This window comes from Pelecanus crispus, chromosome 4 (genome assembly GCF_030463565.1).
Source record: "Pelecanus crispus isolate bPelCri1 chromosome 4, bPelCri1.pri, whole genome shotgun sequence".
Taxonomy (NCBI): domain Eukaryota; kingdom Metazoa; phylum Chordata; class Aves; order Pelecaniformes; family Pelecanidae; genus Pelecanus; species Pelecanus crispus.
In genome coordinates, this window is record NC_134646.1 from 9,707,202 (window position 1) to 9,770,406 (window position 63,205).

A 63,205-nucleotide genomic window follows, 5' to 3' on the forward strand; every position below is an offset into this window, starting at 1 on the left:
TCACAAACCATAATCCATTCCCAGAAGTGCTATTCTATTAAAAGCACCTTCAATTACAGCACTTTAGCAGTGTTTCAATCAAAAAAAAAACCTTTCTCTTTGTCTTAATTAACGTTCATATTTAAGTCTGCATTCAAAAACTTCTATATTTCACATGAAACAGTACAGAAAGAATCCAAGAATTAGGTATTAGACGCAAAGAATCACCACTCTCGGCTCAGTGCTCCACAGCGCACTTGGTGATAAAATTAGTGACCATCTTGCACTGTGCTTATGTTGAAGCTATGCTACTAACCCAGTACATTACTTAGCTTGGCACCACAGCCCCAAAATCAGAGGACCCTCCAATGGGTTCCTCAAGCAGAAAAGTGAATTCAGTTGAGGCCTTGCAGTTGCTCAGCATGCGCTCCAGTAGCCTACTACGCACAATACCATCAGCTGGCAAAACCTCACTGGCCTAAGCTTTTTCAGATATTTGGAGAAAAAATACAGCAATGCACCTTGAAGAAAAGACTGGGAACTGAGGATTTAAATCTTCAGTTTGCACCTCTTCCTTCAGTGGACTGAAGAACCTGGGAGAGGGGGATTTGGGACAAACGCCAACGGACAGCTCTTCCTCTCAGCTAGCTCTGGGCCTGTTTCCTGTGCAGCCGCAGGTTCCTCAGGGTGCCAGGTGGCAGGAGGTGCTGCTCCACATGCGTACCCTACGGTGGAAGGCTGGGCACCCAGCACAGGCCATACTGGCAGTCTTGCACCTAAGCCCATAGCCATTTCTAGCCTACACATCTCAAACACCCTGCATCTCCATTACTAGACGCTGTATCAGAGAAGGCAAGATGGAAGAACCGCACTTTGTGCTTAAGGCAGTAAGCTGAACGGAAGCCCTTAAACTTTGTGTAAACTGTTGACCCCGGAATTTAGCCCAGCTGCTTAAAAATAATAACCAAGGCATAACAAAACCTCTCTGTAGAGTGCGAGGGAGGTACCCACGTGAGGCCGGCGCTATTCCTTTTACTAAGGAGAGTTCACGTTCATTCACGACCAACCAGGAGCCGACCCTGCCAGCCCGCTTCGGCCGATCTTCCAGGCCTGAGGGCTTCCACCGAGGCGCCCGAGTGAGCATGGCTAGAGTGGCTCCCTCGGCCACAGGCAGCATGGGAGCTCTCCCTCCTCTGAGGAGAGATACCTGGAACCGAGCAGGCCTGTCAGAAATGGGTATTTTTCAGCTACCGGGCCGAGGCCAGGCACTCGCCCGCCAAGGCCGCCGCCGCCGCCGCCGCCCCCCAATAGCGCCTGCGCCCTAACGGCTGCCGGGGAAACGGGCACGCGACGTCCTGCGCATGCGCGGCACCGCCCAGCCCGACCAAGAGCGCTGCGGGCGCCTCTGCGTGACGCGATTGCGTCAGACGCAGCCTCGACCTGGGGCGGGGCGGGGCTGGGGGGTAACGGCGCGATTTTTCAAAATGGAGGCGCCGGGGGAGGGGAGCGGCCGCCGGGCCCGGGAGCGAGCAGGCCTGGGCCGAGGCGGGCGGCGGAGGGCGCCGTGATGGGCACCCGCGGCCGAGGTCCTGAGGAGAGCCCGTAGCAGGACCTGGGGAGCGCGGCCGGCGCCATGGCGACCTGCATCGGCGAGAAAATAGAGGTGCGGAGCCCAGCCCTGCCACCCGCGGGCCTGGGGCGGGGCCGCCCCGCCGTTTGCCGGGGCCGGTGGCGGGGGGAGGCCAGGCGGGGGGCTCGTCCCCCTCCCGGGCGGCCTGTTTGTGGGAGGCGGCCGGCGGGGCGCCGAGCGCGGCTCCTTCCAGGCCCGCCCGCACCTTCGCCCCCTCCCCCTCGCCCCCGAAGGGCTGTGGCGGGGCGGGCCGCTGGCGGAGCGGGCGCAGGGGCTCGGCCAGCCGGGCCCGCCCCCGGGCCGAGCCGCGAAGCCGCGTTTCCCCACCCGGGCGGAGCGCCCCGGGCGATGACACCCGGCGGGAGGGCCGCAGCTCCGCCGGTGCGGGCCTGGGGCGGGGAGCTCGGCCCCCGCCGTGGTTTATGTTCCCTGCGCTCCTGTGGGAGCTGCCACGGAGCGGGGCCGTGGAAAGCCCCGGGCGCTCTGCGTTCGCGGGGCGGGCGGCGGTCGCTCCCCAGCCGCTGCCATGGCAGTGGGGGCGGGTGTCTCTCGTCCCCCGGGAGCGGCGGGAGAGGCGGCGGGAAGGCGGCCGCGCCGCGCCGCCCCGGGCAGCGCCGGCGGCAGTGCGGGCCGGTCGCTGCGCGGGGAGGGCGATGCTGCGCGGGGTGCTGCGCGGCCCCGCCGCCGCCCGCCGCTGCGTCCCGGAGAGCTCCGTCCAGGTACCCCCTCGGGGGCGCCTGGGGGTTTGCCCCGGCATCGGGGGGTGGGGTCCCCCCGTCTCTTGGGGGGGGGCTCTGCATTGGGAGGGAGGCTTTGAAGCCTGGGCTGGGGCTGACGGCGATGATCTGTGCATGTTGCAGGATTTCAAGGTGGGGAACCTCCTGGGGAAGGGCTCCTTCGCAGGGGTCTACAGAGCAGTATCCCTGAAGACCGGGCTGGAAGTGGCTATCAAAATGGTAAGGCAGCCAGCCAAGGGAGGCTCTGGCTTCTGAGAGACAACAAGGGCAAGTTGCAACAGGCTGGGTTTATGTGTCGGGCATTCATGGCTGGATCGCTTGTTTGTATGTAACTGATATTTAGATTAGGGTTCCATCCTGAAAGACGCAATACAAGTAAATAGTCTGTATTGATAATTAATAGAAATGCTTACAGTGCTATGAAAAGAACTTAAGCATCAATATTCAACACTGGGTGGACAATCGGCCCTATAATTCTAATTCAGAAATTTGTGATCGCAAAAATTTCATTTAGAATCCATGTGGCTGGAGAGGTCCTGGAAAAAATGCCTTGAAAAATTTCCCTTGCTGCCCGGACAAACTTTGTTTGTGAAGAAGACTCGCACCTCACAGGTGTTTTGCCAGATTCAGTTATCTGTAATGCTTTTATTTAGCCACCTTTTTTTGTATTAACTATATTTAGCATAACTGCCTGGCAAAATCAGAGTTAGGTTTCTCTGCTTAAATACTTGTCTGCTTTCAGACAGTTGTGTGTTCCTTCCACTTACTGATGATACTTGTTCATTAAAAGCATACAGTAGGTTAAATTCCGTGTAAAACTCACTTATATATAGAAGTTTTCAGGCAAATGTGAATTGAACATCTAAAACTTCAAGTTCACTTGAAACTAACATGTATGTAATCGATGTTGCAGTGCTTGAAAAATATTCTGTGATCCATTTACAGATAGATAAAAAAGCCATGCACAAAGTTGGAATGGTACAGAGGGTTCAAAATGAGGTGAAAATACATTGTCAGCTAAAGCATCCATCTATACTTGAGGTAAGAATCATGTTTTTGTAGAGGGGACTGTATATGTGACTTGCTGTATTGTCTATAAAATGTATTTTAATTTTTTCATTGTTTTATGTTCTAGCTTTACAACTATTTTGAAGACAGCAACTATGTATACTTGATACTTGAGATGTGTCACAACGGTGAAATGAGCAGATACATAAAGAACAGAAAGAAACCCTTTTCAGAAGAAGAAGGTGAGATTTTCTTTTTTCCTGTGTAGCTCTCTTTGCATTAGTGTTTTGGCTTATTCAATAAATATTTAATCCTAGTGAAAGGATATTTAAAACTGCCATCACTCTGAACCAGTTTGTATCACTTACCACAAGATTTTAAGCTATAATCTAGAGATTAATTACTATTACACATATTCACTTGAATTTCTGCATACTTTTGTTTCTGTTTATGCCATTTTACAGTAGCTTGTGCTATTTGGGGTTTAAAAAAAGAAAGACAGTGAACTTAGAAGGTAGAGGTATATAGAAGGCAGAGCTTACCTTTGTACATAAAATTATGTTGAAGTATAGGTCAAGACTGGGAAGTTCCACAGAGGAAAACCGGCAGCTTTACATCCACAGATTTACTTTCTGTGTGTTGCACGTCTTCACCTCAGTATTACTGTATTACATGTCACCGGTTAGAAAGCCTTCCAGGTTACAGTTTGCCTTATGTAGTATTGTTGGAAATACATCCTGTGTTCCAAGGAGTGTGGAAATGGAGGTAATGCAGGTAACTGTGTTGCTTAAGGGCTGAGTTAGCAAGGAAGTAACCAATTTGGCAATCCATCTAGAATTTTTGAAAGACTGGCAACTGAGGAGAAATTCTACGATGGTTTCACTTCTGTTTCTTATAAAAAACACTGAAAACCCTATCTTTTCTTGAGAGTTCATTGTAAGAGTAACTCTAAAACTTTTTAAATTGGCTATGTTACTCTTTTGAATAGTGTTTTGAGAAAGAAGTCTTGCAAAAAAAAAAAAATTAATTGCACTTACGAATTTACTAATGTTTTATTTTCTTACAATTGAGAGTGAGAGGATTTAAGCTAGAACATGGACCACTGAAAGCCTAACCAGAACAGTGTAGTTCAAAAAAAAAAGACAGCAAAGTAAGCTGCTGTGTATAACTTTTGAGGGCACAGCCAAACAAGCCATTCTGGTTTCAGCTGATCTGGATTCAGTGGTTATTGTCTCTGCTGCTTCCAGACCTACCATGCTGGTCATCTCTTGCACAGTTCTTCCAGTTTACCTGCTTCTTTATCAGTTTCTAATCTAACTCTGTGAAACTATTGTATATCTGGATTTTTTGGAACCCAGATCGCAGGACTGGATTAAAGGGGTACTGCTATACAGGCATCATCTGTTTAATTCAGATCTGCTCCAGCAAAAAATAGCTCATCTGGTGGTGCCTTAGTTCTAAAAGCTGATGAACCACTGCCCTGCATAAAGAAGCCTCTTCCACTGAGGAGTAGTTTCTGCTAAAATTTGTACTCGCCAGTCTTAGCCTTCTGCTAAGAGGAGGAGGATGGTAAATTGTTTGTTCTAGAAAGAATCATTCTTAAAATTGCTGTAATTGCGACATCGTAATAAATGATGCTGTTTCAGCTTAGATGAGGTTTTGTGATTCCTGCTGTAAGCTAAAACTCTTGAATATTCCCTGAATTTCTAATGTAGTAGAACAGAAAGACTATCCCAGTAATTTTAAAAAGTTTAGGTTGATTGAAAATACTTCCAGTCCTGTTTGCATTATTCTGTTAGCAAAGAAACAAATCTGATTATTGTGTTACAGAATGTTTTTTTATGAACTGTCTTGGAACATAGTCCTACCATATTGCTTAAAGCAAAAAGTGTCATTAGCATGACACTTAAACATACTTGTAACCTCCTCATTATTTTAAAAAAAAAAAAGCAAGACCAATAGCAGACTTCAAAAAGTTGTTATTTTCACAGCTATGACTTCAATTATATGACTGAAACATCTGGTTTTGTGTTTTGACAGCCCGACACTTCTTGCATCAAATTATCACGGGTATGCTGTATCTTCATTCTCATGGAATACTGCACCGGGACCTCACCCTTTCTAATATCTTGCTCACCAATAATATGAATGTCAAGATTGCTGACTTTGGACTAGCAACTCAGCTGAAAATGCCCCATGAAAAGCATTACACCATGTGCGGAACTCCAAATTACATTTCTCCAGAGATAGCCACAAGGAGTCCACATGGACTTGAATCTGATGTGTGGTCTTTGGGCTGTATGTTTTACACACTTCTTATTGGAAAGCCACCTTTTGACACTGACACAGTCAAGAACACACTGAATAAAGTGGTATTAGCAGATTATGAAATGCCAACCTTCTTATCAAGAGAGGCACAAGATCTTATACATAGGTTACTTCGCAAAAATCCAGCAGATCGTTTGAGTCTTTCCTCAGTTTTGGATCATCCTTTTATGTCCAGGTGTAGCTCTGCACGGAGTAAAGATTCAGGAACTTCAGAAGATTCTATGGACAGTGGAAATGCTACCATCTCTACAACCTTCACCGGCTCTTCCAGCATCAGCACCAGTGGTTGCTTGAAGGAAAAGAAGAAGCTGTTAGTGGGACAGCCACTCCCAAATAAAATTACTTTTTTTCCTAAGAACAAGAGTTCCAGTAATACTCCGTCCATAGATGGGAGTGGTTCTTTTCATCAGTGGGGCATTCAGGGAAAAGAAATTGGCATACCTGGCAGGGGGAGAACCATGCAACTTGCTGAAGAGAGACCACACTCACGCTACCTTCGAAGAGCCCACTCTTCAGATAGGTCTGGCACATCCCATAGTCAGACTCAAGGCATATCGAATATTGTGGAGAGATGTCACTCTATGGAACTGCTTTCTAAGCCTAAAGTAGGAACAAGGGAAAATACAGAATGCTTTTCACCTGTGAACAGCTATACTGATATAGGAGAAATATTTAAGGAGAAGACTTCTAGCAGTTCTGGTTCTTTTGAAGGGCAAATATCTCCACCTGTAAAAGATCAACCACAGTAAGAGCTGGTTTTTATTAAGATGAAATTTAGACCTGCCTTATATGTTAAATGCATGCTTTTTCCTGAAACTGAGCTGTAGTAAGTGCCCAAAGTCTCTACACTTGTAGCTTGAATACCAAAATGGAGAGGGTGATAGCTGATGCTGTTGCTATATAGAGGTTTACCTCCCCACTGTCCCTATCTTAAAGTTCATAGATGCAGTGCATCAGCTAGCTAGATTGTAACTTTTATTTATCCTGGTAATACTCTTATTATTGACGTACTTTCATGTGCAGCAAGTTGAGTATTTCTTTCCCCACAGTAATTGCAGTAGGGAAAAAAAAAAAAGAAATTAAGTACAAGATTAGGTGATGGGTTATAAAATTGGCATACCAGAAAAGAAAATAACATTCAAAAATAAGTATCCGAAACTGAGGTCTGTCCTTAGTTGTAGTTTCTGGGTGAAAATCCTGCTTCTTTGCATATGTTTGATGGACTTCCCCAGCTGATACAAACCAATTCTGGTGTCAAATCTACAAGTGATGCTAGGATGTTGTTGGAGGCCTCATCTTTGCCTTCTGTGCACTGCTATGCAGCAAGAGCCCTTCTTTGTGATAAACGTAAGCTGTCTGTGCTCAGAAGTTTGCTTTGGTTTTTTTCATCAGCAGAATATCAAAGAACGCTTTCCTATTTTAATACAAGGACTACTGCATATCTTGGTTCTTGCATTGCTTTCCACATGAAGAGTGGAAACTTTGTGTGATGGTTTTATATGTTTTTCTTTTCGCAAATCAGTTCAGGGAAAACCCAAATGAGCCCATAGAAAAAGTAAATGGCATTAAGAGGTTTTTCTTGACTATTCACAAGTGTTTGACATAAGCCTCTGTTCAGCAAGTTCAATGGGCATGTGCATTCTTTCTAGTTTGAGAAATGTTTGATGAACCAAAAAAGAAATGATTTATACAAATGTTAACATAATGCTTACTAGTATTCACCATGACTTCATAAAGAGATGCTGTATCTAAATGTGACAGAATATTAATAGGAGTGAGGGCATTAACTGAATGATTACTTGGGTTTTTTTTTTTAAATGGTTGATTATAGGAGAGAGAGCCTCTTACATCTATAGTTGGCCTTCACAACAGTCTTAAATGCAAGGTTCTAAAACCTAAATTAGATGCTTTTATTCTGTGGGGTTTTTTTGTGATAACTGAGTCCTTGCCAATGCTGAAGTAGTGATCATCGCAAAAAGGGTACAGAGAGGTACAGGCTATGGAGATGGAAAACTTCACAGGAGCTTAGTGTGAATTTACAACAGATCATTGATTCTGCAGGAACCGGTCTTGTGTGTATTCTTTATTCTTCAACATGTGGATTATAGTTTGAGTTCACCTGTGACTACATATATGTCACTATCTACAAAGCTGGTAAAAAAATCTTATAATCTTTGAGATTTACTACATTTTATATAAACTCAAATTATTTTTGGTGATAAGATTGCCTACATATTTCAGCTGCATGTTTGTTGTGCTGAATGAGATCCACTGGGGTCATGGGCATCATCCCTGTGTCTTCTCTGAGGTTGTTTCCTATCCTGTGAATTAAGAACTAAATGTAAGAACAGCCACTGCTGGCAGCATTATCAATGGCTGGTTTTGTTCATATATGTCAGTTCCAAGAGTCTACTAATGAGTGCTAACAAGCTTAAATTTGTGCTAAAATTAGTAATAACTTTTAATTCCATTTGGGAACAGTAATTTATTTTTTTATGCTTTACCCAATGAACATTCCCCATGAAAAAAGAAGTATGTTCTATGCTGTCTAGAGCTGCAAAATGCCTCCTGTATTTCTTAAATGTTCTAAAAAAAAAGTTGTGGTGTCTGCAGCTGTAACGTTATAACTTCTGCTGTACAAATGTCTTTGATGTAATCTTGATTACATGTGTAACTTTTATTTTGCAGTTCAAATTATCTCTGCCCAATGAAGCCCCAGGTTGGTTTGTTAGAGCAGAAGTCCCAGGCTGAAACAATGCAGCAGTGGCTTGGAAGCATGCAAACAAATGGTGTGTTACTAATCAGTCATATATTTTTGCACCCAAGTTGGAGTAGTGACTTGTAACTGTTTCTGTGGTTTTTCTGTATTTTATTTCTTTAAACTTGTGACAGAAGGGATATCTGTATGGCCAAGTAACTGTGATACTAAAGTATAACGATGGCATCCTAAATAACAGTGATTGGATATTAACAGAAGCTACTGCAGACCCTTTTTTTTCTGAATGAAAAGCATGGGAGACCCTAAACTGACTTGTCACTGCAAAAAATTGACACCGATACTGAAAGAGGCAAAATGATTTCCAGCATCACTAATATGTAGAATCATTCCTAAGCCAGGAATACCCCACTGAAAACATTGTTTTGTTTTCTCTTTTGGACTAAGCTGTAACATTGTAGTTTCCTGAGGTTAGGAATTAATTTCAGAAGGTTTTGTAGTTAGTGTCCCTCTGGAGCTGTTGCATTGATATAATGAACTGTATGTAACTGCCTTCATAAGAGTGAAGAAATTGTACATTGAATTTGAATACTTCGCATCCTAAAATGAGGTCATTCTCTTCTTTTAGTATTTTAGCAAAAAAAAAAAGGGCAAAAAGGAAAACACAATTCTAGAACCTGCCATAATTATTCAGTTGTGACCTGAAACACGTAAGTATAAATACGTGACAAAAGATTGGCAGGTGACTCAAAAGGCCTGTTAATTTAGTTGTGCAAATATGCCTTAAGAGAAAATGGGACCGCAGTGAATGAGAAAGATAATGAGGCTGCAGAAGGAGGGGTGGAGGAAAGGACAAAAGACACAGAAGGGAAGGAGGTGTTCTTTGTCATGCATCATATTACATCATTTACAAATAATGTAATTTAATAGTAAAACTAAATCACAAATCCATTGTGGCCTTTTTTGATTTGATATTACTGGACTCCTTCCCTTCCTGTCTACAAGGAATTGGAATCGTATGACATATGGTCTGAATAATCCTATGTAATTTTGGTCCCTTCTCAACTGTTCTGCAACATGGCAGGAGGAATGCAATACTTGTTTGGGTGGGCAAAAGTTGATCAAAGGCTTAAATATCAAAACTAGGGAAGCAGTTATAGGAGGTTTAAATATGAAAATAGGGGTTTTGTCTTTTAACAAGTGACTGGAAATAAAACAAGGGTTTTGGAGCATGTGTTTCACATCTTGAGTACTAAAAACTCTGATGCTAAAACACTAGTTAGTTAAGCTGAAACTTAAATGAAACTTGGTACTAATAGTTATCCGAATGGCAAGTAAACTGTGTTTCAACGGAATAAACTAATTCTTGTAAACTAATTCCTGTTTAAGTATCTATTTGAAATCTTAGTATTTTGTTTATAAATGGTTTTGCAAAATGATTTTCTACATGTTAAGACCGAAGGCCATCATAATGGAAATATAGTAACAGTATGTTTTAAGTACTACTGGCATTTTCTCAGCTTTGGTATTGATTGGTACTGAAGCCATAGGCTAATGATTTGGACTGAGATTAAAGAAATCCCATTCTCCACTTAAATAAGCCTTCTAAGATGATACTTTGAAAAACTTTTAAAAACATAATAGCATTTCTTAATTCATAGCGTGACTTCTTGAATCCACAATGTACCTTTATGATGCTTTCAGTTCCGCCGAGACCACCTGCAGACCTAACTGGCAACAGTAATGCACATGGAGGTTTTCAGTATCACCTGGAGGTGCAGCAAGATGCATCAAGAAACGCATGGAACACCTTAAAAGATATAAGGTATCACGATGCATCTATCGACTGTCTGCATTCTTTAAACCAGAGAAACCCAAAGAAGTACACCCCTGGAGCTCTCTGCAAATCTGAGAAAATTCGACCATCATCTTCTACATGTGGTCTTTGGTCAGCTTCAGAACAAAACCAAACGTGGGGCAAAGAACCACCAGCACATCAGAAACCTACGCTGCGAAGTATAGTATCACCTCTCAATGCTCACAGGCTAAAACCCATCAGGCAAAAAACAAAAAACGCAGTGGTATGTATCAGTTATTAAAACAGAAACAACTTAAGTATTAAATAATGTGACTTTCTCTTAAAAATCACTTGGTAAACTTAGAAGCATTTGTTTTATAAAACTTACTCTATAATAACTTAAAGTTACATTAGTAAGATGCATCTTAGGTTTTGCGTATGGAATACTGTAACTTTCGGGTTATTTCCTGCAAATAGTGACATGGCATTGCTTTTAGCTTACAAACAAAGAAACTGTAGGTAGACATAACAAATATTAAATGCATATATGCTTCCTGTGGTTCTAAAACTCTGTACTGCTTAGCTGTACAAGTTGTGCTTAAGCTTTCAACATTAAGATTTTAACTATGTCAAATGCATCAAACGCTTTTACAGATTAGATAAATAACTGGATTAGAAATGAAAATAGTCTTGCTCTGAAGTAAAAAATTGCATCTTTTTCCTATAGTGCTGCTTTTTCCCTGTCTTGTGGATGGGAAAGAGAAAAAAATTCTGTTAATCCTTACTAATGACAAATTTTCGGTTGGCTTGTTGCTGGTATCACCTTATTGCCTTTTGTTCCATTTCTTAGTCTTGCTCATCCTGTTATGTTTCCCCCTGCCCCCCAGTTTGGTTTTTAAAAAAAGAACCTAATAGAGCTGACCTGTCTTCATTTGATTTGTCACTTTAGAAGCCACACCCTCACTGACCAGGCTTATAACCTTCAGTCATGTTGAAATGTTCTGTTTCAATGGCACTAACAGCAGAAGTTACTGTAAGAAGCATTTAGAAGTTTGCAGTGCATTTGAGGAAGAAAACCCTTTTTTAAAAGCATTTGTGGACAGAAGTGCTGTCTTATTTTACCAGAAAGTAGAGGTCTTTGTTTAACTTGTATATTTAATATATTTTAGGTGAGCATTCTAGATACTGGGGAAGTGTGTATGGAGTTTCTAAAAGAACACCATTCACAAGAACTTGTGAAAGAAGTTCTCAGAATATCTTGTGATGGAAGTGTGGTATGTTTTCAATTTCTTCACTGTTGTATAAAGGGCTTAGAGCATTCTGTTCTTTCAGAGTTTTTAAATTATCATTTAAGTGATTTGTTTGGAAATGCAATGTTTACATATGCACAGCTGTAAACTCCATTTTTTTCCCCCCATAGTAGAGCCATACAAATATAGGTAGCAAGCAATTATTTCAAAGCAAAATGGACTTGACTTTTAGAACAGGTGAAGTATCCTTGAAAAGCTGCTGCTGTTAAATCTTAGAGGACTAGAGCATTAATGGTAAATCATAGTAATTAATTAAACTGTGACTTTTTTCCATACCTCTTAAAAGTAGGGAGTGCTGTAGTAAGTTGCCACTGCAAATATGCTTTTTTATCCTTTTTGTAGGTTGCAGTTTATCATCCAAATGAAGGAAGAGGCTTCCTTCTTGATGACAGACCTCCTGCTCCTCCTGAAGACATTTGTATGTATAATTTTGACAACTTGCCAGGTAAACTGAAATTTATTTTAAAATTATGATTACTGTGATTTTTACTGAATATTGTTTGAGACTTTTTAGCTTTTAGCCATTACTTTTCAGATAATTGTGAAGATAAAACTGCTTTCAGAATAAGATTCAAACTACATTTTAACTAGAAATTGTATTTTGAAACTTTACAAGAAAGCATAAACCTACAGGTTTTAAGTTATTTTGTATGGAAGGTATGAGGGGTCCCTTACCCTTTTACAATGTAGTGTACTAAAATCAAAGCTTTCATATTCTTTTCCTTGCTCATATTGGAAACTCTTTAAATCTGAATGGAAGAAATATTATCAAGTCAGTTTTAAAACAGAGCAACTTTACTTTGTGCTTCCTAATATATGTAACTTGGGGGGGCGGGGGGGATGTATACTAGCAAGCATTGATAGAATAATGTAGACAGCTGAAGAACAAATATAAGCTAACTGTAAGTTCTCAAGAGACAGACTTCTCTACTAATTAGAGATCAAAGATAGGTTTTACCTAAAGCCAGGAAGACAGCTGGACGGCGATATTTAGTTAAATGGTATATGCAGCACTTTACTATGTTGTTTAGGTTTGGAACTATATTTAATTGAAGCTATTCAAGTGAAGCCATCGAAGATGCACACTTTTCTAAAAGTTGGTGGAAATAAGTCAGTTTCTTTGAAGATAATTCTGTAAAGTACTTAAATATTACTTGCAATCTTCAGCTATCAAATCCATATTTTAAATAACTTCTGTCCAGGCTGGTGCAGTGTTTAATGACTTTTATCAAAAAGCTTTTAAATTTTCTTTTTTTTAGAAAAGTACTGGAAAAAATACCAGTATGCAGCCAAGTTTGTGCAGTTGGTAAGAACAAAAACCCCAAAAGTTACGTTCTACACAAGATATGCCAAGTGCATGTTGATGGAAAATTCACCCACTGCAGACATTGAAATTTGTTTTTATGATGGTATGTATTCATTTTTGCAATTACGCAAATAGTTATATCATGGTGTTAAAGCTGTACTAAAATATTGCCAAACATTGAATGCTTCAGGTTGAAGAAAATAGTAGAAACTTTTTTTTTGCCACTCTGCCTTTATTCTAGCACTTGCAGATCAGTTTATTATTCATTAGTTCCTTACTGGTATCTTCTTCAGGGAGTATATGTTGCAAAAGTGTTGTTTAATTTACGCCTTGTTTTTACTCATGAGCTCTTCTTTGCATCTACATTTGATAGTTAACCTACGTAGTGAAAGGTGCATCCCTACTTCAAGCTTTCCATTAACTGAGACAATAGTATTACCAAGAACACTCACTGGAGAAAGCAATTGGCTGCTTTCTCCAACTCTGCCCTCTGTAAACTAGACTGCAGTGATGATTGTTTTCTCACTATAGACTACTGTTAACTAGTTTGATTTGCCACATACATATATACTCCAACAGAATTTATGACAAAAGAAGACTTAACAGCTCTGTGATTCAGTGTTGAACTGCTATTGAAAGAATGGACACTTTTTTAAAACTGTATTCAAACACTAATAGACCCTACTTCAACAGTATTGCCAAAAATTGGTTGAGATGTTAATTTTGTCTCAGATTTATGTTTAGAAGGGTAGTTCTTTAAAATATGTAATAAATGCATTATTCAACCCATTTAAGTAGTGATCTTTGGCCATAGAGGGCATTCTGTTAACATCACAGTCCCAATTTAAGTGGCTTTTTATTTCTGCTAGACATAGAGCTCAAGCAGGAGTGGTTTTATTTTTGCAGCGATTAGCTCAGTGAGATACACTTGAGTAGAATGTAATGGCAGAAACCTCTGGTTTTTAGATGCTGGTATTTATACAATTCATATGAGAAATTTTTACTGGGTTTTTTTTTTTTTTTTTACAGGAGCAAAGATACACAAGACAGCTGGTATAACTCGTGTGATTGAAAAATCAGGGAAATCCTTCACTTTGAAAGAAGAAAGTGAAGCGGGTTTGAAGAAGGAAATACAAGTTTATATGGATCATGCAAATGAGGTAAACTGTTATACAGACCTTCTCTAGGGCAAAGCAACTTTCTGAAAATTCAGTTTCTCTTTCATAAATGTGCTTCCGATATTGCTTTTCATGTTCTTCACTACACTAATAAGGAGGGATGATAAAGTGTTTTTTGGAAGAGGGAATATCAACGAAGAGGTAACAGTAACAATGCCTCGCAGTGCAGACTGTTGGAGGAAATTCTTACTAGTGTGTAAAGCAGGTTTGCCTGTCTGGTGAGAGGATTAAACAGAACAGATGAAGCTGCTTTATACAAGTTAAAAGAACAAAACAAAAAACCCCACCTGAAATAAATGACAACAAACCCTGCCCCACCCCAAAACCACAAAAAAACCAAACACCAAACCTGCCAGCTGTTTAACTGGCCTGCCTGCTGTGCTTTCTGTCTCTTGTTTCATGTCACCCAAGTAGCAGTTGCAAGAATAATTTTTTGTCTGTGAATTTGGCAAACAGCAAAAATATAGTACAGATTTCCTATTCAGTCTTCCTTATGTTCTGTTATTTTCTGGAATAGAATTCAGGTGTCTTCTAGTCCTGCTAAAAAGGGGAGGAGAAGTGATTACTAAGAGCATAATTCCAGATGCACTTAAGTTATGAGGGAGTCCTGCTGTAGTATAGCTTTTTGAATTGCCTCCATGGTACATGAGTGCAGCTATTATCAATATTCGGTACTGTTGAAAAAAAACTTCCTTGCGTAGGCTCACCTGCCATGCTAAAAATGTATGAAATAGTTATACTGTTCTTTGTTAAGAACTTTAACAAGCTTCTTCTAATCCCAGGGACATCGTATATGCCTTGCACTGGAATCTGCTATTTTGGAAGAAGAAAAAAGGAGTGAAAGTGTTCCATTTTTCCCAATAATTGTTGGAAGGTAGTATCTTTTACTTGAAAATAATTATGCATTTGAATATTCCCACTAAGCAGCCTTACGCAGCTAATATTTGCTTAACAGAGGCTCATAGTCATTAGCAAGATAAATATTAACTTGATAGCATGTATGAACATCTTATTTTGGACCTGCAAAGCCTCCTTTGATACTAGGACAACATACACTTGTGGATTTAGACTAAACCAGGCTAATAATTAGCATGTGTAAAAACAATTCTGCAGAAGACCAGTGCCATCAAGTGCTGTGGACAGGCCATGTTAAACTGAAGGCAAAGCTACATCTCCTCATTTGTATCTTTTAGTCCCTTTTGGACAGACCTTTTCCCAGTATGTCTCATTTATTTTTGCAGAAAACCTGGCAATACTGAATCACCACAGGCTGTAGCACCTCCGCTGTTGGACAATACAGACTCTTCAAAAGAAGTTATGGTGCTGGATAGAAATATAGCTGCCAGTTCTACTCCAGTTCAATCTCCAAACTGTACTCCTTCTGTAAGTACACAAGAACATACAGTGGAGACTACTCTCCAGTAGGAATTAAAATATCGCTGTTTTATTTGAACTAATGGAATTGCATTTGTATGGACATAGGCTTTTATTAGCTGTTTGTGAGCCTATTGACTAGAAATGTTAACTTTGATTTCAACTAACTTTTGATATCTGGATTTAAGATCATCTGAAAAATCAAAACCCTCCAAAACTTTACCACAAATGCCTCCTAGGAACATGGTTTGAAAATTGCTTACTTGTGTTATATGGCAGAATCTTCAATTTGTTTTGGAGAGCTCTGATGTGCCCTCAGGCCTGTATATCGAATGGTAGTCACAAGGGTTATTAGCATTTGAGGCTATTGTTCTGAAATAATCAAGTGTTAGTGTGTATTTATATTTACACTTACACTGGTTTTTTTTTTTAAGTATAGCCAACAAGGCTTTGTGTGCAATTTCATCTAGTTTGTTTAAAAGACCCACCAAGCTTCAGCTGCTGCATTGCAGCCCTGGTTCAACTTCCCCAGCTGACCGAGTTATTGGGGTCTTGGCACACTGAGTTTGTATCATCTTAACTTTGAATTTACGTAGGTCTGCGTCTCTGTCCTTTGGTGCATAGCACGTGTCCTTAGTGCAGAATCTGCCCGTTTTTGCTTGACTGAAATGAACCTGGCAACAAAAATTCCTTAGGGCTTCAGTACTTGTGTTGACTTTTACATGGACTTAAGGTTACCCATCAGCAGAGTTCTAACTTGAGGGTTCAGCATTCAAACTCGTTCTTTGTTTGCCATATAGCAAATGCTTGGGTATTTGTAAGACTTTCACTGTTTGCTTTCTCTCCTGAAGTCTGTATTTCTAAGTGAAATAACACAATAGCTGGTTGCCTTTCCATGTTACTCTTGACCATTTTGTCAGTTTCTTAATACTTGAACTAGATCGGCACATCCTGAGGTACAGCTTGTTGTTTCTTTCAGGTTCCTGTAATTATCTGGATCCTGATCTCTTTCCTGACCAAGCTCTCCTATTTCAGAGGCATCCCCTGACTTCCATCTTTTCTCTGAACCCTGCATCTTAAACACTACTAAGCATGCCACCTCATCTCTGTCATCTCTGTGACTATGGGAGGAGGTATCTGAGTGGTAGAACTTCTTATAGCAGCAGACATGTTCCTCCCTAGACAGCAGTGGTGGCGTTGTCCTAAAAGCCTCTAGTATTTGATCCTCTGTTATTCTTAATTCATCACTTTTGTCTCTCTAAACCTGTAAGAGACTCTGTATGTGCTGTAGAACTCTTCTATTAATGTTTAATATTCTAGTTTCCAGTTAATAGCAGTGTCCATATTTTTGTAAAATATTGGCCGAGTGGTCATCTGAATGGGGGCTGTTTTACAATCTAACATGTGCTGAACGTTTTTCCTGAAGATGGACAGGGTTTTCTGATGGTCAAATAAGGAAAAAGGGGTTTAAGTAGGAAAAGTCTGCTTAGGGAAAGCAATTCCTTTGCGAATACAAGGAAGTGGTAGGAAAACTGTCATAATACTGAGAGAGTCATACACTCCTGTGGCGTTTTTATAATGTAATGCTGTTAAATGAAGCACAGAGGCTTAATCTGTCTGTATATATGAAAAGATTAAAACAGGTGGTAACTGACTGCTATCATTGGTACATAATCAGTTGGATTAATACTAAGGCTGCTAATATACTGTGTGTTTCTGGGTTTTAGGTGGTGTCATATGAAAAGTCTACGTTTGTGACTAACACTGCTGAAACTACATGCTCCTCTGTTCATCAAACAGAATGCAGTCCAAATTCAGCCCAACTTTTAAAATCTGTCTTTGTTAAAAATGTTGGTTGGGCTTCTCAGGTGAGAAATTACTACGGATAAAGGAGGGAAGTCTGTTCTTTTTTCCTATTAAACTTGAAATATATATTTAAGTCACTAAACTTGATATATTTTTAAGTCACTAGCTTTAAACTTGATTTGTGAGGAATACATTAAGTTGTGCTCTGTTACAGTTTAAGTCTCAAAATTGGTGTATGGGAAGACACTTCCAAATAAGTGTCTTAAATACCATGGTGAACTACGTAAGTAGAAGAAACCAAAATAATAGTTTGGTATTTCAGTTATAACAATTTTCCTGCGGTGGTTATTGCCTATTTCAGTGTCTTCTGTCATTTAAATTTGACTCTAGTAAAAGATCGAAGCTGTTAAACTTCTGTCTGTTCACTGATGTAGATGTAAAGGTAGCATGACAAAGTGTTTTTAAGAGATAACGTACCAGATCTGTATGAGAAAAATGAATCTGCCTATACAACAGGAAAAGCTGTTTCCTTACAGAGAAATTTTTCCTCTGCTTTTCTGTGGGACCAGCTTTAGATTTAAAAAATGGTTCTCTGCAATACAGATAAAGTAAGCTTCCTGTCCTAACATAAGTTGTTTGCTTATATTTATATAAACTTTAAAATGTATAGCTGTGAACTCTCACAAATGGGCCTTCTAGTTTGTTTGATCCTATTTAAAATTTCCTTAGGAGTGGTTAAGCTAAAGGTACTTCTCTACTTCACTTCCATTGAAAAGGAGGACTAAAGCTGAGTATCTGAAACCTCAGGAAGTCTGATTCTTGAGACTGCATGAAACTACTTACTCCAAAGTAGTATGCGTGCAATCTTTATCTTTGAAAGACTGACCATGATACCTAAGTCACCTTAGGAATTCTGAAAAACTTTCAGCTGCAATTATTAGAAAAATTCTAGGTATGTCATCTTGTATTTTATGTCCTCAAACCATAATGCAACTTTTCTTGTCAGCTGACCAGTGGAGCAGTGTGGGTTCAGTTTAATGATGGATCCCAACTGGTAGCCCAAGCAGGTGTTTCTTCTATCACTTACACATCTCCAGATGGCCAGACAACTAGGTGAGTCTGTTACTGCTGTAAAAATAGTTCCGTTTACCTTATGTATCATAACAGCCTTGCACTGACAGTAGACTGCATAGCTGCTATTCATTTTCTGTTGTAAATACTAAAACTTAGCTTTTTCAATCACTTCTCAGTTGGTTAGCTTATATAAGCTTAATAAATAAATAGAAACACTTCTATCTTTGAACTCTGGATAACAAATGAATTAAAAAAAGCTGGGAATGCATCTACTTGGTCTCCAGAGTATAGCCACAATTCATGTATAGTATTTAAAAGAGGGAGGGGGAGAAAAGTAAGGTGTTAATACTTCCCCTCAGGATACTGCTAGATTAGGGGGATAGCATTGTCAACATTGATGCATAGACCTGAAGTGCTCAGGTGAAGTTCTGTGTATCTTTTGGACACCAGGCACTTCCCATACAAATCTAGCCACTTTGGTAACATGCTTCTTCTGTGCAAAGCTCAAGACAGCACTATACAGCTTGTTCAGATGTTATTGCAGCTTTAAACATTGGTTAGGTATTTTCTTAATGTGAAACCCTTTTTTCAGTTAAATACATAGAGGGAAGGGGGGCCTAGATTTAAGCCATTGAGCTCCAATGAATGTGTCTAGATATACTTAAAAATCTACTTGACTTAGTGGTTTGCCTATTTACAGGCAAGTTTTGAAATAATTATACTGTCCTGAAATAAAACTAATTATTTCAAACATCTAAATTTTTCTATGCTTATCTGCCTTTCCTAGGTATGGAGAAAATGATAAGTTGCCAGAATACATCAAAGAGAAGCTGCACTGTCTGTCTTCTATTCTTGTGATGTTCACCAATCCAGCTGGTCCCCACTGATTAAAGCAAAGCAGGTGTCCGGACACAGCAGCTTAATAAACTCACTAACTGACTTTCAAGTAAAGTGACTGATCTTACTCAGCTTATGCAGAAATTCTTCCAGAAGTTGGTTAAAAAAAAAAAAACAAAACAAACAAGGAAGGGAAGGGTTGCCCTGTTTATGTACAGCAAATTGCTTGTGAAGTATCACACAAAACACTGTTTTTCTCAAAATGATGGATAAACTTGCTCAAGCAGAACTTTGAGCAACTTGGTTCTAGCATCAACCTTTTGGAAATAATCTGTATCTGTTGTATTTTTTTTCTTCCCCCACTGCTTACTCAGTGCCAACAATCAAGGAAAATGCATCTGTGCTGTTAAAGTGTTTGTATTTGTAAATAACTTATATTTTTACATCATACAAGTAATATATGTAAATATGTATATGTTTTATAACTGTTTGTTTTTATTTTTTGTAGCAGCAGCTTTAACTTCCCTGCACAAGCATTTTATAAAAAAAAAAAAAATTAAATGCAGTGGTAATTGTCCAGCTCTGTTTGTTTCATGTTCAAGTGATGGTTTATTGAGAGCCCTTTCCTCTAAGTATTAAGCTCAATTTATAACTGGAGCTGATCTGATATCTTAGAGAATCATACATTGGCGTTTTAGGGCTGGGTGAAGCTTGGGGAGAAACAGTATAAAACTGTTGCACAAAGCTACTTCCAACTTGCGGAACTGAAAAATTGTGGGTTGTAGATTTGGTATTTTACCTCTGGCCTACAGCTGACTAAAACCAGGAACATATTTGATAGGAAAGTGAACTACACATACTGTAATAACCAATTCAGTTTGTTACTTTGTAGGAATTTCATTAACTTTAGATACTTTTACCTTGTCTGACACATTATGAATCACACTTATAACAAACTGAAGTAGTATTAACAATAGCTTCTTTTTTTTAAGCATTTTGCTTCAAGTGTGCTAACGCTCCTGATGGTGCTTATATTCATACTTAAATAAATACTCCAACTTCCTTACAAGCCTTTCTCCTACCTTAAGTTGAGTGGAAGAGTGGGATCCAAAAAGGTGGCAGTGGGGGGAGGATGGAGAGTTTGAGGAGCTGAAGGTAGCTTGCACATGTGGCCTAGGCACAATAAACTGAGCTGTTATTAGTTAACCTCAGGAAAGAGATGTTCCAATACAGCTTTTTCAAAGCTGTGGGCTCAGATTAGAGCTGAAATAGCCTTGAATTCAAGTCAGTTCTCCTTACTTATCTAGTCTAGTAGAGACAATCTTGATTATTTTGTCATGTCCAAATCAAGGAAATAGCTTGCAAATAAAGAATATGGTACTAAGAACATCAAGAAAGATATACAAGTAGCACTCAAAAACAAACAAAAAAAAGCCTTCAATGATTCTCCAAAAGGAATTTTTTTTTTAACTGCTCCTTCAGGTAAGAGGTGTACCTTCTCATCTTGGACCTTAATAATCAGATGGAATGACTGCACAGTAAAATAACTATTACAAGTCTTTGATTAACCAAGTAGTGTGCACATAAATAAGCCTTTCTTAGAAGAAACATTTTATTTTAATACTGTAATTTTAAATGAACTATTAAAGTAGCATAAGATGTGGGTCAGCATTGCATGTTAAAAACTTGCATTATCAGCTACACTGATTATCTTTACTTCAGATATAATCTAGTTTGATGTACAAGCTAAATGTACAAATAGTTGAAGAAAGCCTGAGAGATAGATACCAGAGGGCAGAAAGGCATAAATGCTTAGAAAGAACAATCAGCTAGTTTGTAAGCAACAGCGTGACTTTACAGTGCAGTTACATTACATTGCTAACCAGAATAAAAAGAAAAAACAGAAGCCCTACCTGTGAACATAATATGTTTTATAAGAATGAGAGGATGATAATCCATAACAAGTAAGCCATAGCTTAAAACACAGCTGACCTAGGAAAATAAAAACAACTTTCATGACCAAAGAATTTCAAGCCTTGCTTGCTTATTTTCATTGTTATGTAAACATATCAATGTGCATAGGCTACCCCTTTTTAGGGGGTAGTCTGTAGTCTACACGTATTCACTGCAGAAGAGGAGACTTGAATCTAGTTTCATCCTTAACACTTTAAATGTTACAGCTAAAATAATCCTCCAAGTACCCAAACATTTTCTCATTCTACGTTAGAAGTTAGCTAACCTGAAGAACAACAGTAACAGACACCCTACAACATACATACTTTCAGCACAAACTGAGTTTAGAACATGAAATCCTAACCCTGTCAGCCATTTTGAAGACTCTTGCATTTCTCATGGCTAAGGTAACACCAACTTTTCATGACTGAAGTAATTTTTGGTTGCTGTAACTTTAAGTAAGTAAGTGCTTCATTTTGCAGTCTTGTTTTTGCCACCAAAACAGTATTTCTGGTACTATTTATTATGAATTAGCATATAAAAGAAATGCCTACAAAAGCAAAGCCCTTTCTCGTAACATTTTGTGATTCTGCAGCAGGAAAGCCTGAGAGAGAATAAACTTCTGTATTCCCTTCAGTCAGTATTGAAAAAATAATCTTTTAATTCAGTAGTCTTTTAGTGTTTGAACAATTGATTACATAGGAATACTTCATTACATTTAACACATTCAATAAACATCAAATATTAGACACATTAAGCAGCAGCTACAACTGGAGTTATTCCAGATTTTTTTTTCCCCCCAGCAGCATTAAAACAGATAAAACAAACCCATAAAAATGATCTTAGGCCCCATTATGAAGGAAAATTATTATTTCATTTTTAAAAATAAACACTGAATGATTCAAACATTGTAAATTCCTGTTTCTCATACCACGTTATCAGAAAAAAGTAAGTCTACAAATAACAGTCAGCACCCGAGGAGCCAGTTTCCTTCTTTTTACTTAACACTGGTTGGTCAGCACAGTGCATTCATTCTCACAAATGACGACGACAGTGTAAACTATCATGCTTGGTATTTCCTTCTTGTGGTAAAGTTAAGAAAAGCTGTGCATAATTCAACTCTGTGCAGGTTATCTTGCTACAAAAAGGCATTCAGCAAAACAGCAGAAGAAAAATTGCACATATGGTTCACTGTAGTTCAAGTAACAGCCACCGAGACTGTGATTTTCAATGGCTCTTAATCAACTTAAATACCCAAATCCCACATAAACTGCTTGTGAAGTAGGCACCTACCTTCCACTACAAACCTGTCACATTTCATGTGAAATCCTGGAGAAGATGTACTGATACACAACAGTTTCCAAAGTGAGACATTTTGTACTAACCAGTGCTTACAAGCTAGCAAACTGAACATCAGAAGGTTCACTGACCTGGTATTGATGTTTCCATACAAAGTGCATGCAGCTCAACTAATCTTGTAGTTACAAAAGAGTTACTAATCCCGATTCACAGAATCAAGAGAAATATTTCTTTTACTTCTTTCTGGAAAAGATGCACATAACCTGTGACCTTCACAGCTGCATTCAGTACACAGGTGCATCATTTAAACTGTACACGCTTCAAATGTGCCGTTGTATTGATCTAATTTCTTCACGTCCCTTCCTCTGCTGCTAGAAAAGCAGAATACAGAAGCTCCGTTGCAGCAGGTGGAATCATGTGTTAGGATATGGCCAAGTTACATGTTCTGTCAATGTGTAAGTACAGGTCTACAGTTCTTAGCGTACAGCCAACAACGTCAGTGGTTAGGTACCCCTCATTAAAAAGTAGTGATAAACTAAAGTATTATTTCTGGTTGGTTTTACTTTTTTTTTTAAATACATGTTTAACAATTCTCTTCTTGCATCCTTCCGTATCTGACAGAAAATGCAATTAGTCTCTTGTATACTATCTCCAAGAGTAAGAGTGAGACTATAACTACTCCACAGATTAAGCTAAATGCCCAACGTGGTCCCAGGTGAGTGTATACTTGGCTCACAAAAACAGGCCCAAGTATTCGTGCTCCGCTTCCAGAGGCAGTTAACCATCCCATGTAGACACCCTGCAAAAGACCAAAAGCTTATGTTAGTGATACAGGAATTATTTGGCTTGCCGATAATTCCCACCAATTATCCTAATTAGAAAATTTAGAAGTGTTTAAGCAATTGCTTATCTTTCTTAACTCTTTAGGATACCGAGTACTTTGTTTCCAAGAGTACTGCTCAGCTTCTCTAAGCATTAATTTGAAGGTTCCACTGAGCTACATACTCTATAGCTTTCTAACAAAAAGGCATTCTGGCTCAAAGCATTTAGTCTCTTACAGCGAAATGTAACGTGGAAAAAATGTGGTAAGTGGTGAAAACGGAAGAAAATTTTCTGTTAAGCAGTAGTATCAGCTTGCTACGTGTTTCACCACCTTAAAATGTCAATAACTGGAGGTACCACAGCATTTGTAGTTTTTATATAATACACTTAGTAAGAGGAACGTTATTCCATACTGATATTCCAAAGATATAATCGGTTGTTAACAAAATTACTCCTCCAGAACAGTCGTGGAAGTCACAAGCTTTGGGCTTAGTTGTTCTGAAATGTTCATGCTGTAAGATTTGCCGTCGACTGTAGGACAAGCCTTGCTTTCTAATTCCCCTAGGGACTTGCCTTGGATTTTAAAAAAGATTAGAGTTCCTGAAACTTCTGCCCCAGCTGAAATGTACTATTATTTGGCTAATGACAGAAGGAATTTTAGCTAGATCCCTCATTCTAATAAAGAAGGTGCAAGTCCTGGAGAGCAAATGAAATAAATGGTTTAGGCAGCATGCTTACCTGAGGCTTTGGTCCTAGAATTTTTGAGTATAAAGTGTAGGACATGACATTACAAACTGGATAGCCCAATCCTATTAGTATGTCGGAGGTGATATACTGGGCCAGATATATCATAGGAGTATTCAGGCACCAGGACTGTGTGACAGGGCAGCCTACGGGTTCCACTGTGTGGTTGGATGGAAGCTGCATTGCTTGCAAACTCCAGAAAGGCATTAACATTTCAGTGGAAGCTGTTCTGGGAATGGGAATGGAGTCGTTCTTTATTTCTGTAAAAATAAGTTATGCATGCCATTAAGAAAAGAATACAATAAAAAGCTTTCAAAAAAACATTATGATGATAGTTTAGCATGACTTGAATTATACCTTGCCACTGGATATTTGGTAGTTTCTTCCCCCAAGGCAGTAAGATAAAGAATCCAACCAAGACAATCAGTAAGCCTCCATGGAGTATGGCACGCTCACCAGTCCTATTGAACAAATAAATTACAATTAAATGTATCATTTCATTAAAGTAAAATTTATGAAGGTGCTAACGACATAGCCCAGTAGTTTGTAGAAAAGATGCCCGACCAAAACACCTGCAAGAAAAATCGCAAAATCACAGTAACTTAAAACCTCTTTTTCTTGTGATTCAAGGGTAAAAGACAGGCAAGGAAGCGGGTTATGTTAACATAATAAAAAACAACCACAGCATCATGGCTGTGTCAAAATTGGAACTACTTCATTGTCATAGTAAACTCAAATTCATTAACAAGTAAAAGATTTAAGTAACACAGATTTGGCCTTGCCATAAAGCTTTTCACACTTACCTAAGTAACAAAATTCCGATAAACTCCAAAAACTTACCTTTTAGATAGCGTTTTAACCACCATGAAAACAATAACTGATTCAATGCCAACCACACTAAGGATTATTCCATTATAAAAAACAGCTTCTTTCCTGGTCCAGGAATACATATCCATCGTCAATGGAGTAGCTATTCTAAATTGACAGAACAAAATTACATTAATTAAAAAACCAGTTCTTCTACACAGTCATTTCCGTACATATATCATCCCAAACATCAAACACCGTGGTATAGAAGCCTTTCCTCCTGACGGGCATATCAGAAAACACAGGCTAGTTATAAACTAATTCTGTCACACATCATTAAAACTAAATCTGGCAGACAAAATTCACAGCTGCATTACACCAACCATACTCTGAAGCATCATTAATCTATTTCCGATAGTTTGTGAAAAAGATGATGGAGTTAAAGCAAAGCAAGAGTAATAGAGAGAAGAACAAAAAAATCAGGCCCTGTGAGTATAAAAATAATAAACATTTAATACTGTTTCAGTTTTAGCAACCAACCAATCTCTCGGAGCTCCATTTTCTAAAAACAATGCAATTAAGAGAGAGACATACTGTTAAAAGAAATTTTAGCTACATTAGAGCTCAAAAAACTTACAAAATAAATCTTGTACCCTCAAAATATTTTATAAATTAAAAAAAAAAAAAAGTATACTTCAGTCTGAGGTAATGTTAAGTTTTACTTATTTTCTTACAAACAGAAAATTTGGGAGTGAATAACATACCTCTTTAGGTAAAAAAAACCAGTCATGTAAAATAGTGTATTTAAGAATATAATTACTGAAATAAGAGCTTCACTGGAGCTTTTGGAGCTAATCAGAATCATACTAAGAAATTACACAAAATTAAAAGTACAGAACAAGGTACTCAACTGAAGACACAGTTTTCTCTGAAGATTTTAGGTCGCCCAAGTTAAGCTACTTTTTTTTTTTAACACTTAAAAAGTTGAGGATATAGGTTTGCATTCATTCAAAAGCCTTTACATTAGTGTTTCATATACCACAAACTGTATGCTACATATTTTTAGTTATTACTGACCTTTAATTCATTACTCTATATCAGTATACATCAATTTGATGGCATATGGTTTTGGACTTCTATTTATGAAGAGTACAAAGAGTACAGTTAAAACGAGTGCAACAGAAAAGCCTTTACATGCACACCCAGTCTACCTACATTACATGTCTAAGTATTTTGAGAGAAAATAGAGAAACTTACGTTTCAAAGACAGCAAACACAAATAAGATGACAAAGAAAAGAAAATTGATTGCTACCACAGCAACATGGTCAACATTTCCTTCTGCATCCTGATCCAGAACACCACTTCCTGCAACAAACCAAAAGAAAAATCTAAACTGCAAACTGAGCTTTTTTTGCACCACCACAAATTACAAACAGTAATGGTTTCCTTACTCTGTTAAGTATTTAACATGCAGGTCAGTGGGTGGCTAGGCAGTTATATTTTGACAATCTAAGTATAACGTTTTTAATTCAAAATGGAATTGTTGAAACTTCAGTTCCTCTGACAATGAGGGAAAATGATTTCCAAATTGATTATACCATCTGTTTTCCCACTGTAATGCTGGGACTGACAAGTCCTGAGTGACAGCAAAATAAGCAAACTTATTTGAAGATCTGAACAATGGAAACCAAAACACTTTCTGTTCCTCTTTCAAGGCCAGAATTATGCAGTAGAATTCTCTGCACTACCATGGAGCCTTTCTTCCTCTAACCTGGGCATTGCGCTTTCATACACCAAACACCCACGTGGGGTGTGCACAGAGCTCCCTTTTTAAACACAAAACTAATACAACACTGAAACTGGTGACTTCCACAGATTTTAAGAGAGGTTTAAGATGACCTTTCATATACTTTTTATTCTTCAAGTGAAAGGGATACTCACGTTTTAAAAAATTTGAACTGCATACAAAAAGAGCATATATGGAACATAAGCTGTTGCACTGTATGTGGTGATTACTGTACTTTGATCTCACCAACCAAATTTACTTGTACGACATACACCTTTTAATAAGATGCCGAATGTGAAAGCTGACATGCAATAACAATATTACTCAGCAGGATACAGAACAAAAGAGAAGTAGGACTGCAGAGTAGAAGTTAAGAGAGGTTTGGGTTTGGTTTTTTTTATGTCCATATTCACTTAATCCTGTCTCTTGAAGGAGACAGTTCCAGGGTTAAAATCTGGAAGGATCTATACAATATTTTTTTTGTTTCTTCTTTGCTACCAGACAGCACTAGGGACACATATGGACACAACATGAACGTGAAGCAGTTTCTGGACCAGTTAGAAAGAGATGTAGCCTATTTTCCACCTTGAGCTCCCAATGCATCAGACTTTAGAATACTTCTAAATGCTTGTATGTAATAAGAGTGTACTTCAAAACTATAATCACAGAATAAGTTTTCAAGGAAACATAGGTACCTTCTCCTTCAAAATTGATACTTTTGCATTGCCGTCCCATGTCATCCACTCGATGCTCTCTAGAAATTTAGAACTGTTTTCATTAAATCACATATTTATTTGATCTCCTATTGAGTCAAGTTTCTATTAAAATAATTCTAAATAGGATAATCTTATATTCTAATTATTCCCAGCTCCTTTAAACATCATCTGTGTAGCCTACACTTGACTGCAGCGTACACCACCATAGTCAAGAAAGAAAATCTTCTAGCGGGAGAATATCACATATCTGTGTGCATCTCTCCCCTCGAGAGAGATGCATAAAAATCCCCCCTTGAGATTCTAAAAGGAAAGACATAGACTGTGAGAACCCCACAGACAAGCTAACCTTATTTCTCTTTAAAAAAAAAACATGGGCAGAAACCATCAATGTTAGAAATATATCAAGGCTAAGCTAATAATATAACAGCTCTAACTTTTTTCATCAGTTTACATTCTATCCATAACATCACTATGATTATTTTATGAGCATAATGAAAAAGATACACATTAAAGAAGGTAGAAACCCTGAAAAATAAGTAACAGCTTATAGTTTTAGCACTCCAGATTTCAGGCTTATTACTCCTCCTTCTGAGCAGCATATTATCTGTTACAAGCGACCCAGTAAAACAAGGTAGAATATTTCTCTCTTTTGACTTGATTACCTGAATATGGCGAAGATGAGAATAATATTAATAACTCCTAAGAGAGCTCCAAATAAAACTGGTGCCGTATACATATTCAGCTGAAGATGCACTAATTTCCACGTTATTCCTTCTTCTCCAATAAGTGTAAAACATGTCTGAAAAACTTAAAACACATAAATGGATTAAGAAAATCTTGAGAATTATTAAGAAAACATTAGAACACATATAGAATAAACATATAAAACTGGATAAGCAAAGCTGTTCTAATTGCTAAGTAAAATCTAAATATTATACCTGTCAAACCTTTTACATTTTGAGAATCCTATTCTAAACAAACTGATGGGATACCAGTGGGATCTCAACTAGCCAGAAAACTACTTGGTTACATACAAAGACACGTATAAGTAACAGCATGACACTTAAAGAACTGGAACTGAATTCTGAGTGTACCAACGGTTAATTTTCTTGGTCATATGCAGGCAGCTGATTACTTTTTCCTCTTCCTCCTACATGGAAAAACCCTGGTCGTGGGACTGGACTATCCTTCCTGCTAAGGGCAAGCTAGAGACAAAAGAAGTTGTGGGGTTTTTTAAAATCAAAATTTAAATTGGTGCAGAGCAAAAGATGGTAGGATCAGGTCATTTGCTTACTACTGTTAGGAAACAGACTGAGAGTCCCTATCAAATTAGGAAAGGGAATTACCTAAACTTATACTCCATGCAAATCACACAAAGAATGCAGATTTTTTGTGCTGTAGACCCTTTAATGCTCCATCAACAGCACTAGTAATAATCAACTGTGAGAACAAACTTTCAGCCCTAAACGTTCACCTCATTGTGTTACCATACACAGAGCACTTCAGCTCTACTGATCGGATAATCTTAATCTCCAGCTATAGAAGATAAGAAATCAGTTAGAGGCCATTTAGGACAAAATTGCTGGTCTCTCTTTACAACGCAAGGCAAGTCTAACGCATTTCTCCCATGAAGCAGCTAGAGTATCTCAGGAGCCAGTTACGCCTGATCTAACAAACACCCCTTGAGCTCTTTGTCCCCTTTGCTCTCTGCAATACCTGGGCTATGTCTTAAAATTTTTGCCAATATGAGGATTTTGTGATCGTCACTACAAGATCAGAAAGGTCTGTTGGATGTTATTTTCTACAACATGTGAGGCAAAGTGAAATTTTCAGTCATTTTGGAAATGTTTGCCCGAGTACAGAAATGTTAAAGTCCATTCTCCATAAATAAAGTGCAATTGGTCGTAGGCTATTTAGTGGGTACTGGTACAAGAGAGCATCTTGGAACTTGTTTTTACTGCAGCCAGCAATCCAAAACAGCTAGTTTTCAACTACAATTAGAATTTCTTTGGACTAGAGCATTTCTATTCGCATACACAAGTATATATGAGTGGATCCCATTTAGTCAATTTTGATACCACCTGAGAAATTATGCCTTAAAATCCCCAACATACAGCTGCTGAGGATTCCTACTTCCATTGCCCCATTTCATCCTAAAAAGTATTAGAAAAGTGAAGAAACAAGATATGGTTTACCTGGTCCTAATATGAAGCCAACAGCTTGGCAGGCACTGGTGTTGGCCATGGCGCTTGTTCTTTCCGTGAGAGAAGTGGCACCCGCAATATACGATCGAACTACAGCCACGTTTCCTTAAAAAAAAACAAAACCAAGAACGTGTTTGTATAAATACGATTCTTAAATTATCCAATTACATTTATTTTAGGGTTTTTTTTATTATTATTTTGCAAGAAAATAAAACCCAGCACTCCCTCTAGTATTTATACACAACTGCACAATTACCCAATTTTATTATAAAATAGTATTGGCCGACTCTTTGCTTTGTGAAGTAAGAGGTTATCATTCACATAATGGTAAATCTGATACTAAAATATCATGTTAACTGTCTTACACAAGACATAGAATTTAGTAATTTTCAGAAATGTAAATTCTGCTGTGGTTACCTGCTCCAAATCCCACAAGGGCACGTGCAGTCAGCATGTAGTATTTGTTGTGTGAATGAGGTACATGGACGTAGGCATAAAGACAATTAGCAGCTACTGAAATAGCAGTTGAAACAACGAGAGGTTCTCTCCTTGGCCTGTAATTGGACCACAAGCCAAACAGGGGAGAGGCAGCCATTTGGCCAATGCTGTATGAAGCTATAATCCAGCCCAAGAAACTGGCGTCTGCTGTCGGATCAATCTGCAGGAACAAATTTATCAATTCCATGGGTAAAGTATTATAGTGGTTTAGAGTATCAACAAAACCATTTTAGAATCAGTACCTGAAATACCTGAGACTCTGCACTGTAATTCTGAGGGTATATGGCACTATGCAGTGTCAAACCTAAGCTATTGCTAAACAAGTCAGTGTGTCTGCATGGCATTGTGCGGTGTTTAATATAAATACACCACTCTGGGTCTGAGAAGCAGCTGTTTTCACACAATACTTTGGGGCAATAAACCTTGGCTAACTGTCTCCAGCAATGCACCAAACCAATAAAAACAGCTTTGCTTCTGAGACTGGAAATGGCTCACTTGCAGCAAACTCAAATAGTTTTCATACAGCACTGCTGACGTTACAGGCTATAGACTGAACTTAAGCAGTACGGTAGACAGTTTGCATGCCAGGAGCTAGGAATCACTTAAGCCATCTCTGCACATGCCTATATCCGTCCTGATTTACAAGGCTGATGATGCGTTTTCTTTTCTTCTCCAAGAATTCAGCACCAGGCTCAATTTTAATGATACCTCTAGGACCCTGCCCAGGATATGTTCTTCCAAATTTGCATTCAAAACTGCCTTCTACAATTCCAGGAGCAGTAAAATCCTAGCACAGATTTAAAGTTTTAGAGACCTTTTATGCCACTTCTAACAAGAACGCAACAAAGAGGGGAAAAAAAACCCAAATAAACTATAAACGCTATCCAGGAACACAGGCAATCCCCTGTTAAGAATATCAAGAAGGTCTACATGCAACAATCTGACATTTACAGAGCAACTTCTACCTTCAGCTTCCTTTTTTTTTTTTTTTTTCCAAAATGCAGACAAGCCTTGTGTATTATGTTTTAACACTACAAATGCATTCAGATAAAGAGATTCCTATTCGTTTACTGTCCAAGAAAACAGTGAAATTATATTGGAAACCCAAACATTCCTGGATTATGATGTACCTTTATCAATTCAGGAAATCAACTGACAGATTTTACATGAAATAATGAAAGCTGTCTAAGTGGAAGGCAAAATAAAAGTCTCTTATAACCACACACTTCCCTTTACTGTTTCTTTTCCTAAATAAAACGCCAAGTTTTGTATTACATACTTCCTGAGCAGGAGTTTTCTGGTCTTATTAATTAAAAAAAAACGTATTTACAAACCTTTTGGAGATATGGCCACACAGACATAATTACAATTGAGAAACCTGCAATGCAGTAAAAACATAACTGAAGTTACTTTATTTGCCATGTTTATCAGTAATTTGCTTTACTGAAAAGTTATTACAGGTTCATTCTTCTGCTCCTAAGTGTTTTATAGTCTAAAATTGTGCATCAGTCTGTCACCTATAAAACCTAAGTATTATGTGCTTTTTTGAAGGAGCAATAATTCCTCCTAACGGGAGGAACTATTTTTAAATGGTTATTTTATAGGTGCACACACACACAAACAAAAAAACCCGTATGAAAAGAATACTGATGCGCCAGGCAAACTGCGTGGGATTTTTCCTCGCAATGGAAAGACAACAAAGTCCCCAGAGTAAAAAGAATTTCTTGATATAGTGACATATTTGTATTCATTTATCAAAGAAATCTTAATTCATCAAATTAAAAAAAAAAAATATCACTGAAGTATCCTGTGATTTTCAAGATCATTTCTAGGCCCACAGAAAGTCACCAGAAGTCAAAAATCAACAGAAGCCTTGTTTCCAGGGGCAGTTATTTAGGAATGAAACAGTGATTTGTTCTGCAGTGGAGATGCAAAATCCCATAGGAGAAACCAAGCTCTCATACTCATTTTGAAATAGATAACATACATTCCCACAAAATCTTACCTCGTAAGAACTCAGCATTATTTCTATTCTCATTCCCTAGAAGCTTCACTTCGGATGATAAAAGTGTGACCTTTGTTTTGTTTGGTTCTGAACAATAACCTTACTCTGCCACTACCTTTTACCCCGAACTATTACAAAGCCATAAAACAAAGATTTAAGTAATATGTTATTTAGTCTCAAAACAGAGTATTATTTCACTTATCTTATTAAATGCCACTTTCTGTTTGATTTGCTAGTCATATCTCCTCTCTGGAAGAATCAGAAAATGCACCTTTTTAAGGTTATAAAAGAACAGTAGCATCAAAGGAGCTATGTGTTTGAGAACTACAAAACCCTGTAATTTTCAAACCAAAATATATTCATTAAGTAAATAACACTGAAACTCACCTACACTGCTGAGAAACATAGTAAGATACATAATCCAGATGGATCGCCACCTGCTCTTATAATGGTCTTGTGTTTCCACAACATCCCTGTTTTTGAACCAAAAGTCAAGAGAGAAAGAAATCATTACCAGATTCTCTTCTAGTTGTTCCCACAGGACATTGAAAACATTTTTCACAAACCTCTCGATACAATTGTGTAAATTGTTATGCAGGAATGGATTGCCACACAGCAAAGAATACAAAGAATTTATTTTAGAAGCAAGCTAATTTTTCACTGAAAAATACTAGACTGACAAATCAAAAAACTAATAGAAACGCGATCACGTACCATTGCATTCAAATGTTACACAAAGAGATCTTTATCTAGAGACATCTTCAATTCTGCAATCTCTTTGTATAGACACTTTGGAGCATCACAGATACCACGTAAAGGCTTGAAGAAGTGCGTATTAAACCATAAAACCCCAGACACCTTCTCAGAACTGTGATTTTAAAGCAAAAAAACCCCAAATCTGAACACCTATTGATTAGACTAAAAGGTATAGCCAGTCTATTCTGACGAGAAAATAACTATACAATGTAAAAGATGAGTGAAGATTGGAAGGGCTGCAAGAAAAAAAAATTAAAATAGAAGATACAAACTTTGTGAGCGGTAAGTTATTTTTCTAAAATTCATAAGCGCCTTCTGAGACCCACGTACTTTTCAGGGTTCTTCACTTCTTTTGAAGTATTCTAAATAAAATAATCTTGTCCGAAAGATGCAGACCTAGGTTATATATGCCTGAACATAGCTTATAAGCATTGTTTATATAGGTCATACATAGACTTAGGCACACAATTTTAAAGCTAACATAGCTATTCCACAGCACGATTTGTACATTTGTTTCTTCAGAAATGTTTACACCATTTAAGTGTCTTGGTTCAACGAAACTTTAACCAGATAAACGATGTTTCCAGATGTACTTGGTAACCTTACTGCCCCTCACACATAGGAAAATGTCAGTCAAACTCCTGTATATGCTACGCATACGCTATGTTTGGTTACTTTCAAGATTTTAGTTAAACCAAGCGGTACGCTTCAAATGTGAGAACGCTTCAGCGAGGACGGCGGCAGCAGCCACCCCTACCCCTTCAGGATACTGCTGTTTTCCTGACAGAAGGAAAAAAAAAACAAGTGATCAGCTGCTGCCCACACCAGGAGAGTGCTATTAAAGACCTAGACTTCAGCACCACAATAACCGATTTTTATGCTTTTTAGAAGTTTCCCAAGGGAGCGTGTTTGGTTTTTCCCCAGAGAGAAGCGGCGGTTTTTCCCCAGAGAGAAGCGGCCCCCGCCCCCGAGCCCGGGGCGGGCTGTAGAGCCGCCGCCGGTCCCAGAGCCCGGGAGGGCGCAGGGGGCGAGGGAGGCGGCGCCGCGATCGCAGGCGGCCCGGAGCGCTCGGGGCAGGCAGGGGCTCCGTCTGCGTCCCCTCCGCCGGCCCCCGGGGCGGGCAGCTTCCCTCAAGTTTGGGCTTTCCTTGCGGGGTACAGCGCCCGGGGAGCGGGACTCGTCACCCAGGGGTGGCTCCTCTGGCGACTCGCGGGGCTGCCGCCGCAAATCCCCGCAGCGGGGAAGGACGGGAGGCGCCCGGTGGCGCAGCTCCCTCCGCCCGCGGCACACGGAGCCGCCTCAGGCAGGAGGGGCGCGGGAAGAAACAAGCCCCTACCTGCTCCCCTCCTCCTCCTCCTCCGCCTCTCCGGGACTCAGCAGAGGCTCCCGCCCCTCAGCAGCCACCTCCGGACCGGAGGCCGCCGCCGCCGCCGCCGCCATACCCAGCCGCGGCCGCTGCCGAGCCCCGCGCTGCCCGCCCGCCCTTGGAGCCCGCCGCCGCCGCTGGTGGGCGCTGCCGGCCGGGCGCGAGGGCCGGGGCCGCCGCCAACCGCCGCCGCCGAGCCGGCCGCGCGCGAGGCGGGGCCAGTGCTCTCCCGCGCGCCTGCGTGCGGACGTGCGTGCGGACGCCCCGCGCGTGAGGCCGGCCCCGCCCTTCTCGCTCCGCCACCGGTCCCCGCTCGCCCGCCCGCCCATGCGGGGCCCCCGCAGCGGCAGCGCCGGGCCCTCGGTGAGTGACCTTCGCGGGGCGGGCGGGAGGGGCCGCCCGCCCGGGGAGCGGCGGTCGGGCTCCGCGCTGCCCTCAGCTGAGGGCGAGCTGCGCCCCGCCGGGGCTCTCCCCTCCCGCCTGTGCCCAGCCCCGGCGGACACCGCGGGCGCGTCCCCGCCGCCGGCTGAGGCGCCCTCGCCCCGCGGTGGGCTCCCCAGCCCTGTCCTGGCGCGGGGGGGCGGACTCGGTGTCCGGTGGGCCGCTGAGGGGGAGCGGGCGTCCGCGTCCCCGCCGCGCCTCGGGGCGGTAGCGGGCCGGGGGGCGCCTCCCGCCGCCGGCCGGGGCAGCGCCTGGCTGCCGCTCGGGGCGGGCCGAGGGCTCGGCGGCCTGAGGGGGTTTCCGCAAACCGCCGGGGGTACCGGCAGGGCACCCTGCCGAGCCCCGCGCTGCGGGCCAGGGAGCGTTGGGGTCAGGCTCCCCTTCCGCCGGTAACCGGCGACCGAGCGGCGGGGGGGAGGCAGCGGCGGGGAGCTGCTCGGCGGCCGCGCTGGCTGCTGCCTTAGGCCCCGTTGTTTATCCGCAGGCTCCTCTGTATCCCGTCGTGTGAAACTCTTGTGGGGCTTGTTTCTGCCCTGGCGCCGTGATTTTTTCTTTTTTTTTTTTTTTTTTTTTAAAGCAGTCTTCTATTGGACGGAAAAGCAAAAAAAAAAAAAAAAATTACCTGACATTAATTGGCAGAGAGAATTTTTTTTAAAAGTAATAGGGCAGGGAAGTTAAGGACTTAGCCTTCTAAAATAGATATACCAGGTTGGCTTCTTGGTGGGAGCTCTTTCGTATTCATGCATAGAAGCACTAGGCTGGGCCTTTAATAAAGTCTTTAGGTACTTTTCAGTGGTGTTTTTCTTGTAACGGAAGCTGCATGCTCTGGATGAAGAGGAATAACTGGCCTTTTATATGTTGGATTTTGGATGAATTTTTGTGTCTGTTTCTGTGAAATAAGTGTACACACCAAAAATTTATAGTTAGTATGCAGTATGAGGGTTGTGGAAGCAAAGAAAAACGCTCTTCCTAGAGCAAGAGCCTAGCTATAACTTATCCCTATGTTTCCTTGTCATCTTCTCTGGAAAATACTATTTCAGAATGTAGGGGGTTTTTTAGTGGATCACTTCTTAACATGCCTTTGTATCCATTACAATGTCTATTCACAACTTATAATGATGTAAAGCTTACCATGTTAGCAATATACGCATTGAATGTTTGTAACACAGGTACTGTTTCTTGGGCTACACAACTGTGCAGCATCTTTATCAGGTCACTGCTTCCAGCTGACCTGCCTTACAAAGGGATTGTGATGTGACATGTGGTATCAAGTGGTGGAAATCCAGTTGCGTTCCGAAACAAGCTCTGCTGATTCTTTTCTCAAGTTCAAACTCTCACTGCTAAAATGCACTCTTTACTTCTACTGTGAAGTTATAAAACTTCAGCCTCCAACAGTTGGATTTGACTTTTCTGACAGTAAAACTCTTTGTAATCGTCTTTCCATGTGAACATTGATGGGCAGTGACTGAAGCACGTCCTACCCTTTTGTTACCAAGATAAACAAAATGGGAGGATGACCCCTGTTTTATCTCAGCAATATTTCTGAGAAGTTCTGTACGATGTACTTCGCCTACTTGGAATATGTTTTGGTTTAGTGTTTCCTGTACTCTTTCCAGTAGTAGTTTAATCTTGAATCTGATTAATTGAAATGTCCTGAATTACTTTAGAGTCCTTATTCAATCAATGAAATAGAATACAGGATGAGACAACCCTTTAACCTCAATCAATGTTGCACTTAAATATAATGTACTTGTTTAGAAACTTGTTTTGGCATTCCCTTGGTGCAGCAGAGAGAGTTCATCAGGCCAGTCTTCAAACTCAGAGCAAAATCAACATCTTCATGTTTTCTCTCTTATTTGGCCTTTATTTTGGAGAGGGTTTAAAAAAACCAAACCAGCAAACAACCAAACAAGACATGCAGGGCTGCTTTGTTAAGCATCAAAACATTCGTTAGAATTTCTTTTCACAGTTACTGGTAAGCAGTGTACCAATAGAACTGCAAATCTAGTTTTAATATATTTTTGACAGTATCAGTTACTCTTGTGTGTACTCACTCTGAACTGTCTTCCCAGAGGGTCCACTCTGTATTGCTGTCCCTGTCTCCACCGCCCAGTTCTCTTCTAGCACCAGGAAAATACCAAGCTGTCTCCCTGCTCCAAAAAGCAGAGGAGGAACCTTGCAGAGGCTAGCAAACACTTCCCGTCTGACACCCCAACAGCACATGAGGTCAATAGATATCTCCAGAGTGGGCAAGGAAAAAGACTGTATTGAGGTTGTGATTCTATTAAACCAAGTAGATAATGGATCAGAGTAAGAAGATTACACAGTCAGCTGTTTGGGACTGGTGGAGTAGGAACTAACACTTTCCACAGTGTTAAAAGAGAAAGTCCCCACTTTGACTTTATGGTGATTTCAGGTATTTATTTCTGCCCTGTCATGACTGAATGTAGAACCATTGTGCCTTTCTAGGATGCTTGTTCTAGTATTCAAGTACCTTAAGTTGTCTATAATTTCTATTTTGATAGTAACTTACTCCAGGTGTTAAAGCGTTTTTTTCTGTACATTGATTCTTAAGTATTGGCTTTTTAGAAGTGCAAAGGAATGTATTTATTAATCTGACCACAATTTTAACTTGTTATATTCAGACAAGTTTATTTTAGGAATGACCATATTAAAGTGTGGCAAAATAAATTAAATTTGGATTAAAATAATGAAAAAAAAAAAAAGCCATGAATTAAATTACGCTATTTTGGAGTGTGATTAAGTTATTTAGACCATTTAGTACAGAGGGATCTGAAAATACTAGGAAATAGTTGAAGGTGACTTACTAACCAAGTCTTTGATTATTAAATTTGTTGTTTTCTTAGGTGTGCACAGATCCTGGACCTTTTTCTATTTTTTAAATTGAATAACCTGTACCCTGCTGACCAAGAAACCAGATTTGCATTCTCTTTTTTTTTTTTTTTCTTCTTCCTTCCTTCCTTCCTCATTGGAAGAGCACAGTAGTGGCTCCCTGTTCATTTCAGTAAGTATTGCTTTGAAAATAATACTCAGCTTGCCTAAAATCTTGTTGGCTTTAGCTGTATTTGAGCTAGTGTATTTGCTGAAAGAGAAATTATACTGTTAAGGATTTTGATAGCGTGATTCCTTCCCTGAAGGGAGTGGGAGCATCATTTTCAAAACTGTAAGAAATGAGTTGGTGAAAACTGGAAAGAAAAGGATAAAGTAAGGGTTAGGATATACGTTTGACACCAGTGAAGACAAGTTTACAGAAATAAGCTTTCTCTGCATCAGTGACTGGAGCTACTTTTTTTTCTTTCTTTTTTATAAATGAATAATTACGTAGCTAGAGATCTAGTCTTCTCGTTGTTTAAAAACCAAATATTGTTTCACGCTTCCATTCTGAGATGTGTTTCTGAAAGCCCATGTTGACTGAAAAGTTTTTGCCATCATAGCTATATTGACAGGACAGAGATCAATGCCACTCTATCATTTCAAGTAAAATATCGTTAGGACTGGTTGAAGACGTAGTTCTGTGACCTTATGAACATCTTTAGTTGGCTTGTCATCAATTATGTAGTAAATTTCTGGGTATATTAGGTATGTTAAATTCCTACTCCTAAATACCATTTTCCTAAAAAGCTACAGTTTGTATTAACTGCCTTTTGCGTTTTGTTTAAAATGAAAAGAATTGACCTGAATGTCAAGGTTAACTTCCTTGGAATAAAATGGTTTGGCTTTTCATTAATACAGATACCACAATAAGAACCTACTTTGTGTTACAATCTTGTCACTCAGATTAACCCCTTTAACTGCTTTGGTTTTACCTGTTCTTTTTTCTAGATGTCAGTTTGCTGCTAATGGGTGTAAGTAAATTAGATGTCTTGTACAGAAAGCTTCTCCTCACTAAACTTTTCATCAGAGGATGGGGAAAGCCAGAGGATCTGAAAAGGTGACTTGTTTAAAAAATAACAGCACAAACAGTACTTTATATTAAAAGAAAAAGACAACCCTTGAAGTACCAACAACTGTTACTATCCTGTATTTAAAAAAGAAAAAAAAAACAAAACACCAAACCAAAAAAACCCTAAACAAACAAACTGTGTGTTAAAGTTTGTTTTGTTCAGGAAATCATGTGTTTCCATACCAAGGGAGGAACTGGATTTAAAAGAAGTCTTAAAGGGATTTGCTAAATGTTTGTCTTTAAAGAGGCTGTTCTTGAGAAAATGTATATGTGTCCAATTACATTTTTCACTTATGCATATATGGTAACATACTTAAAGCAACATCTCTGAAGGTGTTTTCTAAAATCAAAACTTGCTGAATTTTTGCAGAGGAATTGTTCTGTTCTACATTAAAGAGGATCTTGCTAGCTTTCTATAACTTCTTAATAATAATGAGCTTTAAAAGTGTAAGATGTAATCAGAAGTTTCTCTTGTAGCCCAAAGTAGTAAACTCATTCTTTTTAGATGTCTTGACAATAAGAAAAAAAAAATGGAAGTACTCTTAATTTTTAAATATTTGCTGATTTTTATTAGTTATTATTAAGAGTAACACCTGGAAGTTGAGCACTTGCATTTCTTAAGTTTAAAAATTAAGTGACTGAATATATATACTCTGCATCATGTAGTATTTAAATAGGGAATGATAAATCTGCATTTAATAAGCTAATTCTTCTGTATTTGAAAATCAATAAAGAAAATTTAAAAAAAAACCCTGAAATAAAATTTTGCTCACTGTGGATAACAGTGGAGTTATGGGGGGGGGTGTTGTTTTTTTGTTTTAAGTCCAAGTGAAACATCTCAAAATGGCACCTGAATTGCTTTGTATGTCTGTCTGCAGTTGATTTTTTTCTTAACTAGCAGGCTTTCCTGCAAAATGAGAATGTTGCATTTTTAAAATGTTTAGTTTACTTTTGTTGGAATAAGCAAAAATGTGGTTTTTGTTTTGACTGCAGCATTTCTGTATTCTGTTGTGTGTGTGTGTATCTGAAATGGGGTGCTTTAATGTTTTCAAAACCCTTTCAAAAACTTTTAGGTGCTTCGTGAGATGTGATGAAGTTTCACTCCCCCATCCCCATCTCCCCCCAACACAATAGCTATCATATAGGGGAATTTCTGACTAATTCCACTGTTAGCTATGGCGCTACTAGGCAAGGCTTTTTTCTTGCATGGGGTCTATAAGGGTAATCACACTAATGTCAAACAGCAATAAGGAAGCATTGCTGGTAGTAATAATGGTATCAGCTATGGCTCCTCCTCTTTCATGGCAGGCAGGGGGAACCTCTCGCATGAGGTCAAAAGCTGTGGTGGAAACATGAGGCAGGCTTGCTGGCCTGCTGGCCTGAAAAGTGGAAGAGTAATTTATTCTATGTATTGCCCCTGAATGGAAAGAGGAGGTGTTCCCCAGCAGCCTGGCTTCACCTGGATGAAGAGGGAAGAATACCGCCTCCTCCTGACTCCTCACACTGGCTATAGCCTGGGGAGGGAGTACCACTCCCTAGTATGCATGCCCTATCATGCCAGAAACAGTGTCAGTGTTGTTGGGTTTGGTTTGTTCTTTAAACTGATCACTGTGAAGCTCCAGTAGAAGAAATTATGAAATTTCTTATACTTCAAGCATTAACTGAGATTAACTGACATTACAGACTGCCCTGCCTAGATGTAATCTGAAGTTTTATGTGCACACCCTTGATGTGATTACTGTTGATATCCTAATGCTTTATCCTCAGCTTATTAGCAAGAGCTGAAATTCCTCAACACATGCAAGATTTAGCCTTCAGGATCCTCCTAACTACAGAGGAAATACATGAATGCAGTATTTTTAGAGGATTTAGTGTCAAGCAAAACATCTCTTCATTTAGTTTACCCTCCACACTCAAGTCTCATACCTTTACCCTTATTTTCTTAGAAATGCTTAATGCACTTGCTGTTCTGTGTAAGAAAAGCAAAGGCTATATAGTAGAGCTATTTTTGATACGGTGGTAAACTGGATTTTCTTTCCACTCTTTTGGTTTGGTTTTCTCTGATGTTGGGAAGGTGAACAGATCATTCCTCTTATACTGTTGTTCTGCACTTTCCACCCAAATCTGCAGTTTTAGTTGGTCAGGTAACATCGTCGTGTGTATTTACAACCATAAGAATGAGCAAATTTTTCTTAGCATAGAGTATTTAAGGTTAAGAGGGCCATCCTGAGGGCATCTAGTCCAAATCCCTGTTTGAAACAAAGCTAACTTCTTAGTTGATTCAAGTCGCTTGGCACCTCATCCATTTGAGTTTTGAAAGTCCCCTGAGGATGGAGATTATTTGTAGTTTCCCTGTGCAATCTTTTCCAGAGCTTAATCACTATCAGTGTAAAAAAAATCTTTCACTGTGTTCCAGTAGGAATTTCTTATGTTGCAACACAACCATTACCTCTTGTCCTCTCACTGTGTACCTCTGAGAAGAGCCTTGTTTCATTTTCTCTGTAAGACTGCAGCCCTTTTAAATAACAGAAGAAAGCAACTAGATTTGCCCCTTAGCCTCCTGTTCCCCAGGCAATGCAAACCTCGTTCCCTTGACCTGCTGGCTGCCCTCTTGCTAAATGCAGAGGGTACACCATTGGTCTGCCTACCTGCGAGGATGTGCTGCTAACTCGTGTTCAGTTTGCTGTCCACCAGAAACCCCATGCCTTTTCCTGCAGAGCTGCTACCTAGCTGGGAAGTTCCCAGCCTGTATTGTTGCATTGAGCTGTTCTGTCCTACATGCAAGATTTTGGTTTTATTGGTGAGGTTTAGGATGTTTGTTGACCTCTTCTTCCAGCTTATCCAGGTCACTCTGAACGTTAGCCCTACCTTCCAGCTATCAGCCTCACTCTCCAGTTTGTGTCATTCATGAACTTCCCTAAGTGCTGCTAGTACCTTGTTTCCAGATAGACTTAACGTCATTGGCAACTACACTTTGATATTGGCAGTCCAGCCTCTTTTTTCACCCATTCAGTCTGTATTGTCCCAGTGTGGCTACAACGATGTTTAAGTGTAGCAGGTTGCTATGTCTTAATTTGGCCCTGGAAAATGACATAAGTTTTCAATATATCAGGTGCAAAATACTTTTTAAGAGCTGTGCAACTACAAGCAATGTACCTGAGCCTTTTTTTTTTTTTTAACTTAAAAACATTCTTATATACTTACCCTATGGTAGCCTGATTAATCTGTAAATGCAAAGCTGGCTTCATAACTTTTATTTTCTTTGTGGTTTACTCTAGCTCCTGAAATTAATTTTTAATATATATATATATATCTCTTCTCCTTTTCTTAGATCAAAAGTTGAATCTTCTCTACTTGTTTCCTTTCAACAGAATATTTGAATTCAGAAAGATTATTGGAAACAGGGAAAAATGCCAGACGCTGGTTTCGAAAGATTACCCAGTGTTCATTGACAAGGTACTTAAAAGCAAGAGATGATGAAGTTTAACTAAATTTATTTTCCTGATGGTATATAAAGGTGAAATCAACTTAGTACCTACCAGGCTGCTTTTATAGGTTAGAAGAATTGAATCTTGATGTCGCGTGAATCTACATTTTGCTGATGTCTGACATCACAGCATGACTTGCTGCTGGGATTGGCAACTGGGCACTTGAGTTAGGGAGCACATAGAGACAGGGTGGTGAATGCACCTCTGACAATATTCAGTTAGCTCTTGCTGATCACCAGTTTTCTAACAGGTGGCATTAACTGACCACTGGTATTCCCAGTTGCTCTGTATAAAGGAAAGGACATTAGAATTTGTCTGTGAGGGAAGAGGAAGTGAGCCTGTAGAGGCAAAAGAAATCGATGTGGTGTGAGTTCTCAAATGCTCTTGATTGGAAAAAGGAGGCCCTGTGCTTCCAAGTGAGGTGTGCAGATAGAAGTAATCATTGCCCTGAAGACTTTTCACTCTAGAAAGTGTGAATAGGGGGTCAGAAATGAAGAGTAGTTCTGAAGTCAAATAAATGCACTGGTGGTCAATGCTGTGGCAAGCTAAATATTTTAACAGATTGCTGTTCTGTTGTTTTGTTTGGTTCTTTTTTTTAATTGAGCTGCTGTGGATAGAATCAGGAGGCAATGGCAAAAATGTGAAATGGGCTTGGAAGGGATGGGAAAATAAGCAGTCATGTTGGCTACTAGCAGAGAGCAGAACGAAACCTAGAGAATAAAGCAGTGGTTATACAGATACTGTTTTATTTTTTCCCCAGTAATACAATAGTTGGGGAGGTGGAATGTCAGATCTTAAATCTCAAAAAATGCTCAAACTTAGTATGTGTTATGGAAGTTATTTAAAATGGGACAGCATTACACTTTATTCCTTGATTCCTTTAATAGGTCATTTAATAAAAGCAAAGTCTGAAACAAATGTTTTGATAACCTGTGGATCCCTATATTTGAAATAGGCCTCAGCTTCGGGGTTTTTTAAGTACATTTTTATCCTATAACAAATTCTTCTACTTTAAGAGATTGGCTTTCAGAGCAAGTTAAACCCTGATATGAAATATACTGCTATCAACCCATTCTCTCTGTAGGTTGAGGAGCAATCCGACTGTAAAATCCTTGAGGGGCACTTCATTTCCCCGTTGGCTCATTATGTCCCAGGTATCCTGCCAGTCGAATCTCTTGTAGCAAGGTAAGAGAAACCAAGTGGTATTTCCTTTCTGAAACTAGTACTGTAGACAAATAAAAATGGTCTATAAGTAATTTTATTGTGAAGCTAATTTATTGTAACACAAATTTATCTGTAAAATATTACAATCTGGTTTTTGTACTAATGTGTTGAAATAGATTTTGATCTCCAAAGTGAAGATAAATCTTAGTCATGTGATAGTTTAATCTGTGTGTAAATAAAAAAAAAATCCCCTAGAAAAAGTATGTCCTTTGCTATGGGACTTTTTTTTTTTTTTTTTTGGAGTGTAGAAATCATATTGCACAAAGCTGTGGCATATCCTGGGGTTTTTTTTTAATTATTTGTTTGGGTTTTTTCCGAATGAGCAGGATGCTGGAAATGAAGGATGCTATAGCCAGGACAGTAGTTGTTTGTTTTATACATAGCAGGAGAAGCATGTTATATTGCATTTGAAGGAACCATTCCAGCCTTCCATTTACATTGAATACAGAAATACTGTATGTGTAGTGAAGTAGTAAGTTCGTTTAATTGCAGCAAGAGAATCTGGTGCCTTTCTTACTTGGCAAGCCAAAAAAAAACCTGTCCTCACGGAAAGCTGAAGGATCCCTAATAGTCGGAAGATACCTAATGGCATTTTTTCTGGTTTCACACTAACACTGTTTTGCAGTTGAGGAGTGTGTTTGGAAAGGGAGCATAATTTCTGTTTGCTTTTAGTTTTGAGCTAAGCTTTCATGATGGATTTTTTTTTTTCCAAGCTTTGTTTAATAACTTAAAAATTAAACATGAAAGTTTGTCAGCTCAAGTTGATACTGGCATTGTCAATTTTATCAATATTAGTGGTTGGTGTTTTTCTGTGTACTTAAACACGTAACACTAAGGAATGCCAGAAAAAGTTTGATAGTCAAAATATCAGTTCCCTTCCACCTCTCCATTGGTTAGAGAAGGAACCTGTCTTTTAACATTGTTGGACTAATTAGTACTGTACTAGAAAATACAGTATATTGATTGTTTCCTTATCTATATTCTCTTAGAGTTTGTAATCAAGTTATGCTAATGGTTACATGGGACAGTATTGTTACAGTTTTGAAATGCTCTATAAATTTCCTTTCAGATCATTGTGTATTGTGTGAATATTTTTTTCCGAAGTGTAACGCTGTTGTAGGTAACAGTGCTCCGTCTTGTGGTGAAAATACTAGTGGCTCGGAAGTGATTTTTTTTTTATCCCCCCAAGTAGTTACACTGTAAATAACTTGAGTACCAGCAGAAGACATTAAGTGGTTGATGTTGGGTGTATGGAATAGTTTCATTGTTGTAGGGTTTTTGATTTTTTTTTTTTTTTTAAATTTAAATATATTGCTCATCTTAATCTTGAATTTCAGCTATTGTGCCCTCAGGAGAAAAATAGCAATGCTGCCTAGGAGAGCCAGTCATACTTGTTTAGGCTGCCCTTCATGTGAAGTTCCATTTCTCCACTCTGCAAAATTTAAATTGTGATGATGAGGTAGTGGTCTTTTTTAGGAACATGATCTTTCAGCTTGGCTCCTTTTCTCATTTGGCATTTATTCTGTCCTACTTTCTGATTCCTTTCTTTGTTTGATATGTTTATGAAAAATGATATTGCTGAATTGCTGGCAGTTTGCCTGCATGAGTTACAAAAATACTTTATTCTGTCTTTTTCTTTTTTCTTTTTTTTTTTTTTTTTTTTTTTTTTTTTTTTTTTACAATTAGTGTCTCTGGTGCAGCTTGCAAATACATATACTTACTTTGCTAAACAGGTGTTTGTTTCTCATAGATTTCAGTTCATCATACCCAGAAGATGGAATAGCAAGCACAGACCTGTGTGCATTCATTTAGCAGGCACTGGAGATCATGTGAGTGTGTAAAATGTAAAATTGATCGTTACTGAGAAATTAAATAATCAGATTTTATCTTAATATATGTTTGTACATCTTATCTTTAGCACTTCTGGAGGAGACGCACATTAATGGCACGCCCAATGATTAAAGAAGCCTGTATGGCTTCCCTATTGCTAGAAAATCCTTATTATATCCTTTTGTGGAAAGCATGATAGTTATTCTTAACGTTCTCTCCAGAAGGTGGAAGACTTATCACACTGGTATAATATCTGCTTTGTGGATCAATTTCCAGTGGACTTTTCAGCGGATAGAAGCAAAGAGCAAAGTATGACCATTTCATGAAACACAGTGTGGAATACAGTTAATATAATATGCTACTCTTACACCAAATACTGCTTTTCTGATTTTTTTTGAAAATGTCTTCTACAGCTTCTTACTCTAGTCATTAGAGTAAAAGTTCTGATATGATGCTGTGTACTGATCAAAGTACTGATATGATTCCTTTAGCCATGACAGAATGAAAACTATGCATTCATTCTACATCATACTGTATGACTTCTGCATGTATTAATGACAGAAAAGAAAGTTGCCTCTCCTGCCTTCCCTTCTCAAATGCAACCCTTTGGTACCTCAGGTACTTCTGAGAAACTTACTGCTACCATTTAAGATTTTCTTTTTTAAAAAAAGTTAAGTTCTGTCCTGTCATCAACCCTCAGTAACTTCTATAACTCTGTTACTCTATTTTATTAAATAGGATCTCTGCTTACACTTTTTTCCTACCCATATACCTGACAGAAGTAAAATCTTTTGTTGCAAACTACATCATCAAACTACATTTAACTTGATTTAGTTCCAGTTAAACATTTGGAATTTAAGTTCCAAATTTTAATTAATCTGTGCTATTTATGTGTGTGATTTATTTTATTTTATTTTACTTTATTTTTTGTTTTAGTAGCCAGTTTTTATGTAGAAATTTTTTACTTTCTTTAACGTGAGTCTTCTACATGGATGTAGAAAACCTAAGGATCAATTGTAAGTATTACCGTTACATTCATGGATACAGTCTTTTTGAAATACCACTTTTTTTTTTCCTCAAGAAGCTCAAAGTAGTATGAACTTTGATAGCTTATTAAGGAAAAAAAATCCCAAGCATTGGACCACTTGTAACCTGCTAATGTGAAATTGTCTACCCATTGCTAGACTGCTTTGTCATTTTTTGTGTTAAGAGATCACAGTGATCAGGAAAGTTTGCACAAGATGAACTTGCAGTATAGAGTGAGATGCAAGCAAGTTGTATGAATGCAAGCAGGTACCAGTTTATTTTCCTGATTCACAATTGTGCATGTACAAATGCTGCGTTATATTTCAGTCAACTGTGAATAATCTTTGGTCCGATAGTGTATTTTCCTGTTACAATTGCTAAGATTTTGCTTTTTCAAGATACTTTAAGGATTTACGGTCAGACACATAAATAAATCTGGTGTTGCTTGTTTGTTAGTCAGTGGAAACTGTGCTGAAATACTAAAATGCTAAATACTGAAATGCTAAAATACTGAAAAAATTCAGTATTTTACAGGACTTGCTCCCTTGGTCAGTTTCTTAAATGTGAATTTAGAAGCCTAATTAGGCAGTCCTGGTTTTTTGCTTTTCACATTTTCTGAACCACTTGAGTATAAACAGAACTCAACAGGATGTGTGTCTGAGGCAAAGCTGTGGTATTAGTTTACCAATATTTCTTGAAATCCAAATATGAGTTAGTGTTTTAATCCTAACTTGGACATTTAACGTGAGCAGAAGATGCATAGAAGGTGATTTATTTTTAAACCTGTCCATTCTATTAGGACTTCACCAGGAGCACTGCCTCACATTACAGCATTTTAGATTTTCTAGATTTTATTTAGATTTCAGCATATGGATTTCCTAAATCCAAAAGCTTAAAAAAATTACTTTTAAGGAGAAAATTTTAATTAAAAAACAGTTTCTAGGTTTTTTTCAAAGCAGATACTCTATTTTATTTATTTTGACATAAGAACCACTGTTTTAAAGAAAGTGAATTACATTTACCAACTAAGATGATTGTTGTAAAATTGCTTCTTTGATAGAAAAACTGCTTAAGCATATATATATTTATTACTGCATTTAGAAGTGTAAGTTACAGGAGTTACAGGAGAGAGCGTGTGCTGGAATACATCCGGTGCTGTTTTTTTTCCCAGTTATTGAGGATCTGATGCAGGAGAATAAATTAAATATTTTGGCGAGGATATTTCTAACTCCATTCTGAGTTGTCTAGCTTGACAGCTTAGTGTATGCATGATGTAGAGGATTCTTTGAAAGGGGAGTGCACATTCTAATACCCCAGCCTGTAATTGTCACTCTTCGATAGAGGGTTACAAAGCGGCAGCAGCAGTTTTAGTTAATCTGCTAGTAACAGTGTTTAATAAATATAGCAGCTAGAGCGGGCTGAGGAATCTCGTAACAAAGCTGTAGGAAAGAATTACATTAGCCTATAAATACTGGTCTGCAGCAGCTGTGTTCATTTCTCCTGTGGCTTGCAGGGCAAGCTTTGTCCTTGTGCTTCAGAGTGTCTCAAATGTGATTGTATGCTGGCAGAAGAGGCCAGGAGCCTTTTGTAACCTGACTGTGTGATACTGAAAACACACAGTCCCCCTCCCCAAATTAGAGGTGTATTAATTGCTCTGTAAAATTTTTTTTTTTTTTTTTTTACTGTTTAGAGTCCCTCTGATGGTTCAGCTGAATAGCTTTCTACTTTTTTTGTTTCTTCTGTGTTTTAATGCTTTGCAGTACACTACATGAATTTCTCAGTACCGTGACAAACTTCCCACTTCACAATTTCAGTCTTACAGTGACACTGATGAGTGCTTCCAAAGCTGACATACTGATTGCTCTTCAAATGTTGTGTGCAATTTTTCAATGATGTAAAACAGGTAAATAAGAAAAAAAAAAAAAAAAAAGAAAAAAAGGATTGTTTCTGCAAATGAGATCATGTATGTCTAGGACTGTATCACTTTTATTCTATTTCTAAAAGACCCGTTATAACTTCACAGGACAGAAGATTACTACTAATGAGATTCTAATGTTGGTAATGTCTGTTTCTAGAAGACCAGGCTGTCAGTGATATTACATTAGAAGCTTAGCAGGTGTCTATTTCTAGTTCTCATTTAGAAGAAAAAGTAGAAGTGCCAGAGAATCTGGACTTGTTTTTTCTCCTGTTGAATCAACAGGAGTTCAGCTCCAAAATTCTCTGAGATCGTGATCAGGCTTTGTATAAAAGTATGTATAGAATGATGAGAACTGTCAAAATCTAATCTTAGAAAATAAATCCTATATTTTCCTTTTCTGGCGAGAAAAGACGGTCATGTTTAAAAAATGTCTCGGACCTGTTTGTGATGGGAGGAGCTCTTGTTCTAGAGTCGGCAGCTCTTTTGCACTGGCTAGAGAGAGAAGGCTATGGACCACTAGGGATGACTGGAATATCCATGGGAGGACATGTAAGCTTTTATATTTCCTGTTCAGTAATTTTTGTTTTAACTTCTCATTTGATCATTTAGCATATGGAAATAATTTGTTTTATAGCGTTCCTCTCAGAAGTGCTTTAAAATAAACATTTAGAGTCACGAGAAACACATTGTTGGCAATTCTCACGTTCTGTGGTGCTGAATTAGTCTAATCTTCAATAAGTACTGACAAATCATAGAGCCCTTTGTCAGCCATCTCTTGACAGGCTTAATAAGAATATAAGCTTCTCACGTAACTATGTTTTTTTTCTACTGGGGGGGGACGAAATGTTTTCTGAAAGAAGGTCTGTGCTGGTCAATTGCTAGTTCTCCCTCTTTTCCTCCATTCTTCTTGCTTAAGCTTTTGTGTTTGAATGCATTGTGTGAAATGCTTCCTCTTTGTAGGCATGTTGTAATTGAGGTGGCTTTGGTGTCAGTTCTGTTCTCAACTCACCTTTTTTTGGCTGATCATTGGTATTGATTAGAGAAGGTTTCTGTGGTGAGGTGGATAAGATTTTGTGTATGATACTGTGCATATTCAAACTAAACCAGCAGCGTATTAGTTAGATGCTTGAAAGACTAATACACAGTTAAAATACTACTGCTTGTGTCTCTACAGATAATCATTGGTCTGTGAGATATAGGTACAAAGCTTATTAAAACAATATACCTCTGTTTTGCTGATCTTTGTTTGTTTGTTTGTTGTTACGAGCTAAGTAAATAATATATGTAATGGTAGTGTCTACTGAAAGGAAAGTAATTTTCCCCCAAAGCAAAATTTTATAACTCTAAATGTCACAAATCTACGAAGCACCTTTGATTTATATAAACATCACCCTGCTGAAACAACTTCTGCGATAAACATGTCTTCCGTGCCTTATTTGTAAGTTGGATTGGAATTCTCAAACTGGTATATGCACGACTAACCATGCGGGACACTTCAAATGCTATGCAAATACTATGGGAATAACTGAGTACAGTATCCTATACCAGTGGTCATAAACAGCATGGGTGTACAATGAGGCAAGATCTCAGAGAGTGAGTTTGGAAACTCCTTTGACTTTTTTTTTCCTTAGTCCAGGAAGATAAGTTTTTCGCTAGTCCTGACTTACTTATAGGACTTCTGGTACAATTTAAAACCAGGGAAATAAATCATATTTGATGTTGATCATCTATAGAATGTGTTTTGCAACAGAAGGTAGGTAGCAGTAATTCAGTTCTACTGATGGGGAGAGCTGGAAGTCAGAAGAAAGAAGTCAGACTTTCTGGCTATCAGAATATAGATATGTGGTGTTCTTGTAACTTCTTATTAATAAAAAATTAGAATAGAATTATAGCTCAGTTGTATAAACCCATTTATTAGAATATCTGGCACAGATATGGGGTATTTTGTGTTAAGGGGTTTTACACTGTTCAGTTTAGAGCAATAACATAACACTTGTCAAGAACATACCATATAGGGAACTTCTGCATGTTAAGCTGCTTTGCTCTGGTTTTTTTTTTTTTTTCTGGGATAAACAGAATATTCACAAAGATGTGTTCTGAGAACTGATGTAAAAGTAATAATTTAAACTTTAAAGGACAGAAAAAGAGTCTGCTTAACATGCTGAATTATTCTCCACATTTTGTTTCTGGTATACAAATTTAAAAAGTACAGAAAGTTAAATAGTCCTTCTCGTAGATTGCCTTCATTTTGCCTTGAAATAAGCTTGCAAGAGCTTGATGAAAAGGCTTTATAGACATTTTTCATGCTTTTAAACAACTAAAAGGTCAGAATAAATATTCCATTGGGAATTCTTGTAAGAAAGCGCCATTCAGCTTTGAAATTAGTCCTTTCCAGAGCAATGTTTGTTGTTAGGGAAGTCACTGAAGAATAGGCTGTATCTTCTAAATAGGTAAAAGTATATCCACCTGCCACAGTCCTTAACTGCTTTGGCAGTGTGTATTTGTTTGATACTGTATAAACAAATAAATTGAAGATGAGAGAGTTCTTTCTACCATATTGTGAATTCAATATTAAAATATGTAATAAGTGCCTTTGGTTCTAGATGGCTTCACTGGCAGTGACAAACTGGCCTAAACCATTGCCGTTGATTCCGTGTCTTTCCTGGTCAACAGCTTCTGCAGTCTTTACTACGGTAATTAACATATATTTTTGTTAATATACTAGAGTGTAATCAGATACTCAAGTTTACAGCTTTGGGTTGGCCACATTCACCTTTTCAGTTAGGGCATTTCATCACCCTTCAGCCTCTGTTAGCGACTAGTGGCAAAACCCACCCTTCCTGCTCAGGATATACGACACACTTGTGTTGGGTGATAATGTTGCTACTACTATGAGGGGTGCCTGTTTTCACCACTGCTGCTGGGGCAGATGAATGAATAGACTGGCTCTGACACCCATCCTTGGTTTAGCCCAGTCTAGATGTGTGTAAACCATAAGTGGGACTATTTTCTGCCTTCTTTTTTTTTTTTTTCCTTTCCGTTTCTTTTTGTTTGGTGGGTTGGTTTTTAAAGGGAGGTGCATTTCCATGTCCTATGTTGTAATATATGCTTATGCTTTGATTACAGTAATTCTAAGGGTTATCTGGAAACTTGGGCAGAATTCCACTGGAAAACCAAATCACAGAGAGGAACAGATCAATTTTCTCTGTATATCATTATTTTAGAACGATCTCTGGGTTTTACTTGTGTGCTGGACTCTTGTGTTTATAATCTCAGGGTGTGTTGAGCAAGGCAGTGAACTGGAGAGAGCTAGAGAAACAGTATTTTACGCAAACGGTTTACGAAGAAGAAATCATTCAAATGCTTGAATACTGTGGAGTAAGTATAGTTTATTTGCCCTACTTGCTAATATTTACATGTGCAAATCTAACAAATAATGTAACTTCCTTTTGCTTCCAGTAAAAGTAGCCAATTGTTAGCTGAAACATGTTTGCCTGTTGTTTCCTTATGCTTTTGATAAATGTAATCTTTGAAGGAAAACCTTCTGAAAAACAGAAGCTAGTATTTTGGTTGTATAATGTGTGTTAAGTATAGCCCTTGCTACAAGTTTTTTCATGACCGCACTTAGTGTAATCTGCAACATAAAATGAATTTAATCAAAACATTGAAACTGTAGATAATGTTTCCCAGTAACTGGCTTTATAGTCTGGAAAACCAATAGCCTGGCGTGTAAATACGAAAACATGATTTATTGCCCTTTGAAGCAATTGCTTCCAAATATTCAATGCTGTAGAATATTTTTAATAAGTAGCAACATTAAGTTACTTTTCTAGTTTGTTTAGAGTGCTAGGTCCCTCTATTTCTGTTTCTGTGTGTCATGCTAGCCCTCCCTCAGCTTTAGACTTTTGTTGCACAGGCAGTTGGAATAAACATGAGGTAGAGCTTTTGTGATTAGCTTCTTGCTCCTTACGGAATACAATTTATTTTCTGCATTTTTTTTTTCTTTCTTTCTTCTTGACTCTTTTTGACTAGGGTTGAAAGACTTACCAAGGGGAATTTTGTTGCCTCACCGCTCTTTTAGGTTGGAGTGATAACTTTTTGAGAATTGCTTATATGTTGCAACACTGCCTTTTAGCCAATTCTGAAAAATAACATTTTTCTTAAGATTGTTTGCTTTGTGACAGTCCTTTTTCAGATATCTTAGGACAGGAGAAGAGGGGCTGGAGTGGAGATAGTTACTTAGGCACTTGCCGTTTTTAAGTAAAATACATTTCAGGAACACTGATGGAGCAGACAAAAAGAAGAAACATTTCAAGATGTTCAGCTTGTATCTTCCTAGTATTTAGAGAGAGTAGATTTTTCAATCCTAAACCTAACATTAGACCTGGTCACATATGTTTATTGCCCAGAAATTTAAGCTTAAATGACTGCAATTATAAATTTGCGGTTTAATACAGAATTTAAAACAAACGTTTGTATCATAAGCTACCATATATAAGTACTGCCTGCATTTTTTTAAGTTGATGGAAATGTAGAATGACATTATCAAGAGGTTATGGATGATCAGGGTTTAACTGAGTGACATGCAGGCTGAAAAATAACAAGTACTGTGAGCAGTGCTGTTTGTGTCCTTTTTTTTTTCTTTTTTTTTAATATTGGGTTGATCTTGAAAATAAGATTAACCAACTGGTTTAAAGGAGAAACCCTTAATAAATGACCTGTTGTCTTTGTTTAGACGGATTCTTTCAAGATGGGACAAGACTTTGTTAAAAACTTCCCTGACAGTGTGGACAGTCTGGAGGATGTGGACGTGACTTCCAGAATGTTCGGCCTTGATTCCTCAAACAAGACTGTGTCTAAAGAAGCTGTTCACAGCTTTACCACAAGTAAAAGTACTCTAAGTGCCTCATCAGAAAGACTCTTAATACAAGATGCTCCTAAAATGCAGTGCATAAATCAAACATTTTCAACCAGTAGCAATAGCAATAAAAACTTAACCAGCCCACAAGGACACAGGATAAATAAAAGAAGGAAGAGTGACACTTTACAGAGAGAATCCTTAAGGTTCATGAAAGGAGTGATGGATGAATGTACCCATGTAGCTAACTTCTCAGGTATGTAGTTGTTTGTTTTAATGTGCAGTTTGGAAAACTGAATAAAATACGATGGAAGGAAAGGTATTTTCTTCATTCTCCATTGTGTAAACCTGCTGGCACCTTAGCTGAAATATGAAAATATCTTGAGTGCTATTCAGTAGCATCTAATTACCACTCCATTTCCTAATTGTTTTTCTGTTTCTTCTTAATGGCCAACTAATGATAAATTAAAAATTTGTGTTTCAGTATCTTTGCTCATTTTTTCTCTGCCTTGCTGTGGCTATTTTCAGATATGAGTTAGTGCAAATTTGTATTATTTAAAAGAATAAAACAACTGTGTGATGTGAGTAAAATGTAGGTGTAATTAACGTGCTAATAAGTTTTTTCAAGCAGATTCAAATAAATCTCATAAAGCAGAAATCTGATATTGACTTCAGATAGAAAGTTGCCTACATAGCTGAGAACCAAGCTTGAATGATAGTTTTAGACAAGTGTGACCAGTAAAAATGCACAGAGGTCCTTCTGGGACGATGCAGTCTGGTGAATATAGTGTTTCCCAAGACAGGCATAGCATATAGAGGGAGCTGTAGCCCAGAAAGCCTTAAATCTGATGAGCTTGGGTTTCTCGGCACCTAGGACAAATCCCTTTCAACGGCCCACTTGCAGGCAATGCAAACAAGTGATGTCTTCCTAGAGCTGATTGAAAGGGTTTTGCTGGAGTGGGGGCTTGGAATTGCTTTTGCGGCAGTCCATTCAGACAAAATGGTTCAACTGTGCACGTGCCCACTGAGGACTCTCAACATGTCCTAGAACATGCTTTGACTTCAGACAGGTTTCTGACGGAATTGTCTTTGAATGTCAAAATATTCTTGATGCTGAGACCCTCTGCCACCTCATTTTTTAATTCTGGCATTCAGTACTCCACTGAATGTAAATGTTAAAATGTAAATGGTAAATGTTAAAAAAAAAAAAAAAAAACAAACCAAAACCCAAAGATTTCTACACTTAGCATAGATTTCTTGACTTGGACAATGTCCCAGATCACTGCTAGCCAGGGACGTTTTGTGACAAATACCAGTGAAGTGCTTTCCTTAAAGCTTTAAAAGTTATTTCAGTAGACAGAAAAAAACCTGCAAACTTTATTCTAAGTACATACATTCTTGTTTATGTAGACACTTATCCCTGTATCACTTAGCTAAAGCATTGACCTTCCTTGAAACTTAAGAGGATCTGTGATCCTAATGCACTTGTCAAAGTGATGTAGTCCTTTGTGTTCAGCTGTCTCCTGGCTCTCTTCATGCTCCAGGAAGACATTGCATCCCCTGCCAGGGTATCCTTGGAGCGTATCTATAGAGGAGCTTCGGAAAATCTGCCTAACATTCAGATTTCATGGAAAATTGAACGGAAGACTAGAATCTGTCTTAGCATTACATATCCTCTGCACATGATCTAGTATATATGAAAGGAGAGGGTCTAAATTACTGGTGACACCCCATTGTCAAACATCTTGGCTGGTTACTCTTTACCACATGCATTCTTTGTGAAGCAAGAACTGTTCTGTGTTCAACATCATTTTGGTGTTATATTTCTCAACATCATTTTGGTGTTACTCCTGTTAGTAATCTGATTATTGCTGTTAGTAATCTGATTGGTGCAATTCTAGTTATGAGTAATAAATATTTATAACAATACATTGGGATTTTAATGTTGTAACTAAAACATGTAGGAAACAGAAAAGAAAGTGAACGTATACTGCACTTTGTCTGACCTCTCATATGAAAAGTTGTCTTTTTTCCTCTCCTTGAGGAAAGAAATTATATGAAGCTTCTATTCTATTGAATTTCAGATGTCTCCTAGTTCTTTTTGCTGAAGAAAAGAGACTTCAGAGAGCTGATCTGAATGCTATAGAGTTTTGTTGATAAGAGGAAAGACAATTCTCCTATCATTCCTCAAGGAATTGTGAAGTTTTCTGCTTTAAGGGAGGGAAGGGGATTAATTAGTTTGTTTTTCTGCTGATGGCCTTACTACTGTAATGTCAAAAACCGGATAAATTCTGCTGGAGACTTTAGAAAATATAATTTTATTAACGCTTAGAATAATTTTAATTTTTTTAGAAATAGAGAACACTTTTACAACAGAAATCTCAGCTGACATGTTTCTATTTCTTACCTTAGCTGAATTCAATTTTGATTTGTTTTTCTTTAGTTCCAGTTGACCCAAGTTTAATCATAGTTGTGCAAGCTAAGGAGGATGCATATATTCCTCGAACTGGGGTGCGCAGTCTTCAAGAAATCTGGCCCGGATGTGAAATTAGGTATCTGGATGGAGGTCATGTCAGTGCCTACCTCTTCAAACAAGGACTCTTTAGGTAAGGTAAACAGGAAAGTTTAAAAATAGTTGGGAACTTAAAACCATAATTTTGAGACACATAGTTTTTCTTCAGAACAAGTCTGTAATTATTCTAAAGCAACAAATACCAAATATTCTTGCTTTAAAGAACAAGTTATCGGATCTGAAGTAATTCAAAGAGAATGTCAGTATTTTCATTTTTATGTGCAAAGATGAGGTGCAGCATAGCTCAGATCGTTCCGTAAGCCAATGGCAAGAGAATGATCATTTTCACTCTTTTGCTTTCCTATAAAAGCTTTTAGTTAGTTTGTTCACTGGGCACTAGAAAATATTTTTTTAAGCAGTGACTGCTTATGTTGTATTGTGTAGCTGTTGTCTTCTTGAAAATGTTGTCTTCTGAGAATGAAAAAAAACCACACAATTGAAGATGAGAACTAAAATAAAAGCTTGACTGCAAATGAGTAGTACTTGCATGAATTCTGGCCTTAGTAATACTAGGCGTTGACTTTCTGAAGGCAGTTATATAAATCAATTATATAAATGCAATTCCTTATTTTAGAAAGTTATATACTTGTGCTGTTAATTTTAAAATATGAGGAATTAATAAGACTGTACATCCCAGTTAGGAAGTCTAAGCAACAACAAAAAGGAATAGCAATATACCGGATCAAGGTATGCTAACCACTAGCTTACTGCTATTTAAAACTTCAGCCTTATTTTATGATAGTTGCTCAAAAATTATAAATTACGCATGTGTCTGCCCCGTTTCATGACATGTTTGAGTAGAAAACTCCTAATCCATTAATATTTGCACTCGTATTAAAGTTGGTAAACAGTCCCATTCATTCCTGAACTATAAATATATTACTGGATTGAAGTGAGAGATCCCAGAAATAAGTGAGGGATAAATGACTACCTAGTATCATGTTTTTATTGAACTGTTTCGAAATTATACTGTTTTGAAATTGTGATGATAGCTTTGTAAATATATTTGTAAATATATGGAAATAGGCCACTTATATCTGCCCTTTCCTAAATTATACAAATGATCTTCTTTTTTCCTTGTTTTAGACAAGCAATTTATGATGCATTCGACCGCTTTCTTCAGAAATATGCAGTTTAAAAATCTTCATAATGTATTCAAACTGATCTCATTTGTACTTCCGCTTACTGGAACTCACGTTTGGAAGACAAGCCTCTTGCAACGTTGATTAGATGGTCACTGACTTTGACTGTTGTAGGTAACAGTTATCAAAAATGGTAAAGTACCAGCATTACTTCCATTTCAACCAAATGCCATTCTGACACACTTGGTTCAGCTTTACCTGTGAAAAAACAATGGCAGCAGTTGTTAGTGCATGAATGGTTCATGTACTTCATGTTTAATCCCACTGTGTATTCCTTTAATTCTGAATAAATTCTGAGTTATATCAGCTGAAAACAGACCAATCCAAGTACTGAAAGAATGTAAAATTTGCTGTAGGGCCAAGATGCTCTCTTGCGTTTAGTGTATTTTCTAGTTTGTTCCAGGTACCTTGGTTTCCTCTTGCTTCCTCCTCCCCTTGCTACTCCTGTTGTGTTGTACAATGGCTTTGCCAGCACTCGGCCTCTTGTGTTTGTCACTGATTTTCTCTATTATGAATTGAAAATGAGCTATAATAGAAGGGACGGCATCAAATCTTGCAAAAAGAGACTTTCAAAATTCAATGAAGAGTGAGAGAAAGGCATTTTCATTCAATGTGTCTGAGATTCTCTGCCACTGGATTGAACCGTGCCATATCAGAAGAATCATGTAGCAATTCATTGATCAGTTTCACAAAACCGGAGTAAGTGAAAATGGAGTGTCTAGTAATTAATTGTTTACATCCATTCAGTTGGATAACATAAACTTTTTCTTCTAGATTATTTTTTTGTAGAACACTAGAGGAAATAAAAATGTAATCATTTTTCTTTAGAAGCAGTGGCACAAAGAGTCTGATTCTAAGCAGTTAAATCAACAGCAGATTATATGGTGCTATAAAGACCTGTTGGAAATATTTCAACAGAGATCCTTTTTAAAGTGCACTCAGTGCTGACATGCAAAATGTATGTGAGACTAAGGGTTATCAAAACAGTAAGGTTAGTTCCGTGTTTTTCAACACTTTTTTTAATTGGATGGAAAATAAAAAAATTAGGATTATGAATGCATTTAAGGAAATCCGAAGTCTGTTGCTTCTTCTTTGGGGATCAAAGCCAACAAATTATAGTAGAATAAAAGGTTGTCATGCATCAGCTGTATATGGTATCTGTCCACATCTTATTTTGTGGTAGTCTCCTGTAACATTCTTCTAAAGCTAGGTTGCAGGGAAGTTGAAAACTGAAACACTTCAATATTAATTTTAGTACAGTAATGACCAGAGTTACACAGAAACAAATAGAAAAATCCAGCCATTTCTCGGGATATGTGACTTCTACACCTTTCAAATCAGCACTTCATTGATCTCTGTGGTTAGTGTAATGTTTTTTAATAGGCTGGGTATGAAACAAACTAGTAAGTGGGAAGAAATCATGATTCACCTGAAAATCAGATAAGTTTGGGTAAAACTGAAGTGCAACAATTTGTAATAACCCAAATTATTTAACATAAAAATTTACTGAAAATGCAAAAGAAGTTATATTCCCTTGGAAGTTAAATTGCTTGTTTCAAGTGTTTTCTCATCATTTCTTTAGGCAGTGTTGCTTTCATATATATTGGGAGCAAGTGTGAAGTGACTAGCATTATTTCAATGTAGTAAAACACTGAATGTTGGAAGGTTTGAAATCAAATATAAGTAAGCTTACAAATTTAAAACTGAAGGCTTGACTACTATACCAAAAGATTTATGGGGTCTACATTTTACAAGCTCATTCATCAACTAAAGAGTGTTTTACAAGACCATTGTCTGCTGTTCACCAACTTTTTTAGATCTCACATTTTGACTGTATTTGTGTGCTTTATGTCCTGTTTCTGTTGCAGCTATGAGAGAGGGAGATAACTGGTGGCAAGGGAAAGGGCTTGAGTAAACGGAAGAGAGAAAAGACAGATTTTGTAAGGTGGGGAGTAAGAACAAAAAAAAAAAATCAACTTCTCTGTGCTACAAAGTATATAACATGCCAAAGTAAATATTTTCAAAGTGCACAATACTAGGAATTACAAGACTGATGGGAACTTGACATCCTGAGGTTAGTGTTCTGATGATATTACTAACAAGGTTTAACTTGCCAAAAGGGCATACAGATCTCTGCTAAAGTAACTCCTGTTTGTGAGAGTGTCTTTTGGGATAAATAGTGAAGGACTGGTCTCCAACAGGAATGAGAAATCACACTTTGCTGTGTAACTAAAGCAGTATTGCCAAATACAGAAGCCCAGTAAGAAGCTTTTAAGAAATTTCTCAGGTTAGAATAACAAAAAGGAAAAATGAGCTCTGTGGTCTATTTCTGCCAGTTATGAGACATAGGAAGCTATTAGGTGGTCTGTGAAGGGGGGAATCGTGCTGTGTGAATGTTTTTAACCTTTGGAAAATTGACTTTTTAAACCAGATTTTAAGGTTAAATCCTAAGAAAGCATTATTAATAATCCATTTTGATGTTAAATGAGAATGTGATTTTAATCCAGCAATTGCATGAGAAAAATATTGGAATAAGGTTCCTGCACTAAACTCAAATAGCAGGTAAGCCATTCTGTATGTCTTAAATTTATTGTAAAACTGGCCTTGATAATTTTTTGTTTTAATGTTTTTCAATAAAAAAGTCCTAAAAAAAAACCAGTTAGGTGTGAGTTCTTTTCTTTCTTTGTTAACAGGAATTCAAATGCCTTTCACTGTCATCCTGTAATCCTTTTTACTCCTACTAGTACTGTAGCACAGGAAGAGTAGTTAATCTACAGTACAAGATAAAAGCTTCTCATAACAAACAGTGATACTGCTTTCATGTTTTTCTACATGCAGTACTTAGTAAAGAAAATAAGCTTGTATCATCTAATTAAGATACCGTTGTGATTCCAATTTTAGGCTTTTCTTTTCAGTGGCTTCATTGTGCTAGAGTTTCCCGGACTTACTTAAAATCCCTTCTACTTGTAAAAGGGTCCAAAATCTGTACAACTTTTTCCTGCTTGCTGCTGGGTTCCAAGCAAGGGTGTGTTGTACCATAATAAACTCAGAGCGTATTGTAGGACTGCCCAGCAGTACTGGAAAAAATCACCCTTGCTGTTGGTGGTTGCTCTTGCAAGGTGGGAAAGTGGTGGTAGGATTTTAGAGTGCTGCTGCTGGGGGAAGAGGAGGCTACTTCATCGTCTGCAGCAGTCTCTCGTATGAATGGGAATATCACGCGCCAGCTGAAAGGCTGCTTTCAACAGATAGCTGTAAATGTTGCTGGCAGGTGCATTTTGGAGTCTTGATGATGTTTATATGCAAAAAAAAAGTGTCTTGGAAAAATGTTGTGGCTTACTCTGTGGAATTGGAGCAGTCCTTCTGACTGAAGCCTGCCAGTTGTACCCAGCAACCAAGATGCAATCAATTTTATTTTGGTGCTCGGTTACGCCATCTGAAAAGCGAAGGCCGTGGTAACACCTCTGCATACTAAGACTGACAAAACATGAGGAGGACAAACGGAGCGGGTAGCGCGTTTTGTCTGCATTTGAAAGGAAAGGCTCCGGACAGAATGAGAGGTTAGGTCTGGGGTGTTATCTCTGAGTAACCCAGGTAATTTTTTTTAGCGTTTTGTTTACACGTTTCTCTCCTGGCACCTAAGTGCTGATCACCGTTTAGAACAGAACACATCTTACTGTTGTCGAATGGAGCTTTTTGTAATTTTTTTTTCCCCAAGTTCAAGAAACACCCCCCTCAAAAGTGACCGCTCAGCAATTTTTTTTAGCAAGGATAGATCACTTGCGCTGTATTACTCTAGAAAGTCTGCAAAAAGATACCATTGTATTAAGGAATGGAGTCATGTTGCTTTGTTTTATGGGAATGTCATATGCATGTTTATAGATACTCTTTAAATAGATTAGAAAGTGAAAATCCTTGGATCCTCAGAATGCTGTTTTTTCTTGGTAGCTGCTAACGTTTTGAGGCAGTTAATTTTTCTTTTATTTATCTTAATTGTTTTTTGTCGCTTTTTTTAAAAATGTGTTGGTTGGGCAGGGAGGTTTCTTTATCTTAAAGTGTCAGGTTCTCCGTCAGCTTGGCTGTAATGATAAGTTATACAGTATGGAAAGGAGGTTCATATAGTCTGTAGGCATGTAATTCCTCGTGAAAAACTATTACATGAGTAAAATGCTCCTGTATTGTGCAATCCTGTAATTTGCAGTGTTTCCTGGTATGCTTGGATGCTTCTACGCAAGCTAAAACATAAGCTTTAAAATGTAAAGTAGTTTGTAAGGATTGTTATTCTCTTGGTTTCATGTACGGTAAATCAGGCTCTTTTTCAAACATGAGTGTTTTAAATACTCTGCTCTTAAAGGAGAAAGTACTGTGAGTTTTGCCGAGGAAGTCTGACTTGCCCTGCTAGAAAGTAACGAGAGGGATGACACAAAGTGGACAAATTGCGAAGGATGAGTCTTAGGCAACTGTAAAAGCTTTTTATATACTATTCAGGCCAGGTCCATCCAATAAAGTATACCGTAAGCCTCCTACCACAAAGTTAGCAAAACAATATGTACAAAAACGTCTCAAGCTGCCACGTTACTGGTCACCTTTACTGGTTTTTTGGCCCCCCCGACACTTAACTCTTAATGAGTTTCCTGCTTTTTTCCCGGTCTACAGGTTCGTGCACTGCAGTATTGCAGTGTTCTTGAAGTCCCGGCTGGCCCGCACATCTGCTTCCTTATCTTCTAACGCTTGCACGAGAAAAAGAAGAACCAGGAGGTTAATCCCTTTCTTACCAGTGACTTAGGTAGGGCCTCTGTACTTTCATATCACTCTAACCTCTGCTTAACTTCTGATTTTGGAAACAAAAAAAAAAGATGTGAAAATTGTTTTGAATGGGGAGCGTGACCGATACTCTTGTTTAGGAATGTAGATGTAAACATATACGGATATTGCCCTTTTCCCCTGTCAAAATTCTTATTCAGTAAGAATGCTTTCCTCCATTTCAAATGAATTTGTCACTGCAATATGCAATTGGCATGTCCTTGATTAGTAAATTTATTGCAGCTGGAAAGATCGAGTTCTTGGCTGCAAAGAAAAATGCTTCCAAGAGTTTGAAGATTTGCTTTAATTTTTTCACCGTTTCACCGTTTTTCCTCTTTCTTGGTATAAATTTAAAAGTAAGAAAGAATACATGTGTCGCTTTTTGTACAAAAAGCGCTTAGAAGCGGTAGTGAATTTTTTTTCTATTTATGCAAAGAGAAACTCCTCCCTTATTACCCACGTTTGGAGCTTAACTCTGCAGTTACAGAAACATCCATTGAAGCATCTATGTGGTTTGCTTATAGTAGCATAAAACAATTGTGGCAGATGTTTTAATGTTAAGCCTTTACCACAAAAGGTCATTAATTCCCAAAGATCTTGAACAAAGCAGCAAGCACCTGGGGGCGGAGGGGGGGAATCTTTTTTTGAGGTAGACCTGGGCTTGCACCCAGTGATCTGATCTCCTGGCACCTGCCTGAAGGGCACTGTGCTGGGAGGGAGGCGTCTGCAAGCCGCTTCGGCGGGGCGGGACGGTTGAAGCGCTTGCTGTTGTAGAAGATGGCCTCTGTTTTTTTGAGCTGCTACTGTCCCCACAGTTCCAGAATAATCCTAGAAATGCGTCGGAAGGAGTGTGAGCTATGGTGGGGGGTTTGTGGGATTTTTGGTGGGTTTGGGGTTTTTTTCATCAGAGATGAAGAGATAAAACTGCATACAATCTCATTAAAGCAGAGAATAATATTACCCCAAACAGAACACCTGCTGCTGCAAAACACTGGAAATTTTGTTACTTGTGATCCTATTTTCAAAAATATTTTACTAGCTTTATAAAAGCCTATTTAAGAATCTGCTTAGTTCGTTAAAGAGACGTGGGCTATTTTTTGGAAGACATTTTATAAGAAGGGAGGAAAATGGGGCCAAACCCTACATTTGTTGCTTGAGAGACTGAACGCAAGAAATTGGAGAGGAAGGGGTGTCTTAAGGTGTAAGCACGAAGAATTATGGGAGCGCTAGGAAGTTGCAGAGAGGGAAAGGGGTGATCAACTTTGTGGGTGATCAACTTTGTGCTGCGGTGGCTTTCCTCCTTCGGTGGCCATAGCGCTCCTGGGATAAGGCGGTGGCAGAAGTGCGGCTCCAGCCTCCTAACGAATCCAGCAAGCGTGGTGCGAGCGCGCACACGCAGGATGGTTTGCGGCAGGTCTTTGCCAGAAAGTGGACAGGTAGAGGGGACGTGGCGTGATAGCGAAGGTCTGTCGGGGTGCTTACGCGATGCACGATTCCCTCGCTGCTGGCACCCACGCGTGCTCTCCCGTGCCCCTTGAAGGCGTTCTCCAGGCTGTGCTACTGGGAGCGCTGAAGCAGAGGAGTCCGCTTTGCTCCAGCCAAACCCATTCATCCACCTACTGAATTTTGAGACCCTCGTCGTGTTGTACAAGTATGGGGAAGACCTATAGAAACGAGATGTGCAGTAAGCGTCACTTGAGAGTTTAAACCATCTTTACTGGGTGTGTCTGCAGCGGAGAGCAGGCCAGCGGCCGCTGTGTCTTGCGCTTTTGTGTTCTGCGCTGCCTGCCGCCTTCACCTCTGGCATTGCAGCTTCCACCCCAGCAGCCAGTTTCAAAGTAGACTCGATATTAAAAAAAAAAAAAACCCAACAAAAAACCCACCCAACTGTGGCTGATTCTAAC

At 38.7% G+C, this 63,205-nt stretch overlaps 3 protein-coding genes across 5 annotated transcripts; 2 read left to right on the top strand and 1 right to left on the bottom strand.

Moving 5' to 3' along the window:
- The first annotated feature begins 1,612 nt into the window (after positions 1–1,612).
- On the top strand, positions 1,613–19,131 carry PLK4 (polo like kinase 4). Its single transcript, XM_075709063.1, has 16 exons — positions 1,613–1,642; positions 2,470–2,565; positions 3,292–3,387; positions 3,482–3,596; positions 5,395–6,427; positions 8,371–8,471; positions 10,103–10,479; positions 11,366–11,470; positions 11,849–11,951; positions 12,766–12,915; positions 13,842–13,972; positions 14,773–14,864; positions 15,232–15,373; positions 17,092–17,232; positions 18,177–18,283; positions 19,032–19,131. The coding sequence occupies exons 1-16, from the start codon at positions 1,613–1,615 to the stop codon at positions 19,129–19,131; spliced, it is 2,919 nt and encodes a 972-aa protein (XP_075565178.1).
- Positions 19,132–21,696: 2,565 nt separating this feature from the next.
- On the bottom strand, positions 21,697–32,856 carry MFSD8 (major facilitator superfamily domain containing 8). The gene is made up of 12 exons (XM_009480626.2): positions 32,631–32,856; positions 32,304–32,389; positions 31,246–31,289; positions 29,831–30,071; positions 29,405–29,518; positions 27,872–28,016; positions 27,189–27,247; positions 25,964–26,072; positions 24,740–24,874; positions 24,257–24,360; positions 23,894–24,159; positions 21,697–23,132 (listed from the first exon to the last, which is right to left on the bottom strand). The coding sequence occupies exons 1-12, from the start codon at positions 32,636–32,638 to the stop codon at positions 22,917–22,919; spliced, it is 1,527 nt and encodes a 508-aa protein (XP_009478901.2). The 5' UTR covers positions 32,639–32,856; the 3' UTR covers positions 21,697–22,916.
- A 4,510-nt stretch (positions 32,857–37,366) lies between these two features.
- On the top strand, positions 37,367–59,103 carry ABHD18 (abhydrolase domain containing 18). 3 transcript variants are annotated; one of them, XM_009491683.2, is made up of 13 exons: positions 37,367–37,504; positions 38,323–38,431; positions 41,815–41,899; positions 43,016–43,116; positions 44,906–44,984; positions 45,074–45,158; positions 45,974–46,001; positions 48,340–48,478; positions 50,533–50,622; positions 51,206–51,307; positions 52,665–53,043; positions 55,231–55,393; positions 56,446–59,103. In XM_009491683.2, exons 2-13 carry the CDS (start codon positions 38,340–38,342, stop codon positions 56,495–56,497), a joined length of 1,395 nt encoding a protein of 464 aa, XP_009489958.1. In that variant the 5' UTR covers positions 37,367–37,504; positions 38,323–38,339; the 3' UTR covers positions 56,498–59,103. The 3 variants fall into 3 exon arrangements, with proteins under 3 accessions (XP_009489958.1, XP_075565099.1, XP_075565101.1); XM_075708984.1 differs by lacking the exons at positions 37,367–37,504; positions 38,323–38,431; positions 41,815–41,899; ... (1 more) ...; positions 44,906–44,984; positions 45,074–45,158 and adding an exon at positions 47,826–47,914 and having other exon boundaries at positions 45,934–46,001; XM_075708986.1 differs by lacking the exons at positions 37,367–37,504; positions 38,323–38,431; positions 41,815–41,899; ... (2 more) ...; positions 45,074–45,158; positions 45,974–46,001 and adding an exon at positions 47,212–47,914.
- The last annotated feature ends 4,102 nt before the right edge of the window (positions 59,104–63,205 follow it).

Bases quoted from the DNA above. Each gene is read 5' to 3' on its own strand.
- ABHD18 (XM_009491683.2), top strand. From the start codon at position 38,340: ATGGGTGTAAGTAAATTAGATGTCTTGTACAGAAAGCTTCTCCTCACT. The intron at 43,117-44,905 runs GTAAGAGAAACC...TGTTTCTCATAG, and splicing joins GTCGAATCTCTTGTAGCAAG to ATTTCAGTTCATCATACCCA. The intron at 53,044-55,230 runs GTATGTAGTTGT...GTTTTTCTTTAG, and splicing joins CCATGTAGCTAACTTCTCAG to TTCCAGTTGACCCAAGTTTA.
- PLK4 (XM_075709063.1), top strand. From the start codon at position 1,613: ATGGCGACCTGCATCGGCGAGAAAATAGAG. The intron at 17,233-18,176 runs GTGAGAAATTAC...TTTTCTTGTCAG, and splicing joins ATGTTGGTTGGGCTTCTCAG to CTGACCAGTGGAGCAGTGTG. The intron at 18,284-19,031 runs GTGAGTCTGTTA...TGCCTTTCCTAG, and splicing joins CCAGATGGCCAGACAACTAG to GTATGGAGAAAATGATAAGT.
- MFSD8 (XM_009480626.2), bottom strand. The intron at 27,248-27,871 runs GTAATCAAGTCA...CTAAATTTCTAG, and splicing joins CTCATCTTCGCCATATTCAG to AGAGCATCGAGTGGATGACA. The intron at 24,875-25,963 runs GTAAGTTTCTCT...CTGTCAATTTAG, and splicing joins GTGTTTGCTGTCTTTGAAAC to AATAGCTACTCCATTGACGA.